This window comes from Saimiri boliviensis, chromosome X, assembly GCF_048565385.1.
Source record: "Saimiri boliviensis isolate mSaiBol1 chromosome X, mSaiBol1.pri, whole genome shotgun sequence".
NCBI lineage: Eukaryota > Metazoa > Chordata > Mammalia > Primates > Cebidae > Saimiri > Saimiri boliviensis.
In genome coordinates, this window is record NC_133470.1 from 60,581,450 (window position 1) to 60,642,397 (window position 60,948).

A 60,948-nucleotide genomic window follows, 5' to 3' on the forward strand; every position below is an offset into this window, starting at 1 on the left:
AACTTTTTTTTTTTTGATATTAGATTATCAGATAAAGATACCATGGTTCTCAATCTATAAAGCCTAGCAAGAGTTTGGAGAAGCTAACTTTTTTATTTTTATTTTTTTTATTTTCAGTAGAGATGGGGTTTCACCATGTTGGCCAGGCTGGTCATGAACCCCTGACCTCAAGTGATCCGCCCAAAGTGCTACCTTCCCAAAGTGCTGGGATTACAGGTGTGAGCCACCATGCCTGGCCTGTTTCTTCTTAGACTAGTCAACAAAACTGCCTATTGCTGGCAATATGATTTCATTTTCAAATTAAGAATCCATATTTGATTAAAAACCACTAAGATTCAAATAAAAAATATATTTTAAATTATTTGTAAAGTAATATTTCTCATGTACAGTGTGACATGTACAATAATTAAAATGGGCATTTCTGAAGGCATTTTATTTTATTTTGAGACAGAGTCTAACTTAGTCACCCAGGCTGGAGTGCAGTGGCGTGATCTCGGCTCACTGGAATTTCTGTCTCCCAGGTTCAAGCAATTCTCCTGCCTCAGCTTCCTGAATAGCTGGGATTACAGGTGCCCGCTACCACACCTCGTAGATTTTTGTGATTTTAGTAGAGATGGGGTTTCGACATGTTGGTCAGGCTGGTCTCGCACTCCTGACCTCAAGTGATCCACCCACCTCGGCCTCCCAAAGTGTTGGGATTACAGAAGTGAGCCACTGCGCCCGGTCTAAAGGCATTTTAAAGGAAACATTGAGATGTAGCATTAACAGAGAAATTGCTCATAACCCATTTAAGATTTTAGTAACTTTTATCCTGTTTCAATAATACTGTCTCAGAAACTGTAATGTATTCTTTATAATTTACTTCCTAGATGACACATGATTTTCTTCAAGAGCAAGATAGTTGCCCTGTGTAGCTGGTCTCCTTGAAAACTATTTTCAGTTCTATCATCATTTCCTGTGATAAATATTTTCACCTTCTAAAATTTCAGATTATTGCACCAAATAGAAAGAAAACAGGTTTTTTTTCTTTTCTTTTTGTTTTTCGAGAGAGAGGGAATGAGAACTTTAGTGTACTTTCAGTAGCGTTCTTATTTGTAGAAATGCATAATAGTGTCCTAGTAAGACTTGATAATAGCTCTGGTCTTCATCATATTTTGTGATAAAACTTTTGATTTAAAATAACCTCTGATCTATTTATCATGGCAAATGGATAGACCTTTCCTGCCTGTTTTCTTTCTTTCCTTTTCTTTGAGCTTAGATTTTTAGAAACACATATTTAAAAATCAAGTGTAAGACTGGATGTGGTGGTTCATGCCTTTGGGAGGCCAAGGCAGGCAGATCACCTGAGCTCAGGAGTTCAAGACCAGCCTGGGCAACAGCAAAACCCCGTCTCTGCAAAAAATATGAAAATTAGCCAGGCATGGTGTTGTGTGCCTGTAGTCGCAACTACTCAGGAGCCTGAGGCAGGAGAATCGCTTGAGCCTGGGAGGTGGAGGTTGCAGGCTGCAGTGAGCCAAGATTGCACCACTGCACTCTAGCCTGGCGACAGAAGGCTAGAGTGTCTGTCTAAAAAAAAAAAAAAAAAAAAAAAAAATCAAGTATAGGTTGTGGCCATATGTCATCTAAGTTACCATTCAAAACTGTCATCAAAATGTATTTAGATCAAACTGCAAGATGAAGTTTCATTTCTCTTTTTCCCTTCCATTTTTTATATCTGGTTGTAAATTTAGTTAAAAACATAATCACAATTTACAAAAACTGTAATTACAAGTTACGAAGAAAAATAAGGAGACAATCTTGCATTGACATCCTCTATGCATCTTGTTACCTACCAATTTTCCGTTTCATTACAAAATTCAATACCAAAAATTCATAGCTAACATTCAATATTAATTTCAACATTAAAATTTATCAAAATGACTAAAAACAGTCAATTAGAAAAAGCAATACACCAAAAATAATGGTAGTATTTCCAGGCTTCTACTGCATTGCATTAACCATCACACAGGGAACAAAAGGGCTATGAATTTTGGGTAGGCCACTTGGCTTTGGATTCCAGGACTGTGGAAATGCCAGCGAAGGTAATCTAAGAAGGATTTCCTGTTTTATAAATATAGCAGAGGGCCAAAAAAGGGGATGCCAGATATGTCTTCAAGTTACAAAAAACATTAAAGTGCAACTTTGTCTTTTACATCTCAACAAAGTTCTGCCATTTTTTGAAATAAAGTAGGGCCACAGCTTTATAGTCATTTTCTCATCTGGAGCCCCTCAATTATTAACACAAATCAAACTGCAGTTTTGGAAGAGAGCCTTTCAACAGGGAAACTACCGAACAGTGATTATTGGCCATACCTAATTCACAGTTCGGAAATTGATGGTGGAGGGCTGTGTATCACGGACGGAGAGAGAGGCCTCCCAGAGGCTCTGAGGCTGCAGGTCTTCAGCCAGGTGACAGCACGGCACCCACTGTATGCACCCTGATGGCAACAGCAGGAAAGTCCATAGTCACAGTGATAGAAACAGCCACAGCTGCCAGTTGGAAGACTCACTCTTTCTGGCTTTCATGGACTGTGTTTTGCACATCGAGCTCACTGTTCAGAACTGTCTTAGCACTCTTCTTTGAGACTTTTGACTCACTTTCTTCTCGTAACTTTCTCTGTTGATAGATGCGTATGGCTATGGCAGTGATGCAAAGCAAAATAAATATCACCACTGCTATTACACCTCCGATGACTGCAGAGTCTCTTCTGTCCGCATTAACCAAGGGCTCTCCCTCATCCGCTGGTCCAGAACGACCTGTGTGCCTCCCGCGAGTCTGGGAGCCAGTTCCCGCCTGGGGGAGCCAGACGCTGCATCTGCCGCGCAGCGGGTCATGAGGGCCACGAGGCCGCGGACGGTGGCCCGGGAGGGCTCCCTTCCATTTTGAGCCAGACTGTTTTAGTATCATATGCAGTTAATCTTTCATATAATGTTGTGCTACCTATGTCAAATGACTATCTTGCCACACAGAAGCAGAAAATTTTGCAATACTCCTTTCTTTCTGTTTGCAAATTTAGTTAATTTCTTGGCAACTACTTTTATTTTTATCAATATGCTATCAGAACTTAACAATTTCAAATTGTATTATAACAGGGCATATAGTTCTTTAAATATATTATGGCTATACAAAAACACATCAAAGATTTACTTTATGAAAGAGAACAGTATCTACATTTGCTCTCCAAAACAACATAAAATACAACTTTAAAAACATTTAGATGAAAATTGGAATAATCTCAACACTAAACAATTAGCTATTAAATATACAGTATCATGAGGAAAACTTGGGACAAGCTATAGTTACATGATACAATGGGATTCAGGGCAATTCAAAGATCTCTGTGCACCATGATTCACAAGTAGTACATGTAAGTGCTTCTTGAAACATGGAGAAGCAATTTCAACATTTATTATTAATATACAGCGGCTTTCTGACAATACCTGCCATCCTAATATAGATGTACAGGAACTTTTAACTCACCCTAGATATATTTTAAATTATTCACATATAAACAGTTTTGCCAAAAAAGTAGTTTAAATACCTGCATTAATTTGATAAGTTCACAACTGTAATAGTTCTTGCTTTTTTTAAGAGATGGGGTCTTGCTCTGGTCACCTAGGCTGGAGTACAGTGGCACAAACACTGCTCAATGTAGCCTCAGCTTCCCATGCTCAAGCAATCCTCCCACCTCAGCCTCCCGAGTAGCTGGGACTACCAGAGCATGCCACCACACCTGACTGATTTTTGTTTTTGTTTATTTTTTGTAGACACAGGGTTTTGCCATGTTGCTCAGGCTGGTCTTGAACTCCTGAACTCAGGCACTCTTCCCACCTTGGCCTCCCGAAGTGCTGGGATTACAGATGTGAGCCACCTCACCTAGCCTGTAATAGTTCTTAATCCAAATAGTTTATAGTGAACACATATTACACCACATTCCATATTGTGTCATATTAGGTGAAAACATATCAGAAAATTAGAGTCTTCATTAACAAGGTACAACCAACATTTCTCCAAAATTAAGTACCTTTGCCCCTTTAAGTCAAAATCCCATAATACCATGATATTATGGCTTTGTGCCTTTTCTGATAATATCTCAGTCTGACTTCAAAAAACAGAGAAAAAGCTGGGTGTGGTGGTGTACACATGTAGTCCAAGCTACTTGGAAGGCTGAGGCAAGAGGGTGGCAGAACAAGATCCTGCCTCTAAAAAAAAGAAGAAAAATTAAAAAGAAAAGAAAAAAGTGGAGATACAGATATGCTTGAATGGCAAAGCCATTACCTTTGACTTAAGACCTTTACCTTTGTGTTTATTTATTTATTTATTTGAGAGTTTTGCTTTTGTCTCTCAGGCTGGAGTGCAGTGATGCGATCTTGGCTCATTGCAACCTCCGCCACCCAGGTTCAAGCAATTCTCCTGCCTCAGCCTCCAGAGTAGCTAGGGTTACAGGCACTCACCACCATACCTGGCTAATTTTTATATTTTTAGTAGAGAAGGGGTTTCGCCATGTTGGCCAGGCTGGTCTCGAACTCCTGACCTCAGGTGACTCACCTGCCTCAGCTTCTGAAAGTGCTGTAATAACAGGTGTGAGCCACCACCCCCGACCCTACCTTTGTGTTTAAAGGAGGGTAGAGATAGGAAAACTGTAAAAGACAAAGGAAGAAACACCTTGAATTACATGTTTATGTGAGATGAAAACATTTTCCTTTAAAGCTGTGTAACTGGAAACATTTTCTGGACAAGGCAATACAAAAACACTACATTACAGCATTGTGCAGTGAATACACTGCATTTCAGAATAACCGAAAACTATTGGGATAACCACCTCCAATGACTTCTGATTCAGAGGAAAAAAAAGATTAATGGTTCCAAATTACTTGAAACTTAGGTAAAATAAAAAGAAAAAAAAAAAAGCTTTTTTTTTTTTTTTTTTTTTTTTTTGAGACAGTGTCTCACTCAGTCACCCAGGCTGGAATGCAGTGGTGTGATCTTGGTTCACTGCAACCTCTGCCTCCCCAGGCTCACGTTATTCTCCCACCTCAGCCTCTTGAGTAGCTGTGCTTATAGGCGTGCGTCACCACACCCAGCTAATTTTTGTATTTTTTTGTAGAGATGGGCTTCACCATGTTGATCAGGCTGGTGTCAAACTCAAGCGATCCTCCCACCTTGGTCTCCTAAAGAGGTAGGGTTACAGGTGTGAGTCACCAAGCTCCCCCCACCAAAAAAAAAAAAACTGCTTTTTTTTCTTTGAGACAGAGTCTCGCTCTATTGCACAGACTGGAGTGCAGTGGTAATATCTTGGCCGCAACCTCCGCCTCCTGGGTTCAAGCAATTCTCCTGCCTCAGCCTCCCGAGTAGCTGGGACTACAGGTGTGCGCCACCATGCCCAGCTAAGTTTTGTATTTTTAGTAGAGACAGGGTTCCACTATGTTGCTCAGGCTGATCTTGAACTCCTGACTTTCTGATCCGCCTGCCTTAGCCTCCCAAAGTGCTGAGATTATAGGCATGAGCCACTCTGCCCAGCCAAAAATATTATTTTTTAAATGGTAGTATATATGGTATGCAATAAGACTCCTATATATCTGACAGTCTTTTTTTGTGTGAAGTGGGGAGGGCAGGGATCAAATGTAGCATATTTAATAGTGACTACATTAAAGAAAAAACATACATCCAACTTCAAAAGAGTACTTTTTTCTTCTTTTTTAAACAATGGTTCCTTTTTATTCAAATCAATTCTAACTTTATAAAAATTTTATTGTTGCAGGATAATACAATCACTTATGAAAACTAATTGTACAATCAAGGTCTAACCGTGATAACATTTACTAATCTAACAAGATCAAGATAAAACATTTACTAAAGGAAAATATAAATACCACAAAACATACTATCATAGGAATCTAAGATCATCTAATTCTTTAAAAAATATTAGTTCTTTTCTGCCATTAAGTACCACAAAAGAAAAAAAATATTAGTTCTAGTTGTCTTTATATGTTGTGACAATGTATAGCAGAGTTTAATGATAGAAAAAGCAACAATGTCTATATTGGTGGTATACATTTTTTAAGATTTTTATGTGCAAGGCCACTTAAAAAGACAACAAACCACACATGAAAATGAAGGCAACAGAAAAATTCAACTTTTCACAACCAAAAAATTAGGGCAAGCTTAAAATAATTTGGAAAAGGATGTTCTAAAAGATATGTTGCAGATCTGTGTTCTGTTGTCCAAGATTATATCAATGGATAATTCTAAATCTCTCTAAAGTGTAACATTAAAAATATGCAATCTAATTTACAAGGTATATGTCAATTCTGTGTTTTATCACATAGGTATGTTTCTTCACTAGCTTTTGAAAATGGGTCATTTGAAAAGACAACAATTTTTAGGTCAGGCATGAGGGCTCACACCTGTAACCCCCAGCACTTTGAGAGGCCAAGGCAGGAGGATTACGTAAGGCCAGGAGTTCAAGACCAGCCTGGGTAACGTAGTGAAACCTGGTCTCTACAAAATAAATAAATAAAAAAAAAAAAAAAAAAAAAATTAGCCGGATGTGGTGGCTCGTGGTGGGAGGATCACTTGAGCCCAGGATCCTCTCACTTTGATCCTCCTACCACACACCACCATGCCCCGACTGTGCTACTGCACTCCAGCCTGGGTGACAGGGTGAGACCCTGTCTCAAAAATAAAGACAACAATTTTCATTTGAAAAATTTCATTCAGGCTGGATGTGATGGCTCATGCCTGTAATCCCAGCACTTTGGGAGGCCAAGGTAGGTGGATCACCTGAGGTCAGGAGTTCAAGACCAGCTTGGTCAACATGGTGAAACCCCGTCTCTACTAAAAATACAAAAATTAGCTGGAAGTGGTGGCATACACCTGTAATCCCAGCCACTCAGGAGGCTGAGGCAGGAGAATCGCTTGAACCTGGGAAACAAGAGTTGCAGTGAGCTCTACCACTGTACTCCAGCCTGGGCGAGGAGTAAAACTCCATTGCAAAAAAAAAAAAAATTCATTCAATTTTACTTGGGATTGAAGACATACGACATGTGCTATCAATGCATAAATACATAAAACTCATAGTGGATAGCAGCAAAGGAGTGGGGGTAGCAGTAGAGAGGGAGTTATGGCAGATTAAGGAGAATCTGGGAATTCCCATTGTAATTATTTTGGAAATTGATGAAGAAAATTCACACTTTGAAAAACTCAAGACTTTCCTTTTTCAAGAACCAAAATAAACTCAAGACAACTTGCCAGCACTTCCCCACCTCTCAACAAATTGATTACTCTTTTATACATAAAACTGAAACAGTTATGACAGCAAAACTGAGGGCAGCAAAAGTTTGTAAAACTGTATTTCAGTCTCTTTTTCTTGATTTCAAAGTGCAAGATGCAGGGTTTTCATAGTCTCTTAGCAATGATTCTCCTGTAAATAAGCCTTCATTTTGTTTGGCAAAGGTAGTTTTTGAAATAAGTCTATTCCGGTATACTGACATAAAACAAACGACATGGGTGCTGCAAAGAACAAAGTTGTGTGAATTATGATATCTGACTGGTCGGTCCTACAGGGTAAATTGCAGATCCAGGCAACTGAGACCTCGAATAACAAAAAAATTCGATTTTCCAGAGTCCCTGGTTGAATGTTCAATTAGATTAACTAACTGTCCTTTCACATCTGGTTGTTTATAAAAGCAAAACCTACCATTTGAGTGTTCAGTTCTAGTGTGATGTGTTTTACCATGGGAGCAGAAGCTTAAAAGATAATGGTTACCGGGGCTATCCTGGACAAGAAAAAAACAATCTAGCACATTTGCTCGCTTCTCTTCTGCATGTCAGCGTGTGATTGCCCCCCAGCACCATCCTTATTTTGTAAGTTTTTTTCAGCTCCTCTGTAAGGCTTGTCACAAGTATAGCGTCACGACTTTGGGCAGAATCATCAACTCTTGCAACCTCAGGAACAGAGTCAGAGTCAGAATTCAAATGACAGTGCACATGGACTGGTGCTGGCACTACTGTTGCTAAATGTGTGTTGTTTTGTGCAGCTGTATTTGCGATGCTTTGTTACACAGCAGCAGAAAACTAATGGACACGTGGACATCTGTACCTGTGAGTCCACAGAAGTTCCTTTAGATTTGATTGTTCTATATTGGAGGTAGTAATGATGAAAGTGTCTTCATGACTTGCTCTTGGGCTCTGTACTGTAACTCCTATAGGTGCCAATAAACAAGCCATTCAGGGATGGATCCACAAAGATCTCCGGGGCAGCAACCAGGTCCTGCTCTACCTGATTCTCAGCTTTGCAGATAGAATTCCCAGAAACTTCCACGGGAGAACTGTCGAGATAATAGCATGAGACCCTTGCAAAGGATAGAGCCTCTTATCTAAAGGCACAGAATACGGAACATAGTCTTGAGGCATAAGTCTAATACGTAAAGGCACATGTTCATCAAGGTGAAGATGCAAGTCTTCATTCTGAAATTCTGAACTCTCTCTCTCTCTTTTTTTTTTTTTTTTTTTTTGAGACGGAGTCTTGCTCTGTCGCCCAGGCTGGAGTGCAGTGCAATCTCAGCTCACTGCAACCCCCGCCTTCCGGGTTCAAGCGATACTCCTGCCTCAGCCTCTCGAGTAGCTGGGATTACAGATGCGCGCCGCCATGTCCGCCTAATTTTTTGTATTTTTAGTAGAGCCGGGGTTTCGCCATGTTGGCCATGCAGGTCTCGAACTCCTGACTCGTGATCTGCCCGCCTCAGCCGCCCAAAGTGTTGGGATACCAGGCGTGAGCCACCGCGCCCGGCCTGAACTCTTTAATTGACTATTCTGTTCTTTGTAACGCTTCAGGCTGAAGATAGTGAAAATCCCTGTCGGACCTGGATTGGAAGAATGAAGCAAGGCTTTGAGTCTCATGGTGTCATCTCCGTTTTGATATGCCTCTCTTCAGTTTGTAGGTCAACAAGGCAAGGAGAGGACTCTAGTGAGGACTGTGGACGGAAGCGGACCTTATTGGTCTTTGAGCTCTCATATCTTTAAAGACTGTTGGTGCTGAGAAGAGAAAAAGTATCCTCATCTGGCAGAACTCCCAGAGGGTGTGCTCCCCTTGTTGTTCTGCTTTTGTTTTGCAGAGAGCTGCCTTTTCAATGTACTCATTAGGCTTTCACCGTTTGAGTTTTCTTTTTTCATCTTTTTTACCTTTTTCATCTTTCACTGTTGATATCACAGGTTGCCGTATCAGCTACCAAATAAGAAATCATCTTTTCCAAATTCACTGTGTGTAGTGATGGTTGTTGTACTACCGCGAAATCAGTTTTTTCTTAACTTTTATTCAGGTTACAAGATTTCTGGAAGGTTTTAAGATCAATTTTCATTAGTCTTTGTGACTGGTTACTTCATCCAGCGGACCAGTTTCTCTCTGGAATATTAGCCCCACACTCCTCGAGAGCCTGTGCCAGGGCACCTATGTATTTCTTCGGCTTCATTTAACCTTTGGAGCCATTTTTTTTTCCAGCAGCAGCGCGGCAGCAGCCACCAACACGGGTCTCGTCCAGCCCTGGCGCTACTGCTGCGAAATGTGTGTTGTTTTGAGCCGCTGTATTTGTGATACTTTGTTAGACAGCAGGAGCAAACTAATGCAACATCAATGGTGTTATTAGGGTGGCAGAGTTTGGGATTGGAGTTGAAGACTCAGCTGATTTAATTACAGTTGATTCTAAATTTAAAATTGCACATAAAAGAAAAAACCCGACATCAATGTTAACAACAGCAAAAACAAAAACAAAAACAAAAAAAAACCACACAAGCACTTCCTTCAATGTCCAGATCAAGCCTTCTTCGTCACCCCCTGCAACCTGACCTGTTTCCTCTCTAGATATTCATAGACAGTAACATATTTTATCATCTAAATAATAGTCTTCTGTATTGCTCTCTAGTGCCTTTTCGTGTCTACCTAACTAGACTTCAGGTTCCTTGAGAGGAGGATTTGTTTTGTTCATTTTTGTGTACCCCCCACCGGCTACAGTATCTTGCACATAGAGAATCTAGTAAATGTTACTTACTGGCTGAACAAGTAGGAAAATGACCTGCATTTAACAACAGGAAGAGTTTTAATTAGCTAACATCCACTCATCAGCAAGGCCTAAACATCTGCCGGTGAAACCTGGGAACTCTCTTCTAAAAGTTGAAAAGCTGAGTTTATTTATCACAGATGGGGAACTTGTAGTGGGTGTGTGTGTTGGGGGAGGGGTTTGCCAGTTAAATTACAAGAGGTTGGTGCCCAATTTTCAGGAGAGTTTGTGTAGCGATCTTTTTCTTTTTCACTGTATGATGTGACTCTTGATTATGGGGTGGAAGAAATTAGCATTACAAATTTTCTCTGTGCTCATTTCCATAATTGTCGACTGTTTTGAAGAAACTTAAGCAGAACTTGAGAATTTAGTTTTTTAAAATAATGTGAAGGGGCTAGGTAGCAAAAACTTTTTGAAGAAATTCGTTGACCTGCTTTCTTAGATCAAGGACTTTTTGAAATAAGAAAGCTCTCAGAGATCCAACTTGTAGCCTCCAGTGGCTTGTTATAATTTCTTGCTAATGTGGCAAGCTATCTTAAATCGTTTCTAGAACAAAAGATGAGGTATAAATGCTAGTGTGACGAAATGTCTGAACAGTGGACTTGAAACTGCAGGAGGATCATAAGAACCGATTTGTTCAAGGAAGTGGAGGCAATTCATGACTCAATCTAGACGTGTGGTTTAGGCAGATGGCAAATGAATTCATTTGTCATTGTTGGTCTGCCTTGAGCTCAGTGGAATCGCCGATTGGGACAATTTGCAGAGCTAGTTGGTGGAAATGAAGTCACAAATCATTTGTTGGTGGAGGAGAGTCGAGGATTTTGTTGAACATGAATCACCTTTAACATTTTTATAGCTGCCTTCTGAGTGCAAACGCCCGGCACGCCCCTGAGTTATTAAGCATTTGCCCTGTCACCGTGGGCAGGAGTCTCCTAAATACCAAAACGATTTTGAAATTTCGGGCTATACGGCAAAACATTGGAGATGTCGGCATTCAATTGGCCCTGTGAAAGCATCACTCTTTTTCATCAAAGTGCTGAAATCGATGGCCAAGTTACAATGAAGACGAGCTCAAATCGGAACCCTCTGTCTCCTTTTGAAAAGCTGTCTTTGCGATGCAATCTTCTGAACTGATTGGCTCAATTGATCCGCGAAACTGGTAACCATCCGTTTTTGTACGAATAAAGTTGATGAAACTTTTTTAGACGCCTTTGGCATTTATGTTTAAAACGACACCACCTGCTAAGTACCAGACTCTTCTTTACCGCTGTGGGAAAAGTGTATCCGTCCCGTTTCTGTGTTTGTTTTTACCCTTCCGCTACACTCTTAAGAAACTTGGCCGCTCCCGCTCCGGAGAGTGCCCTAACCCAGAGTCAGGTTGACAGGGCTGCTCGCATGCGCCGTCTCCACCGTGGTGTTTGTCGCAACGGGCGCTGCGCGGAGGACTACATGCGATCTCGACTTTGCAGCTTGAAGTCATTTTGTTGGCGGCGTTTGTTGCCGTCTACCTCCGCGCGGGCACTTGATTGTAACAGAAAGTAGTTCCGGCCCGTGTTGTTTCGGGCGAGGAGCCGTCGCCGCCATTTCAAGATCGTGCTAGGTAGATGGCCAACTAGCGTTCCTAGGGTTCGAAGCCTGTAACTGCTGCCGCCGCTCAAGCCCTCCAGAGCGCTGCTACAGCTGCTGCCCTTGTACTACTACCTCCAAATACGTTCTTGCCGGTAGTGGCGGCAGCAGAACCAATTACCTCTTTTTTGCTCTCCCTCGAGAAGCTCCAGATGGCGTCTTCCGTGGGCAACGTGGCCGACAGCACAGGTACCGGTGTCCCGTTCTACCTTGGCAGATGCCCCTTTGGGGTCTCGCGCCGTCCTCTACCTTGAATCACTCCCTCCCTTCCCTCTAACCATCCCCATTACATCAATGACATTCATTGCTCAGCTTTTCGTGATCTACTGGCATCTGATCAGATCGGGTTTTCAGCTGTCGTCCGCTCCCCGAACATTTCCTCCTCCTCCCTTGCTTGCTTTTTGCTCTCTTTTTTGCTTTGTTTTTATTTCGTAAATGTTCTAGCTTTCCACTCTCTCCTGGCGCTTCTATCACACGTGCGCGCTTAGAATGTCGTGGAATGGATTGCATAGGAACCCCTGCCCTTTGACTCCTTTGCAGCCGTTTTCTCCATCCAGCTCATCACTTCTCCTTTTTTCCCTCCACCTCCCCCTCCACCCTTTTCCCCTTAGCCAGATTTGCTCCTTCTGTGCCAATCTAGGGCGGGGGTGCCGTTCCGATGTAATCATATCCTCACTTTCCATCACCCGAGGACTAGCAGAAGCTCGTCGATGGTGCCACAAGTCACCTCGAGAAGAGGGGACATTGAGCAGCCTCCCGCTAGGCAGTGCCTTTCTGGTGTTCTTTCGGTTGAGCAGTCCCGGTTTAGATTGGAAATTTCCAGGGGTTTCCTTTGCCATCGCCCAAACCCACCGCTGCCCCCAGCCTGGATTTCCCACCCTGTCCGCGGGGAACCACACCCTTCCTTTCGCGAGGTTGCCAGTCCTACTGTTCACTTCCTATCCTTGGGGGAGAAACCACCCCAATGCTGCTGCTTTGGCGTTGACCACCCTGCCCGCCCAATTCTCGCTTTGTGTTACTTTCTCGATGTATTCCTCCGCCGCCGCCTCTGGGTCTGCCATCCCCATTCTTCAGCCCAGTATCTCTTTATTCACAGGATGTATATTTTTTTAAGTTTCCATTCCTGCTTGAAGAGTTTGTAAAGCAACTGGAGTGTAGCTGCACAAGTACCAGGCGGTTGCCCTTTTAGACAAATCAGTCGCGAGCATTTGGTACTAAAAAAATGCAAACAACCAAATTATAGGAGTGTCCTTCAGCTGCCTTTCCATATTGAGGCGATTTGGGGCGGAAGGGGGTGGGGAATTGGGCTGCGCTTCTAAGGTTTCCCGCGAGGTTATTTTTTTGGTGGTTTCTCAGTTGAGCTGTGTCGAGGGTTTTAGTTACTGTTTGTGGACGTTGTGCTGTAAGTAGTAGGTGAATCGTCAATTGTGTCTTATCCGTAATTGTAGGGAGTGGGATTAATAATTAGTCCGTGCTCTCCTCCCCAGTGATTTTCAAAGGTTTAAGATTCTGTACTGGATTCTGTACTAGGCTTGCCCTTTTTAATGTGTTATTTTATTTGAGGAAATTGTTTCAAATGTTAAAATACCAGATAAGCGGCATTGAAAAGTGACAATGTGAAAATAAGGAGCTAGGAAGTTCTAGAGACTTAGCTAAAATGTAATTTTATAGTTGCTATTAGAGAAAACTTCCCACATCTGGATTGCAGGTCTCAATGCTCTTTGTGTTGGTGGTCAGCTGTGCATTCTGTCAGGAAATTTACTTTGCTTTCCTCAGTATCCAGAACACTCATCAGCTCTAATGATTGGGGAGCTGGGCTCAAATTTGAACTCATCACTTTAACCTTGGTAGAATTAAATAATTAGTCCATGGTTTCCCATTCCAACGAGCTAGTGAAGTGCTATAGTCGAATTCCCAGTTTAAGTATTTTCACTAGTGACACGCAGTTGTTTTCCCTCTATGGGCTTTAGTTCTATCCTTCAAAGATCTTTATGTATCTGGATTAAGTCACTTGCAGCAAAGTGCTTTTATTCATTCTTTTGCGCTTTATCAAATATCTTATATTTTAGCTTCCATTTCCCCCCACCCCCCTCAAATGTTTTGACCATTGCAGTTGCAGGTAAACTGCCTTGTTTATATAGGCTTGTTTGCAATGTCTTAATCCTTTAGTCTGTACCAGAGCTCTTTGGAAAATGTTAGTGCTAAACCAACGTGGGTGAGATTTAGCCAATTTAGTCCCCTTGTGAGTTTGGGATGGTAGAGGAGCAGTATAATCTTGGGTCTTTATTTGAAATGTTTGATGACCCCTTTAAATATTTTGGCTCTTGACAAATGACAAACATCTTGTTTATCAGCTGTTTTAAAAATAGCACTTTGACTTTTCGGTTTTTTCCCTCAGGCTCATTTCTACATTGTCCTTTTAAAGAATTAAATTGTGAAATTTACAAACACATTGATATAATTTAAAGAGTTAACGTATCTGGTGTCCTGACTGAGATTAAGGTTAAGAGATAGATTATTACCAGTACTCCACTTCCACAAATTCAACCTGAAGTATGGCACAAAATATTAAGTTTCCCAGTATGTTAAATTCTGATCTTATTAAATCTTTGTGACCTTGCAAATCACATGTTTAATATTTTGTTTATGTTAACTAAGGTATGAGGAATAATGTTCAGTGAATCGTTAGATGCTACCTACGATTTATGCTTTAAAAGTACAAAGTATTTTTGGTCTAAAATATAATCTTATATGGAAGTAAATATTCCTTTCTAGTTTGAGAAAGAAAGTATTAATGGGTGAATTCTAAAAATACCAATTCTGCACTTGATGTTAACTTGGAGATATAAATAACGTGCGGAACACTCTAGTGCTTTACATAGTTTCAAGCATTTTCATTTTTAAGTTAAATATACCATATTTTTACATTTTTTTGTTTGCATTTCTAACTTTTTGTTTTCCCCCCTCCTTCCCTCAAATGTTTTGATGATTCTCCAGAACCAACGAAACGTATGCTTTCCTTCCAAGGGTTAGCTGAGTTGGCACATCGAGAATATCAGGCAGGAGATTTTGAGGCAGCTGAGAGACACTGCATGCAGCTCTGGAGACAAGAGCCAGACAATACTGGTGTGCTTTTATTACTTTCATCTATACACTTCCAGTGTCGAAGGCTGGACAGGTAGGAGATGTGGGGGTACCTGCTGGTGATTGCTGCCTCTGGGTGCTGAGCTTGAAAAATGATACTTAAATATTTGAACTTGAAATTTTTCCAGTACCGGGTTTCAACTGAGCCGCCAACGCACATCTGCTCTCTTGCCCACTTGTGACATGCCCAGCTGCCAGTTTTTCTCCTTCCTTTTGTGGTGGTGGTTATATTATCAGTGTGACTAGGGACCTTTTCTAGATTTTTCTACCTGGGTCTGCTGCATTCCAGACTCTGTTCAGGTAATAAATTACTGTCAATGTATATCTGAGCATCCAGTCTCCCTTTCATGAGGCCTGTTAGTTTGAGGGACTGAAATGCTCAGAAGTGATGGTTACGTGTGCTGTGGCAGGAGATGCATACCTGAAGTTGCAAATGCAGTTGTTAAGTTGTTATGGTGTGTTGCTTTTAACTTATTTCAGTTGAATTAATTGAAAGGGAAGAACTTGTGTTCCTGTCCTTTTTATAAGCTGTCATTTAAAGATGTGCATCATTAAATCTTAAATGGAAAATGAGACTCATTCACATAGCTTTTCATTTCTGATCTTAATGATCATGATTTCCAATGTGGTAGTTTTTTTTTTTTGTTTTTTTGTTTGTTTTGAGACAGAGTTTCGCTCTTGTTGTCCAGGCTGGAGCTCAATGGTAGGATCTTGGCTCACCGCAACTGCAACCTCCACCTCCTGGGTTCAAGTGATTCTCCTGCCTCAGCCCCCAAGTAGCTGGATTATAGGCGCGTGCCAGCACACCTGGCTAATTTTTTTTTTTTTTTTTTTTTTGCTAGTGAAGGGGTTTCTCCATATTGGTCAGGCTGGTCTTGAACTCCCGACCTCAGGTGATCTGCTTGCCTTGGCCTCCCGAAGTACTGGGATCACAGGCATGAACCACTGCGCCTGGCCAATATGGTAGTTTTGTAACAAGACTCTAGTTAGAATTAAAAAAATTTTTTTTGAGATGGAGTTTCACTCATGTCACCCAGGCTAGAGTGCAGTGGCATGATCTTGGGTCACTGCAACCTCTGTCTCCCAGGTTCAAGTGATTCTCCTGCCTCAGCCTCCCGAGTAGCTGAGATTACAGGCGCCTGCCATCACGCCTGGCTAATTTTTTGTATTTTTAGTAGAGACTCGGTTAACCATCTTGGCCAGGCTGGTCTCAAACTCCTGACCTGATGTTATCCTCCTGCCTTAGCCTTCCAAAGTGCTGGGATTACAGGTGTGAGGCACTGCACCTGGCCAGTAATTTTATTTTGTAAGAAAAAGCTTTCCATTTTGAAATCTAGAATACCTCTACTTTCGAAAATTTTTGATTTCCCAAGTTTTTCCTGCTATGCACTAGTTAAAATATAAGGTATTATATAATGAGCAGTAGCACAGATCTCCAACTGTTTGAGTTGCATATGGGCCATACCTTCTTTTCTGTAACATGCATACCCATGCATTAACACTTCTCGCCTTTTCCAGATCTGCTCACTTTAGCACTCTGGCAATTAAACAGAACCCTCTTCTGGCAGAAGCCTATTCGAATTTGGGGAATGTGTACAAGGAAAGAGGGCAGTTGCAGGAGGCAATTGAGCATTATCGACATGCATTGCGTCTCAAACCTGATTTCATCGATGGTTATATTAACCTGGCAGCCGCCTTGGTAGCAGCGGGTGACATGGAAGGGGCAGTACAAGCTTACGTCTCTGCTCTTCAGTACAATCCTGTGAGTAAAATTTTAATGGTTATTTTCCCTTCCTAGAAACCCAGAAAGAAACATAGTGTGATATTTCAGACACTAAAGTAGGTTTTTGCATGTAATAAAGTCAAAAGCTTAGAAATGTTTATGTCCTTAAAATGGTGAAATTGCTTTTAGCTGGTCTGTGTTGTGCTAAAATATTTGCTTTATTTAGCAAGTTATATTAAAAAACATAAAAATTCTTATTTCAAGAAACTACATCAATTTTAAAATAACACCTATAAAGTACAGGGCACATGACTTTTCTGTTGTGGTTAACTTTGGATAAATTCTGATAAGTGTTTGCAGGTTAATTGATTTTCAAGGAATAGTGGCTAATGGGTCTTAATCTGTAAAATCTGTAATATAAAATGGTTTAAAACAAGATGCCAATATATGGATTAGTGATGTGAAAACTAGGCTACAAAATTTCTTCCTCAATATCTTAGTCTCTTTTCTTTCAATGTAATTAGAAGTGATAGAATTTAGATGATACTACTTACACTGGGCTTTCGATTAGTTTAAAAATTTTTTTTGTCTAAGTTGCAGATGTGTTCTGGGAACAAGTGAGGCCCAGCTGGCAGACCTTAAGTTCATACTGTGTTTAGGATCTCCGAAAGATACAAAAACATAAGACTTTCCCTCAGAACTTTTGATGTAGTTAGAGAAAGTAGATGTAAACTTAAGAGGTAAGTGATAGTGGAATTATAGAAATCTAGAAAAAGTTCCCAAGTTACATTGTCAACATTCAGTTTTGTAACCAACCTGGAAATGGTTAATAGTTTATTTTAGCTACCATTTACTGAAAGTCTGTGTGGTCAGACACTCTATTGACAGCTTCGAATATTGGTCTTAGTTAATCCTCATAATTCTTAAACATAGATGATATTTCTAATTTTACCAATTTTTAAAAAAAAACAGACTCAAGTTATGTGGCTTTCTTGGGATCACAAAGTTAGTAATGAAGTTATTAATAGACATTAAAAGCTGAGTGTGAATATCTTCAAAGCAAATGTTGAAGTTAAAATAAATAAAAGTGAGATGATATGCCTGGAGGGCACCCACCCATCAAAGCAGCCCTGGAGCACAATTCAAAAACCATTGATCATATCCTGCTGTCCCTTAATCTCCATTTTGTTAGTTAAGAAACTGAAACTAAACTTAGTACTTTGCTCAAAGATCCAAGTCACTTTTCATGATGACATATATTAACAGTTTTTTTAAAGTTAATTTTGAGAGTTTAGACATGTCCTTTTTAAAAAATCCATAGCTTTAAAAATTTTTTTTTAAGAGATGGGGTCTTGCTATGTTGCCCAAGCTGTACTCAAACTCCTGGGTTCAAGCAGTCCTCCTGCCTCAGCCTCCAGAGTAGCTGGGACTACTGGTGTGTTTCACTACACACATTTCTAAATGTGTATATATATACATTTTAAAAGATGGTGTCTCGCTATGTTGCCCAGGCTGGAGTGCAGTGGCTATTCACAGGTGCAATCCTACTGCTGATCAGCACGAAGTTTTGACTTGCTCTGTTTCCGACCTGGGCTGGTTCACCCCTCCTTAGGCAACCTGGTGGTCCCCCACTCCCAGGAGGTCACCATATTGATGCCAGACTTAGTGTGGACACCCGATTGGCATAACGCACGATAGCGATCCTCCCATCTCAGCCTCCCGAGTAGCTGGGACTACAGGCACGTGCCACTGTACCCAGCATGTATTGGTTTTTGAATGAATACAGTGAATACCTCCAGTTAGCACTCTTGGAGGTAGCAAATGAAACTAATTTCTTGTCTGTCTTTTCAGAGATACTCAGTGTGTGTATATATAAATTTGAGTGACTTTTTCTAAGTTTTATTGCAGTACTGATCTAGCTAGTTACCCACATAAAGTTTTAGGGAGCCCAGTATGTGTTACCACTGGGCCTTGGAGCCTATTTTTCCCAGGGCTCAGGGCTCACCTCTACCCAGTTGTCACAGTAAGTTCTTTCCCTTTATTAATCAGGTTGATTCTACTCTTGTTGATTGCATACCCTCTTACACAGCTGTGGTCCTTACCATCTTTAACTGATGCCCTTGGGTCAGGTTTTCAGTGGCCTGTGTGTGTAGCAGAGCAGTCGTTGCTACTGATAGTATACCAAGCAGTAGGAGTATGTTGAGAAGGAAAACTAAAGTGAGAGATGGAACCATGTCCATTTAATATCTAACTTGCTCTTAACAGGAAGCTTATTGTTGTACCCTACTAAGGAAGTGAGATAGCACTAATATAAATCATGGGATTACCTCTTAAATGCATTGAATGGCCATTTGTTCTCACCTGGTTCTGTTTCTTCCAGTGGAAGGTGCTTCTTTACTTATTTATTACTGTTTTTACCAATAAGAATGAAAATGGGATTGTGCAAACTCCCTTGATTTCAACTAAATGTGCCATAGTGATCATATTTTAATTTATTTCAGGATATCTAAAGTTTTAATTAGATTTAAACTTACTGTCAAATGCCCATTGTCAATTCAGTACTGATAGAATCATGAGTCTGTTCCTTATGTTCTTGTTGACAGTGCTTAAATGTATTATTAGTACATTGTGAGCCTAAATCACAGATGTAGTTGGCATTCTATGAAAAATGGTTAAAGAAGCTCAGGTTATTTTGGTTTTGCAGCAGTGAAAGAGTAGAATGTTAAGGTAATGTCCTTGGTAACTTTGGTAACTGTTTTCAACAGCGTTTATCTTTTTTTTGAGACGGAGTTTCGCTCTTGTTACCCAGGGTGGAGTGCAATGGCGCGATCTTGGCTCATCGCAACCTCCGCCTCCTGGGTTCAGGCAATTCTCCTGCCTCAGCCTCCTGAGTAGCTAGGATAACAGCGTTTATCTTTTTAAGTTAATAGATATGTCAGTTTAGAAGTTGTTCTCTGTGACTTGATTATAGGAATAATTTTTGAGACAGCTATCTCATTTTTTACCTTCTGAATTCTATGATGTTGGGTGATTTCATAATTTTGCTAAGATTTTAGTCTGTCTTATTTTATTTTATTTTATTTTTGAAATGGAGTTCCGCTCTTGTCACCCAGGCTGGAGTGCGAGTGGTGCGATCTTGGCTCACTGCAACCTCCGCCTCCTGGGTTCAAACGATTCTCCTGCCTCAGCCTCCCAAGAAGCTGGGATCACAGGTGCCTGCCTCCACGCCTGGCTAATTTTTTATATTTTTAGTAGAGACCGGGTTTCGCCATGTTGGCCAGACTGGTCTTGAATTCCTGACCTCAGGTGATCCACCTGCCTCAGCCTCCCAGAGTGTTGGGATGACAGGCGTGAACCACTGTGCCCGGCCATTCTGTTGTATTTGAAGGTGCTATTGCAGATAGCACCTTGCAGTGGCAGCACATGTTCTTTTACATGATGACTCACTAGAGTTGCCTATATCTGGCAATTCCTTTTACAGATTATATATAAAATTGTCCTTTGTATAATGGCTGTAACCCTGAGTTGTTTTAAACAGGTCTGTTTCTGAATCTATAGGTCATTGAACTGTTGCTTGTGCTTTCATTGTGGATGCGCAGAACTGAGAGCTGCTGGCATCCTGGCCGTCGTGTGTGTTCCTGTCATGTTATTTATTACTGCTGAGCCTCACTTATACAGCTGCACTGTAGAAAACCATACATTTCTATTCTCTGTTTTGCTTTTTGTTAAGGTTGCGGTGCAAATGTCACATTTAAATACCTGAGTACTTACTGTGCGGGCAGTGCTTTGTTAGAACTGGGGAGATGTGTTGTGTGGGAAGTTGCGGGTGATAATGTAAGACAGGATCTGACCTATAAAGGAAAAAATGATGTAAGCTCCTCGGATGATAATTGTTGGAGAGTATTAATCAGAAGATTTCCTCGAGTGGGTGCTTATAACCTAAGCATTCTGTAGGAAGGTAAATAGCAAGTAGACTTCCTTGGCTGAAGTGGTGAGTCAAGTAGTAACAAGAAGTGAATGTAGTAGAGGAGAGTCAATTGGAAGATTTAGAAAGAATAGAGAGGCTGAGGAGTTTGAATTTAATTTGAGAGGCAATTGAGAATTACTGTAGGTTTTTATCGACCTGATTTTACTTCATATGTATGTATGTGTCTAGATGTTGTGGCTGGTGGGAGTGGGAGGCTCTGGAGCAAAGGCAGGAAACTGATGCAATCTTAGGAGGAATAGTTCTATAGGAGAATCTTACTCATTTCCATCTCCTTACTTTTATTCACATGATTTTCCCTTGTATACTGTGCTCTCCTTCTTTGTCTATTAAAACCCTATTCATCCTTCAAGGCCCAGCTTAAACTTCTCCTATGAGCTCATCATTTATTTCTCTTAAAATTCTTTACTACTGTGTGGGCATTTAGTGTGTGCCTTGTCTTTTCACATAGATTATAAACCCCTTGATGATAAGGATTCTATTAATTTCTTTTCCCTACAGTTCCAGGCATGTTTTTGAATTGAATAACAGTTTGCATGAAATGTATTAACCTGGGATGGATAGAATGGGCTAGCTTTGAGAAATATAATTGTCAAAAACGTTTTGATTTGACAGATGAAGTAGAATTGATGTCTTAGGTTTTGAACTTTTGGGAGAATGGTGGTGTCCTTGCATTTTCTAGAAATTAGCTGTTCTTGTACGTAGGTTTGGATTCCCAAACAGGAGAATTGGATTTCACTGTTATATTTAATATGACATTTTGGCTTTTTCTAAAGCTGCCTTACTGATTAGCTTATAGTAATCTTGAAGATAATCTATTTTTAACTGTGAGCATTGTGTTAACTTGATTTAGTATGCTGTGATGGATCTAGATGATAACAACCAAATATAGATAGATAGATAGATAGATAGATAGACAGATAGACAGATAGACAGACTGTCAGGACTTAAGTGACATCCATCCAAGAGTTTATAGAAACTGGAGGGTAATAAAATTGCGCAACAGTTGGCTACCACGTATAGCCATTACAGTCATTTTTGGAGACTTTTGATTATTATGGCTTAGAAAAGGCACAGGAGTTGGTGAAAGTCCAAACATATATAACTGCAATTATCAAGTAGTAGAAGGAGCTTGTATGAATGAATGGGATTATGCAGTCATGGTTTGCCAAAACAGGGGTAACCCTTTAAGTTTAGAAAAAACATAACCATACAAAGTAGATAGCAAGATCATGTAATTCATTACTTCTGAGAGTATAGTGTTAAAAAGTGCTTAGTCTAATTAGAGGAGAAGTCAAATAAGATTAATGGTACCTTTGATGTTTTGAGGATCAGTATTAGCCTTTTGTGCTAGAAGTGATGGGAGATAACCTTACTCTCTAGAACATCAGTCACTGCTTGAAGGACAGTACTGAGTCAGGGAGATCATGGAGCTGACCCAGTATGACTGACTGTAAGATTGTTGTGTGGCAGCCTATACTTTGTTGGCAGACTTTTTGGTTCGCCTGATGTATGATACTATACAACCACAAAAGCTGTTTATCAGAATTAATCCATTGATTCTGGAAACCATAATACAGTTAAAGAGCATATCATATGTACGATGATTCTTTGACATAGTTGACAAAATTTCACTTTGTAGGACTTAATTTAAGGCTCTTTCACCCACGGAACAGTTTGGAATAATTAGCATACTTCCTGTTGTCATTGTTTCTGCTTGTTGACTGATAGATGTGACTGACAGTGGCAAAATGGGGCAAATAAAAATTTAAGCTCTCTGTTCTGATGAGTGTCTCATCCTGATGAACGGACTGGTGAGTCAGATGACTGGCAGCACAATTGAGCTGCTAATAAAAAGCAGAGTCAACTGCTTTCATTATTCACCCACTCAACTCTAATGGCACTTAATACTAATGAGTAATCTAGTGGCAGGTGCCAGGATTGAGGCTTTGGTTGGATGGTAATCCTTTTGCCGGATAGTGAAATGAAGTCAGGGTTTCTAAATGTGCCTGTCATCCTAAGGGTAGGTTTGCTCATAGGTAGTCATTTGCTAAATATGTTTTTTTCCACTCTGGAAAATTTTAGGTCCTTGATACAGGAGTGATTCATCATAACCTTGAATATCATAGTTGGACAAATATTTGAGATATATATATATATATATTTCTTTCTTTCTTTCTTTTTTTTTTTTTGAGACAGAGTCTCTCTCTGTTGCCCAGGCTGGAGTACAGTGGCACAATCTCTGCTCACTGCAGTCTCTGCCTCCTGGGTTCAACTGATTCTCCTGCTTCAGCCTCCCAAGTAGCCGGGATTACAGGTGCACACCACCATGTCCAGCTAATTTTACATTTTTAGTAGAGACGGGGTTTCACCATGTTGGCCAGGTTGGTCTCAAACTCCTGACCTCAGGTGATACTCATGCCTCGGCCTCCCAAAGTGCTGGGATTACAGGCGTGAGCCACCATGCCCGGCCTGATATATATTTTTAGCATGACTGACATTTGGGGAGGAGAAAAGCTCTAGTAAGGTCCCGTAGTCTTTTATGTGAAATTAATGGGGCCAAATGCATTTTAAAATTCAGAATTTTTAGATTTTAGAAAGATAATGCCATATATTAAAACACCCAGACAGGTCTGGAGCAGTATCTTCTAGTAAAACACATTTATATTTCTGCAGCAAAAGATAGGCATTTTCATAGTAAGTGAGATAACTCAATTCTATAAATAGTTTCATGTCACTTAAGGTCAGGTTTAACCCTCAAATGAGTTTTTAGAATTTTTTGGAATTTGGAATTGTGGATAAGGAGTTGTGGTCCTGCACCGAAGTTTGTCAGGCAGTATCTTTAGTTGATAGAATAAAGTGGCAGAGAGCTAGATGCTTAAAAGTGATTTCAAGATATTTTTAATTGATAAAGAAGATATAATTAATGACAGAGTGTCTCTGGGTTTCTAGGATTTGTACTGTGTTCGCAGTGACCTGGGGAACCTGCTCAAAGCCCTGGGTCGCTTGGAAGAAGCCAAGGTAGGTGTTTGATAGAACACATTTAAACATCAGTGTTACGAAAACTTGTACTTTTTGCCAAGTCTTCAACTCTTCATTGAGCTATCTTCACAAAACAGTCCTTTGAAACTGAGGAAAACTGACGGCATGAATCGCCTCAGACTAGAGCAGGGCCAGGCTATGGCATATCTGTTCTAAATCTGGGGTAAAGCAAGAACCTGAACATTTTGGAGCCTTTCTGCTGAGCTAGACCATCTTTATAACAATGGGCTCCGTCATGATCTTATGTGGGAATAAATAACATTCCTTCAAATCTGAGGCTTGCCTGCTGGTGACAAGCAGAGCGCCTGTGATTTGGCTCAAGACTCCTATATGATGCAGGTGCCATTGAAAATGCTGCTCTTCTAAGTCCTTTGTGGCTTGTAAGTGGAGAAGAATTTCATCCAAATGTTACCCTGTAATACTGGCATTTAAAATTCTTATTTAACCTTCCTCCCTTCATCTTCCTCACCCTTTTTACAGTGGAAGAAAGGCTGTTAAAATGATTGCAAATTAATAATTGGAACATCCTGTCCCTTCTTGTCCCCACTCCCTTCCCAAGTTCCTTTTTCCTCTTTTCCAATCCTAGTTGTCTACCTTCTTTTCTTCCTCATTTCCTTCTTTTATTCCTTCCCACCCCAACCCCTTAAAAAAAAGGTCAGAAGGACAAAGCTGGTTTGTTTGGGAAATGGACTGATCGAAAGAAAACTTGCCAAAGTGGAAAGGTGGCTTTTAGCATTCTGTGTTTCCAAATAATGAATTTGAACACCAGGTTGGGTTAATTAAAGCTTTTGGTATAATTTAAAATTAAATTTATAAATGCAGTTGTCTTGTTACAAGCCACCTTACGCAACCGCGCTGCAGGGGTGAGGAGTGGGGAGAAACCAGAATGCTTCTGAAACTCCCACCTGTTGCTCTGAGCCCCACGCGCATGCTAATGCGTGGAGTGTATGCGCAGCGTAGCTGTCTGTTTGACTGCTTCATCCAGGGAGGGAGAAGGCTTTTCAGCACCATCTAATGTTATAAAAGGCACTAGTTTGAAGTGCATAGCTCATAAATTCTGCTGACATTTTGGATTAACCTTATGTAGGTTGCCAGCTAATGAATTGTAATTGATTTCAATCTTAGCTGATAAATCTAATTGGTAATTTATAGAACAAACATATGATAAGCTCCTATTAATTGTCACCCCACCAAGCGGACAGCTAACATGAATTGCACTTCACTGCAGCTTTAGAGATCGGTTTAGGCTGAGACGTTGCGCCTGCCTTAGGTTGCTGACTTCTTTATTTCAGAGCTCTGGAGACACCTAGTTTGAAAAATGTTATTCTGTTTTTTTGTGAGAACTTAGTAAACAAGAAAATACTCTTGAGTGAAATGCAATGTATTTCTTTTGTAATCAGTGCATTTAAAAATTCAAGCCAGCATATTCCTAGTAGATGGAAGCAAAATTAAGTTGTCTTTGTAGAAAATGAAGAGCCTTTCTTCCAGCAAAAATCCCTGCTGTATGCAATAGCCCTGATTAACCCTCTCCCTTCTGCATGTTTCCCATGTTACAGACTTGAGACTGTCCTCATTCCCATATGTAATAGACATCCAAAGAATTTCAATTGCTTTGTTGAACTTTTACTAATGATCTTGTTTTTATTTTCTCTCTTGTTTTTGGTTTTTCACCATTGATATTGTATTTAGAAGGTTTCAGGTGGGTGAAACCTCCTATTCCATGCGTAAGGTGCCTCGCTGAAGGGAGCTCGAGGCCTGGATCTAGGGCAGACACACAACCTCCTCCTCCTCTTCCAGCAAGGAACGCACCGAAAAGTCACATGATGAGAAATATGGTAACGGGTTTGTAACTGCCACAGCAAAACAATTTGCCTCCATGCCTGAATCTTCTGTCTTGTGGCTTCAGAAACAGCTTAAAATAATTTTATTTACAAGCAAGTTATGTAAGAGAATGTTTTATACTATAGCCACAATTCTGTCAAAGATAAGTAAAAGTTAATTGATATTAAAAATTATTAGAGATAATTTACTTAGTAAAAGCTTCTAACTCTTCTTGTTGTTCATTTTTTTTCCTTTTTTCTTCTTTGTTTGGATTGCAGCATTCTGCTCTTCTGATGATGAGCTGTGACCCTGCAGTAGCGCAAAGGCTGCGCAGCGTTAATGCGCATTGCGTGCGAATGAGCCCCTGTGAACGGTTGACTAGATGAGTAATCTGATTGACTGGCTCCCTCAGTCCTATTCTGTAGCCTTTTTGGATAAAATTGGGTTTTAACATACCTCGAGTCCAACTAATCTCATTAAACAAATATTCTTTATGGGCCTGTCTAGTAGATTAATGGATCTGGTTGGCCGTTTGCTGCGTCTAGGGGTGTTCTATGTAGCGCAGCAGTTCGCAGCGATTGCGCAGTGCGATGCTGTTAGGTTGCGCAAGCGATGTTTGCGCTCGCATTACAGGGACCTCAACCTAGGTGCAATCCTGTCATGTGAGGTTTCAGCTTCAGTCCTCCTTGGGAAATGGGCATTGTGAGAATGTAACTTAAAGCCTGGCTTTGTGATATCCAACCTGGCAGAAAGACATTTTTCTCCTCAGTAGCATAGTTTTGATGTTAGTGAGGAACATTGTTGAAGAGCAGCATTTCCCAAAATGTGTTTCATAGTATTTTAATAAAATGCCCAATGAGAGAAGAGTTCCATGGTCAACTAAGTTCAGGGAACCTTGTTATACTATTAAAGGCTTAGGGAAGTCCTATAGTAAAGAAACCTATTTTCCGAATTTATTTGATCATGAACTCCTCTTTTTTCAGCCGTACCTCTTAACGCCTCATAGAACACACTTTGGGAAATGGTGGGGGTAGGAAAACTTGGCCCCAGGTTGCGCCCTCTAGATAGCACTTAAAAACACGACAAAAGCCCTTAGTTGTTTGGGTAAGAGAACTACAGCATAGAGTCTTATAGCAACCGACTTCCTAGTTAAGTCCCAGTATAAGGGTTGGTCTTTGGTTGGCAGAACTGAACATGGTGGTTTGCACTTGGGTTCTGGTGGCGCAGGCGCAGGAGCAGCCAGCTGTGGCAGCGCATTAGTTTTGGCGCAAGCGAGCCTATGCTGCAGGGTCACTTTTGGCTGGTCAGAGAAGGAATAATGATATCACCTTCTTCCCCCCCTCCCTCCAATCTTTTTTTTTTCCCTTTACAAATTTTCCCCTTTCCCTTTACCTCCTTTCCCTCCCATCTTCTTTCATTAACCCCTCCTAAGGCATGTTATTTGAAAGCAATTGAGACGCAACCGAACTTTGCAGTAGCTTGGAGTAATCTTGGCTGTGTTTTCAATGCACAAGGGGAAATTTGGCTTGCAATTCATCACTTTGAAAAGGTTAGTCATTACATTAATAATTGGTATTTTTTGAAGTGCTTACATGTGTAGAGTGTTTTTACTAGAACTAAGTAACAGGTCTTAACCAGTCATATGATATCTTTCTCTGGCAGTATAGGCAGTACATGACTTACAGCAAACAATGATTTGGCTTAAATATTTTTTCAAATTTATAGTGGTGCAAAAGAGATACACATTCAATAGAAATCTTAAACTTTTAGTAACCATGTAGCCATTCTGGTTTTCCCTTTGAGTAGAACCTTCAGTAAATTACATGAGCTACCCAACACACTATTGTAAAATAAAAAGGAGGCTGAGGCAGGAGGATCACTTGGGCATGGGAGTTAGAGGCTGCAGTGAACTATGACCATGCCACTGCAATTAGCCTGAGTGACAGAGTGAGGCCCTTTTTCTAAGATTAAAAAATAAAAAGATACCATAAAGACACATTCATGCATATGTTCATCATGGCACTTTTCACAATAGCAGAGACATGGAATTAACCTAGATGCCCATCAACGGTGGGCTAAAGAAAATGGTACATATATGCCATGGAATACCATGCAGCCATCAAAAATGAAATCATGTCCTTTGCAGTAACATGGATGCAGCTGGAGGTCATTATCCTAAGTGAATTAACGCAGGAACAGGAAACAAAATAACTGCATGTTTTCACTTATAAGTGGGAGCTAAGCATTGGGTACACATAGACACAAAGGGGAACAGCGGACAGTGGTGCTTACTTGAGGGTAGAGGGTGGGAGGAGGGTGAGGGTAGAAAAACTGCTTACTGGTTACTGTGCTCACTACCTGGGTGAGAAAATCATTTGTATAGCAAATTGCTGTGACACAATTTACTCATGTAACAAACCTGCATGTGTACCCCGAACCTAAAATAAATGTTGGAATTAAAATAAAACTCATATTAAAGTTTACAAAAAGGGCTTTGTGTTAGATAATTTTGCTCAACTATAGGCTCATCTAAGTGTTCTGAGCATGTTTAAAATTATGCTAGGTGGGCCAGGTGCAGTAGCTCACACCTGGGATCCCAGTGCTTTGGGAGGCTGAGGAGGGCAGATTGCTTGAACTTAGGAGTTCAAGACCAGCCCGGACAACATAATGAGACCCTGTCTCTACAGAAATTAGCTGGGTGTGGTGGTGGCATTCCTGTAGTCCCAGCCATTTGCAGGGCTGAGGTGGGAAGATTGCTTGGGCCCAGGAGCTGGAGGCTGCTGTGAGCTGAGATTGCACCACTGTACTCCAGCCTGGGCAACAAAGTGAGACCCCTGTCTCAAAAAAAAAAAAAAAAGACTAAGCTAGGATGTTTGGTGTTTTAAATGTATTTCAACTTAAGATATTTTCAATTTATGATGGGTGTATCAGAACATAACCCTATCCTAAGTTGAGGAACATCTTTATTGCAGTATTTGCTGGATACTACGTGGTATGGCAGTTTCTGGTTTGTGTTCAGAATGTACTTTAGGCTGTGTGCAGTGGCTCACACCTGTCATCCAGTACTTTGGGAGGCTGAGGTGGGAGGATTGCTTAAGCCTAGTAGTTTGAGACCAGCCTGGGCAACATAGTAAGACCCTATCTCTACAAAAAATATACAAAAAATAGCCAGGAGTGGTGGCACACGCCCATAGTCACAGCTACTGGGGAGGGTGACATGGGAGGATAACCTGAAGTTGAGAGTTTGAGTCTGTATTGAGCTGTAATCATGCCACTGCACTCCAGCCTGGCTGACGGACTGAGACCCTGTCTCAAATAAAATATACTTTAGTAATTAAAAATGATTTTTATAAATGGGCTTTTAAGAAGCAAGGCTTCTTGGTGAAACGGCAGATTCCAGGTCTAGGGCAGGAAATGGAAAAAAATTTTTGAAATGCCTTGTTACACCAGAAAGCCAGGAAGCTTTGACATTGTGTCAAAAGGACTTGGGAAGTAACTTAAGGAGGCTCCCACTGGCTAAAGATGGGGACTTGAGCATCAATAGGAATAATAACTGAAATATACTGAAACTTATCAAGTATGTTTAAATCTGTGAGCTCATAATTATGCTAAAAAATTCATTGGTCACCTTTGGAAGGCTTATAAGGAGTAATTCATTTGAAAACTGGTTAAAAAGGGAAGAATAAAGCTTTTGAGGAACCTCTGTACTGTTTCCCTAAATGGCTATACTAATTTATACTTTCCCCATCAGTTACAAAGCTTCCCTTATCTTTACATCCTCACTAACACTTGTTATTTATTGTCTTTTTGTTAATAGCCATACTAACAGGTATGAGATGCTAACTCATTATGGTTTTATTTTACATTTCCCTGATGATTAGTGATGTTGAAAATATTTTTATATATCTGCTTGCCTTTTTTTTGTTTTTGTTTTTTTGAGACGAGGTCCTGCTCTGTTGCCCAGGCTGGAGTGCAGTGGTGTCATAATAGCTCACTGCAACCTCAAACTCCTGGGCTCAAGTGGTCCTCCCACCTCAGCCTCCCAAAGTGTTGGGGTTACAGACATGAGCCACTGTGCCTGGCCTGTACTACTTTTAAGAAATGTCTATTTAGGCTGGGTGTGGTGGCTTACACCTGTAATCCCAGCACTTTGGGAGGCCAAGGTGGGTGGGTCACCTGAGGTCAGGAGTTTGAGACCAGCCTGGCCAACATGGTGAAACCCTGTCTCTATTTAACAAACAAACAAACAACAACAACAAAAAAAAAAAAAAAAAAAAAAAAGAAAGAAATGTCTGTTTAGATCCTTTGCCTGTATCTTAATGGGCATATTTGCTACTGAGTTGAGTTCCTTATCCCTTTATCAGATGCAGTTTGCAAATGCTTTCTCCTAACCTGTGGGTTGCCTATTCATTCTGTTGTTTACTGTGCAGAAGCTTTTTAGTTTGATGCAGTCTTGCATATCTTTGCTTTTGTTGTTTGTACTTTATGCTAAGTGAAGCCAGGCACAGAAAGTTAAAGTGATATAATATACTTATATCACTTATTTGTGGAATCTAAAAAAGTGGAATCTAAAAAATCTCATAGAAACAGAGTAGAAAGGTGGTTACCAGAGGCTTGCAGGGAGGAGGAGGGATGGAGAAAAGGGAGCTATTGATCAAAGGACACAAAGTTTCAGTTAGACTGGAGGAATGCTTTAGTTAAAGATCTGTAGTACTGCATGTTGACCACAGTTGTTAATAATGTATATTTCAAAATTGCAAAAAGAACAGATTTTTAATGTCCTCGACCACAAAAAATAGTGAGGTAATGGATATGTTAATTAGCTTTGTTGAATCCTTCTACAATGTATATATGGATCAAACCATCACATTGTACCTCATAAATATACACAATTATATGTCAACTTAAAACTTAAAAATTAGAAGAATAAAGCATTTGTCTTCCCTCTCCTGTATGAACTGGACCATGGAATAACCCAATAGTTGACGGGGGAAGTTTATCTTTATAAAAGCATTCCAGCTAATAAGTGAAGAAGGAATGATAGAATATCACTGTTAATAGTTTAAGCGTTTATCAGTGACAAAAAAGAGCTACAGTCAGGTATTAAGTATCTTGTGGTAAACAATCTCACTGGTGAAATAGTCTTACAAAAAGAAAATAACACAAATCTAATTAAGCTTCTAGTTCTACCTACCAATTTACAGGTGATACATGGGACAGGAAACATATTAAAGGATGCCATAGGGATGCAGTCAGCAAAATTCAAACTTTGGGAAGTTGACCTTACTTCAACAAATTGTAGTAATAAAAATGGAGATTTAAATTAAACTTTTAGGCCAGGTATGGTGGCTCACGCATGTAATCTCACCACTTTGGGAGGCCGAGGTGGATGGATCGCTTGAGGTCGGGAGTTGGAGACCAGCCTGGCCAACATGTGAAACCCCGTCTCTACTTAAAATAAAACAAAAACAAAACAAAAATCTGGGTGTGGTGGCCTGTGCATGTAATCCCAGCTACTTGGGAGCTGAGGCAGGAGAATCACTTAAACCCAGGAGGTGGAGGTTGCTGTGAGCTGAAATCATGCCACTGCACTCCAGCCTGGGTGACAGAGTAAGTGAGACTCCGTCTCAAAAATAAATAAACTTTTAAAGAATTAAAAGAAACTCAAACACATGGACAAATTATATGGGTCTTATTTGGATCCTGACTCAGTTAATGAGAAATTGGAACACTGAATGGTTGGTTGGTTGGTTTTGTTTTGTTTTGTTTTTTGAGATAGGGTCTCACACTATTGCCCAGGCTGGAGTATAGTGGTGTGATCTCAGCTCACTGCAGCCTTTACCTCCAGAGCTCAAGTGATTCTCTTGCCTCAGCCTCTGGAGTAGCTGGGACTACAGGCCTGCACCATCATGCCCGGCTAATTTTTTGTATTTTTAGTAGAGACAGGGTTTTGCTGTGTTGCCCAGGCTGGTCTTGAACTCCTAAACTCAGTCAATCTGCCTGCCTAGGCCTCCCAACGTGCTAGGATTGGCATGAGCCACCACACCCGACCATTAAGGAATTGCTGTCTTTTTTTTTTTTTTATTGTTGTTAGGTATGGTAATGGTATTGTGGTTAGGTTGGGAGGAAAAAGCATTCTTGTCTTGTCCCTGAGATGCATATTGAAATATTTTGGAATGGGATATGTCTGGGCTTTGCTTCAAAATGATCTGGGAAGAGGGGGAGTAGGTTGGAGTATAGATTAAATAAGATTGAACATGATATATGAATTGTTGAAAATGGATAATGGAGACTTGGGAGTTATCTTCCTCTGCTTTTGTGTGTGTTTAAACATTTCTCTTATAAAGTTGAAAAGTTTTTTTTGAATGTTTGGGGTAGACCGCTATCACTGTAGACAATCTAAATTAAATGCATCATGCCATGTTTGCTAGAGTTGCCATCTAAGTGAAGATGAAGTGTTCTTTATTTTTTATTATTTTTATTTATTTATTTATTTAATTTGAGACAGAGTCTCGCTCTGTCACCCAGGCTGGAGTGCAGTGGCGTGATCTCGGCTCACTGCAATCTCTGCCTCCCAGGTTCAAGCAATTCTCCTGCCTCAGCCTCACAAGCAGCTGGGATTACAGGCGTTTGCCTCCATGCCCGCCTAATTTTCTTGTATTTTTAGTAGAGACAGGGTTTCGCCCTGTTGGCCAGGCTGGTCTCGAACTCCTGGCCTCAAGTGACTCACCCACCTTGGCCTCCCAAAGTGCTGAGATTACAGGCATGAGTTACTGTGCCCAGCAGAGGAAGTATTCTTTATCAATGTTTAATAAACAGTGTCTTAAATACCTTTTTAAAAATTTTTTTGACACAGTTTTGCTCTGTTGCCCAGGTTGGAGCGCAGTGGGACAATCTTGGTGCACTGCAACTGCTGCCTCTTGGGTTCAAGCAATTCTCATGCCTCAGCCTCCCAAGTAGCTGGGACTACAGGTGCGCATAACCACGCCCAGCTAATTTTTGTATTTTTAGTAGAGATGGGATTTCACCATGTTGGCCAGGATGGTTTCAATCTCTTGACCTCGTGATCTGCCTGCCTCAACCTCCCAAAGTGCTGGGATTACAGGCATGAGCCACTGTGCCTGGCCTATCCTGATCTTTTATAAACTCCTCATGTGCAACCAAGGAAGGGAACTGCTGATCAAGAAAGATACTCCTATAATATGGTAAATGCAAACTTTAATCAAAACACTGGCTGGGTGCAGTGACTCACACCTGTAATCTCAGCACATTGGGAGGGTAAGGCAGGTGGATCACTCGAGGTCAGGAGTTCAAGACCTTCCTGGCCAACATGGCAAAACTCCACTCCAGCCTGGTGACAGAGCAAGATTCTATCTCAAAAAAAAAAAAAAAAAAAAAAAAAAGGCCGTGTGCCATGGCTCAAGCCTATAATCCATGCACTTTGGGAGGCCGAGATGGGCGGATCGCCTGAGGTCAGGAGATCGAGACCATCCTGGCCAGCATGGTAAAACGCCGTCTCTACTAAAAACACAAAAATTAGCTGAGTGGGGGCCTTTAATTCCAGCTGCTTGGGAAACTGAGGCAGGAGAATCGCTTGAACCCGGGAGGCAGAGGTTGCAGTGAGCTGAGATCTCACTATTGCACTCCAGCCTGGGCAACAGAGCGAGACTGTCTCAAAAAAAAAAGATCTGGATATCCTGACCCTGTCTTCAGAGGGTCTGATTTAACTGGCCTGTGATAGAGCTCAGGTACGTTTTCTAGGAGGTAAATTCCTAATATACTGCCAGGGTTGAGAATCATTGCTCCAGATATATCCAGCTATGTTTCAAGACAACATGACAGCTATTTGGATGACACCATTTAATGGGTAGTTGGTTAGTATCTCCTTGAAGTATTATATCTTACTGTGTGTACAGCTCTAATTGAATGTCTTAATAAGGTCTTGCTGAGTGTAAGTTGTATGCATACAACTGAGGTTTGTATTTCCTTTTTGGTAAGAGTTTGCTGCCTCTTTTGCCACTATTTTTTTAGAAGAGTTAGACTGGTTAATTTTGAGTAAAATAGGGCCAATCATTAGAAATATTCAGTTTAATGAAATTGGAGCAGGCCCAATTTTTAATTTTTCTCTTTAGGACCCATTTTGCTTATGAGAACATGAGGCATGAGAAGTTATTTTGGTAATGTTGAGGTTTGTAAAAATAGTGAGAAGGCACTAAATAAATAATTGGTTTATTAAAATGAAATGTAATTGAGAGTCTGAAAGGACCTTGGAATAAAAAAAAAAAAATTGTAATTGGGATGTTGATCTGGTGAAATCCTAACTTGCTCTGAGTAACTGTCTTGAAATTTTTAGGCTGTCACCCTTGACCCAAATTTTCTGGATGCTTATATCAATTTAGGAAATGTCTTGAAAGAGGCACGAATTTTTGACAGGTGAGAGAATGTTTTGTTTAATAAATTTTCTTGAATCTTTGTTGTATTGACACTTGACAGTTTGGACCGAAATGATGACAATGGTCCATTGAAATACATCTGCCTTTTCTAGTATGTTGTTGTTCCCTGCCCATGATGTCTGCTGTGTTGCCTTTTCTTTATAGGTGTTGTTTGTTGCCTGACTTTTTGTTGTTGGCTTTCCTCAAAGCCATTAATTATCCTTCTCATTGGGAGTTTAGTTGAAACATTTTTATTGTAAAATGGTAGAAATGGTTCTTTCTTAGACTAAATTATCCTTCGATCTGATTTAGAAAGCAAAGTAAATCCTGACTTAACTTTTTTTGTTGTCAGAGGAAAGCCTGTTTTTTATGTGGGAGTAGAAAATTTCTCAGTGTAAAGACACATTTTATAAAGGTGTAATTTTGGTTTGAGGTTAAAATATAATACAGCATGAATTATGTAATTACAGTGACTTGATATATTTGATATAATACAGCTTGAATGAGTTGTAACAAACCATCTGTTAAGAATGAGTTATATTTTATGTGTGTGTGTGTGTGTGTGTGTGTTTATTTACAGAGCTGTGGCAGCTTATCTTCGTGCCCTAAGTTTGAGTCCAAATCATGCAGTGGTGCACGGCAACCTGGCTTGTGTATACTATGAGCAAGGCCTGATAGATCTGGCAATAGACACCTACAGGAGGGCTATTGAACTACAGCCACATTTTCCTGATGCTTACTGCAATCTAGCCAATGCTCTCAAAGAGAAGGGCAGTGTAAGGATTTTTACTCATTCTATTTTTTTGTTATCTGGTAGGATTCAGAGTCTTTTCTGGCCAGGTGTCAAAGGGAAGCCTATTTTTTATGTGGGAGTAGAACACTCATACTTGTAATGCCAGCATTTTGGGAGACCGAGATGGGAGGATTTCTTGAGCCTAGAACTTCGAGCCCAGCCTGGGCAACATGCTGAAACCCTATCTCTACAAGAAATATAAAAATTAGCTGGGCATGGTGGCACAAAACTGTAGTTCCAGCTCCTTGGGAGGCCGAGGTGGGAGGATCAATTGAGTCCTGGGAGGTCGAGGCTGCAGTGAGCCATGATTGTGCCACAGCACTCCAGCCTGGGCAACAGAGTGAAACCCTGTCTCAAAAAATTACAAAAGCCAAAAAACAGCAAAAAAGAAAAGTCTTTTGTACAAGTATTGAGATGGTATATTGGTTTACTTTAGAGTTTTGGTTGAGGATAAGAATACCAAAAAATACCAATTTTCTGTAGTATTACCAGTCAATAGGTTTAATAAAGCAATTATTAGAAGAGTATCAGTGGAGGCTTTATGATTCTCTGTAGTTTTGAAGACTTTGTTTTGTTTTCTAGGTTGCTGAAGCAGAAGATTGTTATAATACAGCTCTCCGTCTGTGTCCCACCCATGCAGACTCTCTGAATAACCTAGCCAATATCAAACGAGAACAGGGAAACATTGAAGAGGCAGTTCGCTTGTATCGCAAAGCATTAGAAGTATGTGAGGGTGGTGTACCTGGGCGTTTAGTGTGATAGTAGAGGGAAAGCAGTTAACCATTATCCACCTGTTTTGTAAAGATAGTAGTTGAACCATTTAAAAGAGGATTATTTAAAAAAAGGATTATTCATTGAAATAATAATTGAGTAACTAAGGTATGATGTGAGGTCCTAGGTGACATTTCAGAAAATCCCTGTATTCAGAGTTCATTATTCTATGGATAAGATCTGTACAAAAAAATTAAACATTAACCCACAGTTCAAGAGAAGTTACCAATAAGTATATAATTTTAGTGCCTGATGGCTGTATGGTAGTGGTTAGTAGATGTGGTAGGAGTTTAGCAGAGAGAGATTTCAGTGGTATTGGAGTAGTCAGGATAAACTAAGAGGAGAAGAGGTGTACCTCATTATGTTTGAAACAAGAGTTACAAAATAGAGGAAGAGGTAGAATTTCAGAATGAGTAGACTTGGAAAAGTAGAGACAAGTTTAGAGGTGTAAATGTACTTGAGCAAAGTTCTTAAGGTTGTGGTGAGTTATTGCTGCTGCTTTAGCAATTTTTTTAACCTCAGTTACGATCTTGATTCTTTATAGGTCTTCCCAGAGTTTGCTGCTGCTCATTCAAATTTAGCAAGTGTACTGCAACAGCAGGGAAAACTGCAGGAAGCTCTGATGCATTATAAGGAGGCTATTCGGTAAGAGACACTAACAGCCTTATTTTAAAAATTATTTTTAATTTAAAAATGTTTGATATTTGGCACATTGTAGGTGCTAAAATGGCTTTAACAACAGAATAAATTAACATTACAATAGGTTAAAGATTTTTGTATTAGAGAAATAAAACCTTTGGCTTCTCTTTTAGAATCAGTCCCACCTTTGCTGATGCCTACTCTAATATGGGAAACACTCTAAAGGAGATGCAGGATGTTCAGGGAGCCTTGCAGTGTTATACGCGTGCCATCCAAATTAATCCTGCATTTGCAGATGCACATAGCAATCTGGCTTCCATTCATAAGGTACTACTGTTTAGTATAATATATGCAGCTTAGCACCTAAAATTTAATTTTTGGAAACTTTTTACCATCCTGCTTTATTTTCCAGGATTCAGGGAATATTCCAGAAGCTATAGCTTCTTATCGCACGGCTCTGAAACTTAAGCCTGATTTTCCTGATGCTTATTGTAACTTGGCTCATTGCCTGCAGGTAAAGAATAACAGGCCAGCAATTCGCTCTCAGTGTTGTAATAGATTTTTAATTGTTATGTCCCATAAGAATCCAAGCCTGACTGGAAACAGTATTTTTAATAGGCTATCTGACATTGCTTTAGGCCAAAGACATATCAAATATTAAATCCCGAAATGGGGCTTTCTGGATAATAACTTCTTTCTGCTTTCTCTAGATTGTCTGTGATTGGACAGACTATGATGAACGAATGAAGAAGTTGGTCAGTATTGTGGCTGACCAGTTAGAGAAGAATAGGTTGCCTTCTGTGCATCCTCATCATAGTATGCTATATCCTCTTTCTCATGGCTTCAGGAAGGCTATTGCTGAGAGGCATGGGAATCTCTGCTTAGATAAGGTGTGTTTCTTTTGTTTTAATCTTTTTGTTGAAAACTAAAACACAAATACAGAAAACTGTGCAAATCAAATCTGTGGCTTAATGATTATAAAGTGAACACCACCTAGGTTGAGAAATAAAACTTTGGTGAGCCACTTCAGAGCCCCTTCCATTGTGTCCTGTCTTGAGTATAACCCCCTGCACTTCATAGGACGGAATCCTTAACTCCTTAACTTAAACACTAACAGTAGACTGATGGTACTTTTCTTTAAGTTGAAAGCCATAATTTGTTTTTCTTTTTCTTTTTTTTTTTTGTTTCTGAGACAGGGTCTTGCTCGGTCACCCAGGCTGGGGTGCAGTGGTGTGATCATGGCTCACTGCAGCCTCGCCCTCCCCAAGCTTAGGTGATCCTCACACCTCAGCCTCCTGAGTAGCTGGGACTACAGGCGCATGCCACCACACCTAATTTTGTATTTTTTGTAGAGATGAGGTTTTACTATGTTGCCCAAGCTGGTCTTGAACCTCTGGACTGAAGTGATCTGCCCACCTCACCCTCCCAAAGTGCTGGGATTGCGGGTTTGAGCCACTGCGCCTGGCCAGCCATCATGGAGTGCTTGGTATTTTGTATTCACCTTTGAGAATTAGAGCACTACTTGATCAAGGATTGGATCAAAGATTGGAGAATAGAGTACTAGGTGTAATTTTGTTTTTTGTTTTTGTTTCTGTTTTTGTTTTGAGACAGAGTGTCTCTCTCACCCAGACTGGAGTGCAGTGGCGTGATCTCAGCTCAGTGCAACCTCTGTCTCCCAGATGAAAGTGATTCTCGTGCCTCAGCCTCCTGAATAGCTAGGATTATAGGCGTGTGCCACCACGCCTGGCTAATTTTTGTATTTTTAGAAGAGATGGGGCTTTGCCATGTTAGGCTGGTCTTGAACTCCTGACCTCAGGTGATCTGCCTGCCTCAGCCTCCCAAAGTGCTGGGATTATAGGCGTGAGCCACTGCATCAGGCCATAATTTTGTTTTTAGAAAATGTTTCCCTGTAGAATTTTCTAAAATGCTGGAAGGTTTATCATGCTCTGTTTGTACTGCTTCGTATCTACAAGTTTTAGATTTGCTCACACTTTTTGAGACAGGGTCTTACTCTGTTGCCCAGGCTGGAGTGCAGTGGCACAATCTTGGCTCACTGCAACCTCCATCTCCTGGGTTCAGGTGATTCTCCCACCTCAGCCTCCCAGGTAGCGGGGACTACAGCACACACCACCAAACAAGGCTAATTTTTGGTGTTTTTGTTTTTTTGTTTTTTATTTTTTATCAGTAGAGATGGGATTTCGCCATGTTGGCCAGGCTGGTCTTGAACTCCTGACCTCAAGCAGTCCACCCACCTTGGCCTCCCAGAGTGCTGAGATTTGCTCATGCCTTTTATAGATCTCAAGAGCAGGTCAAAGTATGAAACATATTACATAAAGTGCTGAGGTTCCAGGTTCTCTCTGGCAATATTAATTAAATGCTCTGGGCAGACCTTTTTCAACAGGTGTGAGGTATAGGTTTGGCGTGTTTTTCGACAGTTTTCCTAGATTGAAATTTATATTTTACTAACAATCATTGGATTCTGTTGATAGATTAATGTTCTTCATAAACCACCATATGAACATCCAAAAGACTTGAAGCTCAGTGATGGTCGGCTGCGTGTAGGATATGTGAGTTCCGACTTTGGGAATCATCCTACTTCTCATCTTATGCAGTCTATTCCAGGCATGCACAATCCTGATAAATTTGAGGTAAGACTAGTGTTTCTCTAAAATTACTATTTGTTTAAAGAGAAAAACCCACAATGTTGGCTTGTCACCATAAGGCATGGAAACCCAGTGTCTTTTGGAAAGATTTGAACTGGAAAGGTTTGAGCCAGTGTTATTAAATATGCCATGTGCTGCCTTTCAGGTGTTCTGTTATGCCCTGAGCCCAGATGATGGCACAAACTTCCGAGTGAAGGTGATGGCAGAAGCCAATCATTTCATTGATCTTTCTCAGGTAGATGAAACTCTCATACTTTAACTTTTTATTTTGAGCAAGTTTAAATAAAACTATTAGCATATAGTTTAGTTTTGTAGGTGTTAAATGCTATAGTACCACATATAGGCAATTGTGTTGATCTTATTTCCTTGGTTATTTATGTTAATCAGCATCGCTTTTGCTGAGGTAGCAAATGAAACAGAAATGTGTTATGCTTGTGGTTGGACATACAGCTTTTCTAGAGATTGAGCCAGCACTTGTGACAGAAGATACTTAATAAATATTGACAAAATGGTGACTTGGGAGAAGAATAAATAGGTCTTTTAAAGAAAATAGATGAAGTATGGTTCATCAGTTTCCATGGGCCTTTGCCTTTGGTTTTCTTTATTTCTGTAGTTGTTCTATTGTTGCATCCTCTCTGAGAGTTTTATGATAAATTAAGATTGAAACTTGTGGGGGAATTCATTTGCTGAGCGTGTAGGCTACAGTTTTTTCCTTTGTAGTCTATTAGCCACTTTGACTAATAGGGATAATACACTCTTTACATAGTGTGTGTGTGTGTACACATGTATGTACATACACATGCAGGTATGGTATGTATGCATATGTTTAGAAATATATGCATGTATGTATATATATATGAATCATCGAAGTCCTAGCAGAAAGGTTGTAAGACTTCTCATTAAATAAATAGTATGCACCAACAAATTTTGTACTATAGCTGTTGCTTCAAAAGTATGCCTGGCCATTTTTGATATACAGTTGGACTCTTTGTGACCAAGAAGCATACCTCTTCCTACATCTAAGGTCTTCAGAGGCTCACTGCTAATTGCCTACAGTCTAAACTCTTCAGCATAGCTTTTGTAACCTTTCTCTGTTTGCCACAACTTTGTCGATACTTTCACCTACCATTCAACATCATATATACCCATACCAAATAGAAGTGAAATACTCACCATTTAAAAAATTTTTTTTTTGAGACAGAGTTTCGCTCTTGTTGCCCAGGCTTGAGTGCAGTGGCGTGATCTCGGCTCACTGCAACCTCCACCTCCCAGGTTCAAGTGATTCTCTTGCCTCAGCCTCCCAAGTAGCTGATATTATTACAGGTGCCTGCTACCACACCCTGCTAATTTTTGTATTTTTAGTAGAGATGGGGTTTCACCATGTTGGCCAGGCTGGTCTTGAACTCCTGACCTCAGGTGATCCACCCGCCTTGGCCTCCCAAAGGGCTGAGATTATAGGCATGAGCCACCATGTCTGGCTTACTCACTATTTTTTAAACTCCCTCACATTTTAGTTCTTCACTCATACTTTTCTCTAATGAGATTGCATTCTGTTAAACTCCTTCAAACTCCTGTTCATCTTTGAAGGCCTAATTAGAATACCAATTCTAAGCTGGATGCAGTGGCTGACACCTATAATCCTTTGAGAGGCTGAGGTGGGAGGATTGCCTGAGGCCAGTTTGAGACCATCATGGGAAAATAGACCCTGTCCCTACCTTAAAAAAAAAAAATTACAAATTTCAAATACCAGTTTCTCTATGAAATGTTACTCATACATTCAATCCAGAAGTGAACTCTCCTTCCTCTGCGTTCTGTTTCCGTAATGCTTTGGGCCCATTTTAATGGCACTCAACCATATTTGTGTCTGAATTAATGTAGTTAATTTGTGTTCTTGTCACTTTTCCATCTGGGAATCTGAATTCTGTTAAATGCCATTAAAAGTAAGGAAACTGATCTGAGATTATACATAGTGAGTTTTTATTTTCTATTCTGTAGATTCCATGCAATGGAAAAGCTGCTGATCGCATCCATCAGGATGGAATTCATATCCTTGTAAATATGAATGGCTATACCAAGGGTGCTCGAAATGAGCTCTTTGCTCTCAGGCCAGCTCCTATTCAGGTAAACAGATTAATAGTCATCACTCATAACATGCTAAGAAGACGGTGATGTGCTTCTTTTTTTTTTTTTTTTTTTTTTAAATGAGACGGAGTTTCGCTCGTCACCCAGGCTGGAGTGCAATGGCGCGATCTCGGCTCACCGCAACCTCCGCCTCCTGGGTTCAGGCAATTCTCCTGCCTCAGCCTCCCGAGTAGCTGGGATTACAGGCACGCGCCACCATGCCCAGCTAATTTTTAGTATTTTTAGTAGAGACGGGGTTTCAGCATGTTGACCAGGATGGTCTCGATCTCTCGACCTTGTGATCCACCCGCCTCAGCCTCCCAAAGTGCTGGGATTACAGGCTTGAGCCACCGCGCCCGGCGGTGATGTGCTTCTTTTCCTACCTCTGGTTAACTGATATTTGAAAATGTAGGGCAGACATGCTTTATTTTTTTAACCTTTTTAGGTTGTTGAAATGCACAGGGACAAAAAGAGTGTAGAGCACAATGCTTACAGGTACATGTATATAGAGACATGCAATTCATGGTTGGGTATAAACAGTTTACTCTGTCTTGCAAATTTGAAGAACATTTTAGCATTTTGAAAGTTAGTCTAAAATACAGGCCGAGAATGGTGGCTCATGCCTATAATCCCAGCACTTTGGGATGCTGAGGCAGGAGAATCATCTGAAACCAGGAGTTTGAGACCAGCCTGGGCAACAAGGCAAAACACCCTCTTGCTATACAAAATTTAAAAAATTAGCCAGTTTAGTGGTATGCCCTTGGGATCCCAGCTATTTGGGAGGCTGAGGTGGAAGGATTGCTCAAGCCTAGGAGTTTGAGGCTGCAGTGAGCTATCATTGTGCCACTGCACTCCAGCCTAGGTGACAGGGTGAGACTTTGTCTCTTAAAAAACTACTACATTGCTTTCAGCTAAAGAAGTCAGCCTTGTTGGACGTGTGGCAAGTGCCTGTAATCTTAGCTACTCTGGAGGCTGAAGCAGAAGGATCGCTTGAGCCCAGGAGTTTGAAGCTGCAGTGAGCTATGATTGCACCACTGTACTCCAGCCTAGGGAACAGAGTGAGACCCTGTCTCTAGAAAAGAGTTAGACCTAGAAAAGAGGTCTAGACCTAGAAAAGACTCAAGAAAAGAGTTAGACCTTCCTGTTTACTTATTTAATTTTGGCATGTTTAGGTTCTTTTTTAAAAAACCACTTTATTGAGATACAGTTGACATGTAAAAACTTGTACATATTTAATGTATATGACTTGATGAATTTAGAGATAAGTGTACTGATGAAGGTCCTTAATCAGTTTTTGATCTGATTCTTTAAGGCAATGTGGCTGGGATACCCTGGGACAAGTGGTGCGCTTTTCATGGATTATATTATCACTGATCAGGAAACTTCGCCAGCTGAAGTTGCTGAGCAGTATTCTGAGAAATTGGCTTATATGCCCCACACTTTTTTTATTGGTGATCATGCTAATATGTTTCCTCACCTGAAGGTAGGTATGAAACAGTGCTATGGGGGAATTTCAAAGAACTGTAGCTTTTTATTTCCTTGCTGTTACCTGTATAAATCCTAAAAGACATGTCTGAAACTATTTTTTCCATTAGAAAAAGGCAGTCATCGATTTTAAGTCCAATGGGCACATTTATGACAATCGGATAGTTCTGAATGGCATCGACCTCAAAGCATTTCTTGATAGTCTACCAGATGTGAAGATTGTCAAGGTCAGAACCTAGTCAATATTGTCATTGAAATAAAGTTAACTTCATTCAGGATCTTTCCCCTAATGATGCATTTTGTGTGTGTGTTTCTTTTAGATGAAGTGTCCTGATGGAGGAGACAGTGCAGACAGCAGTAACACAGCTCTTAATATGCCTGTTATTCCTATGAATACTATTGCAGAAGCAGTTATTGAAATGATTAACAGAGGACAGATTCAAATAACAATTAATGGATTCAGTATTAGCAATGGACTGGCAACTACTCAGGTGAGAAGATAATACACCATTATATGTCCCACCAACTTTGCATGTATTTCCTTTAAACCTCATGATAACTCTAGGAGGCAAGTATCATTACCACCATTTTATAGATGAGGAAATGAGTTTAGTGTAAACGGGCATCTTATGTAGGTTTGTCTGATTTTAAAAGTCTCTCGGATTCAGCCAGCAGATTATTACTTACTGAGAATCTGCTGTGTTAATACCATGTTGTTATTCCCTGCATGTGGCTTTATTCTCTTATCATATGATGATCTATCTAGCCACTGTACAGTTTCTTGCTTTTGTAAACCCATCCTTTCCCTAGCTAAATCCTACTCAGACATTCAGTTCAGACAGCTCTTCCAGGAATCCATTTCCGTACTTAACCACTAATGTCTCCACCCCTACTTCACTGGTACCTGTCTTCTATGCCTCTGTTATGTTTGGAATATATCATTGCATACAGCACAACAGATGATAATTCCCTGTGTTTGTATCCTCTACTGAATTGAATTACTGGGCCCATCTCTTAAAAACAGTAATGTATGTACTTAATAAATAATATATTGCATTTTTAAATAAGTAGCTCTATCAAGAGCGTGTAAGGCAAAGAAAGATCTCTGGCCTCTAGAGGTCATAGATGTCCTTGCATACCTGGAATAGTTATGTAGCAATGTAAGGCAGTACTCAGATGTGTGAGAATTACAAGATAAGACTAATTATATATGTAGAAGCCCAGAAATGGTGATGATCGATGTGAGGAGAGACACTCTTGGAAGAAGAGACCATTTGGAGGAGTAATTTATTTAGCCTTGAAGAGTAGATGTGATTTAGAAAAGGACATTTCATTCATAAAGAAAAGAGTGATCAAAAACTGTTGGATTGTTAATAGGATCTTGAGACCTTTTTTTTGGTTAAAGCAGGAAGTTTCATAGTGCAGTCTCCCCCAAATTAAGATCATGCTGCAACTGTTTGCCTTTTCTTAAATTTCATATATCATGAATATTTTCTTATGATTCAGGGACTTTTAATGGTTATACCATTTTGGGTCTTAAGGACTGAAATATTGGACTCCTTTTGCCTTTAAATATAACCGTCATCTTTTCCTTGTTCTAGATCAACAATAAGGCTGCAACTGGAGAGGAGGTTCCCCGTACCATTATCGTAACCACCCGTTCTCAGTACGGGTTACCAGAAGATGCCATTGTATACTGTAACTTTAATCAGTTGTATAAAATTGACCCTTCTACTTTGCAGATGTGGGCAAATGTGAGTATGCATAGACTCATTGTTACCATCTCAGAGACTAATACATAAGGATTTTGTATACAGAGCTTCTTGCTGAAGATGGTCCTTCCACTCCCATTTAGGAGCTGTTCTGCTCATTTATTTAAAAAATTTTTTTTTGGCCAGGTGCAGTGGCTCATGTCTGTAATCCCAGCACTTTGGGAGGCCAAGGCAGGTGGATCACCTGAGGTCAGGAGTTTGAGAGCAGCCTGACCAACATTGTGAAATCCTGTCTCTATTAAAAATACCAAAAAATTAGCTGGGTGTGGTGGTAGGCGCCTGTAATCTTAGCTACTTGGGAGGCCGAGGCAGGAGAAGAATCCCTCAAACCCAGCAGGTGGAGGTTGCAGTGAGCCAAGATCACACCATTGTACTCCAGCCTGGGCAACAAGAGGGAAACTCTGTCTCTAAATAACTAAATAAATAAATGGAACCTTTTAAAAAATTCATTTTATTTATTTACATGTGACTCAACTGGGTTGTGCTCTTTTTTTAAAAAAATAGAATCTCACTCTGTTTTTCAGGCTGGAGTGTAGTGGTGTGATCTTGGCTCATGGCAACCTTTGCATCCCAGGTTCAAGTGATTCTTGTGCCTCAGCCTTCCAAGTCGCTGGGATTACAGGCATGTGCCACCATGCCTGGGTAATTTTTTTGTGTGTTTTTAGTAGAGACAGGGTTTCACCATGTTGGCCAGGCTAGCCTTGAACTCCCGGCCTGAGGAGATCTGCCTGCCTTGGCCTCCTAAAGTGCTAGGATTAGATGTGTGAGCCACCGAGCCTGGCCTTGTGCTCATTTATAATCTTCAAGAGTTATTGATTTTTCAGGCATTTTGGTTCCAAAGTCTAAGCATGTCATTGTGAACCTTTTAAATTTACATATTCAAAGCGTTCTTCTGTCTAAAGGGTCAGCAAACTTTTTCTTAAAGGGCCAGATGGTACATATTTTCAGTTTTGTGGTCCATACTGTCTCACATCTACTCAGCTTTGCCATCGTAGCATGAAAATACCATAGGCATTTTGTAAATGATGAGTGTGGCTGTGTTCTAATAACATTGTATGAAATGGCAGTATGCCATATTTGGCTCACAGGCTGTGTAGTTCGCCAACACCTGGTCTAAACTGATAGCATATACTGTCATGTACATCCACTCATGTTTAACATTCTTGTAGTATTGTAGAGTTATAACCATGAAGGAGTTGATCTATACATACGATTATCTCAGTTCATCAGACAAGTTTGCATAAGTGGGATATTAGATAGCTGTAACTGGCTCTTAACCCATAGAACTAAAATAAAATAGCATGTTTTACCTTTAGGTAATCTGGAGATAATTTAATTTTTTTCTCCTGGTATCTGTTTTATGTTCAGAGGAGAGGGGAGGATAGAAGAGAAGAGGAAGCAGATGAGTACAGGTCTGCTGTCCTTAATCCTTACTTCCCAGTGTTCACAAAATCTCTGAAAATCAAAAGCTTTTTCATAAGTGTGTGGCAAATTTGTTTTGCAGCAAAACTATCTGAACTAACATTAGGGTGTGTATTAGTCTGTTCTCATGCTGCTATATAGGACTGCCTGCGACTGGGTAATTTATAAAAGAAAGAGGTTTAATTGACTCAGAGTTCTGCCTGGCTGTGGAGGCCTCAGGAAACTTACAGTCATGGCGGAAAAAGGAGCAAAGACATGCTTTTTCACATGATGGTAGGAAGAAGTGCCAAGCAAAAGGGGAAAAAGCCCCTTATAAAACCATCAGATCTCATGAGAACTCACTCTTACCATGAGAACAGCAGCATTGGGAATAACTGCCCCCATGATTCATTTACCTCCCACTGGATCCCTCCCATGACGTGTGGGGCTTATGGGAACTACCAAGATGAACAATTTGGCTGGAGACACAGTCAAACCACATTAGAGTATTTATAGTCTTTTATTTATTCCATTTAGTATGACTGTTCCTTCATCTCAGTGCAGAGGTACTCATGTGTTTATTTGTAGGAAGTTGCTGCTAAGGGTGTTAACATAATACACACAAACACACACACACACACGCACGCACGCACACAGTGCTACTATTTTAAAATCTGAAATATTCTGAGTTTGGAAATTCATCTGTTCTCATAGCTTTCAGAGAAAGGGATTTTGAACTTATGGTACATTGAGTAGATGTAAATCTAAATCAGGAGTTGGCAAACTGTGACTCATGGGTCAAATCCAGCCCACTGCTTGTTTTTGTAAATACAGTTTTATGGACACATAGACGTGTTTGCTTGTTTGATACATTGTCTATGGCTGCTTTCAAGCTACAACAGAAGAAGTGAACAGTTTTAACAGTCGATGTGGCCACAGAGCCAAAAATATTTGCTATTTGGCCCTTTACAAAAAAAGACCAATTTACATTAGACAGGTAAAGTTAGGGAAGTGTGAGGTAACTTTCTTTGTTGTATCATAGTGGGGGATTTGAAATTTGGAATGCAAAATTTCTCTCTCTTAACAAAACCCACTGCCTGTGTCAATTCCCACAGGAGTTAGCTGCCTCAGATTTTGCCCATTGGTAATTTGTTTTGTCTACTGACGTCTACCCCCTCTCCTTTTTTGAACTCGCTCTGAGGACAGCTAAGCAGAAGAGGGCTAATTCAATTGATCTCATCATCTCTGTGAAGGAAAGACTTGAGTTCACAGCAGGCGTCTATCTGCATGGATAGAATAGAGTGTGGTAGAACTATTAGAGACCTCTGGGAGTCTTTGTTGAGAAAGACTGCTATTAATAATTATGCTTATTTTCCCTATTTTAGATTCTGAAGCGTGTTCCCAATAGTGTACTCTGGCTGTTGCGTTTTCCAGCGGTAGGAGAGCCTAATATTCAACAGTATGCACAAAACATGGGCCTGCCCCAGAACCGTATCATTTTTTCACCTGTCGCTCCTAAAGAGGAACATGTCAGGAGAGGCCAGCTGGCTGATGTCTGCTTGGACACTCCACTCTGTAATGGGCACACCACAGGGATGGATGTCCTCTGGGCAGGGACCCCCATGGTGACTATGCCAGGTAAGTTGCTGATAAATCGCTGGAATCTTCCTTGTTCTTTTCAATATCTCCTTTCGGGGAGAAACTTCCAGGTGAAATTATATGTACTAGAAGCAACATTGAAGGCAAAGTGATACAAAGTGTATGAAATGGCAGTATGCCATATTTGGCTCACAGGCTGTGTAGTTTGCCAACACCTGGTCTAAACTGATAGCATATACTGTCATGTACATCCACCCATGTTTAACATTCTTGTAATATTGTAGAGTTATAACCATGAAGGAGTCGATCTATACATACTCTCACTTCATTCTCTTCATCTGCGTTGTGTGGGGACTTAAATAACATTAACTCTGTGCTATTTTACATTCGCAGATGTGCAGTTGTTATCTTTTGTATTACAGGAGAGACTCTTGCTTCTCGAGTTGCAGCTTCCCAGCTCACTTGCTTAGGCTGTCTTGAGCTTATTGCTAAAAACAGACAAGAATATGAAGACATAGCTGTGAAGCTGGGAACTGATCTAGAATAGTAAGTAAACTTTTCTATGAACAAATTATATGATAAAGTAGAGAGAAGGTAGCTGTTATAAAATGCAACCATAAAATCAATGTAATATAAAATAGGTGAACTAGCTTGTATGCCCTCTGGATGGGACCAGTTTCTAACTCTTAGAAATGAAGTGATCAATAGGTTTTACTATGTAAAAAGTAAATGGCTAAATAAAAAATATTCAAGAAAATTAAAAGGCAAACGGGAAAAAAATCTTTGTCTCAGATAGCAAAGTATTAATTGCCTGGCTATATAAAGACTGCAGAACATTTACATTTTAAATCCCCTAATAGGAAAGTAAAAATGGAAATGACTACACACCTCACTGAAGTGGAAATACAAATGGTTAACAAGAAAATGTTTCAGGCTCTGTAGTAGAAATGCCAATGAAAATTATACTGAGGCCAGGCACGGTGGCTTATGCCTATAATCCCAGCACTTCGGGAGATGGAGGTGGGCGGATCACTTGAGGTCAGGAGTTCGAGACCAGCCTGACCAACATGGTGAAACCCCGTCACTACTAAAAATACAAAAATTAGCTTAGCATAGTAGCTTATTCCTGTAATCCCAGCTACTCAGGAGGCTGAGGCAGGAGAATTGCTTGAACTGGATACCAGGAGGCAGAGGTTTCAGTGAGCCGAGATTGCGCCACTGCACTCTAGCCTGGGCTACAAAGCGAGACTCCATCTCCAAAAAAAAAGTTTGATCTTTGACACTGATACTGTCACTTCTTCACTACAGTCCGTGTAAGAAATAAAAAAAGCATAACTTAACTGGCTGAAAATGAGTAGGAATTAGAGAGGTTGTGCTTAGATGAGTGAGGATTTATCCATACAATAAACTAGTATTTCATTCTTGTATTTTTTTTTTTGAGATAGTATCCCACTTATCTCACTCTGTCACCTAGGCTGGAATGCAGTGGTGTGATCTTGGCTTACTGCAGCCTTGACGTCCTGGGCTCAGGCGATCCTCCCGCCTCAGCCACCTGAGTAGCAGGGACTATAGGTACATGCCACCATGCCCCATGCCTGGCTAATTTTTAAATTTTTTCGTAGAGATGAGGTCTTGGTATGTTGCCTAGGCTGGATATTTCTTAAATGAGGTCTTTCTTTTGGTATAATGGGTGATGTTTTTTTCTTTGTGTTTTTCTGTGAAGTAGCCTATTATGTAGAAATTAAAGAAGCATACTTTTTGAGTCAGACTACCTGAGTGAACCCAAGCTTTCCTGCTTATGAGCTTTGTGACTTTGGGGAAATAAATCTCACTCAGTGTTGTGCCTTGGTTTCTTCTACAAAATGGAGCATAATGCTAGTAGCTAATGCTACTTTGCAGAGATGTTATGAGGATTAAAAAGGCATTCCGTGTAAAGTGCTTAGAATAGTTACTGGTGCCTGGTAAGCATTTGGCAGATATTAGCTACTTACTATTTTCAGAATTTTCTCCATAGAATGTCACATACATCTAAGAAAAGTGAGAAATTTGAGCCCAGGCATTAAAAACAATTAAGATTGATGTCCATTAGCCCAGAAATAACTGTAGTAAAATATGTAGTGTGTTTTATTTTCAGACAGGCTCTTGCTCTGTCACTCAGACTGGAGTGCAGTGGCATGATCATGGCTCACTGCAACCTTTGCCTCCTAGGATCAAGTGATCCTCCTACCTCAGCCTTCCAAGTAGCTGGGACTACAGACACATGCCACCATGCCTGACTTTTTAAAATTTTTGTTTTTTGTAGAGATGAGGTCTCATTAATGTTGGCCAGGCTGGTCTCAAACTCTTGGGTTCAAGCAATCCACTTCTTGGCCTCCCAAAGTGGTGGGATTACAGGCGCATGAGCCAATATATCCAGCCTGTAGTGCATTTTAAAATTTTTATTAGACTCGGCCAGGCCTGGTGGATCAAGCCTGTAATTCCAGCACTTTGCGAGGCCGAGGAGGGCGGATCACGAGGTCAGGAGATCGAGATCATCCTGGCCAACATGGTGAAACCCCGTCTCTACTAAAAATACAAAAATTAGCTGGGCATGGTGGTGTGCGCCTGTAGTCCTAGCTACTTGGGAGGCTGAGGCAGGAGAATCTCTTGAACCTGGGAGGTGGAGGTTGCAGTGAGCCGAGATCGCACCACTGCACTCCAGCCTGACAACAGAGCGAGACTTCGTCTCAAAAAAAAAGTTTTCTTTGTTAGACTCTTTGGAACGTAGTTTGGTTCATACGATACTTTCCCCCAATATTTTTGTTATGAAAATTTTTAATTTTATAATATCTATACCTACTGCTTAGAATCTACCATTAGTATTTTACTATTCTTGCTTTATTACATATCTATTCATCCATTTATTCTCTTTATTCATCTGCTAATCCATCTTATTTGACACATTTTGAAATAAATTGCAGACATCAGTATACTTCTTTTTAAATACTTAAGAATGGCTGTCATTAACTGGAGTTTAGTATACATGTATTTTTTTGAGACGGAATCTCCCTTTGTTGCCTAGGCTGGAATGCAGTGATGCGATCTCTGCTCACTGCAACCTCCACCTCCCGGGCTCAAGCAATCTTTCCACCTCGACCTCCTGAGTAGCTGGAACTATAGGCACCAGCCACCACACCCCACTAATTTTTGTATTTTTAGTAGAGGCAGGGTTTCGACAGATTGCCCAGGCTGATCTTTAACACCTGACCTCAAGTGATCTCCCTGCTTCAGTCTCCCAAAGTGTTGAGATTACAGGCGTGAGCCACCACGCCTGGCCATTTTTTTCTTTTGAGGCAGAATTTATATACAGTGAAATACACAAATTTTACTATTCAGTGAGCTTTGAAAAATACCTTTGTAACCCAAACTCCTATGAAGACATAGAACACTATCACTCCAGAGAGTTTCTTCATGCCCCTTTTCAGTCAGTCTTTCTCACCAACCCCCAGAGACAACCACTGTTCTGAAGAGTTTTTTTTTTTCCCCTTCCATAAATTAGTTTGCTTTTCTAGAATTTTATCCAAATGGAACTCTGTCAGTATGCACTCTAAAGCCTTCTTTCAGCAAGTTTATTTCTTTTGATTGCTGAGTAGTATTTCACTGTATGGATGTACGGCAGTTTGTTTTCCTATTGACACATAGAACTTAAAAAAAAGAGTACATAGGTCTTTCTCTTTGGAGAGTAGCATTAATATGGACATGGTTGTATTGAGACCAACAGATGTGCACAACCATTTTACTGCTTTTCTCACAACAAACATTAAAACAAGGTTGGGCATGGTGGCTCATGCCTATAAACTCAGTGCTTTGAGAGGCTGGGGCGGGAGAATTGCCTGAGCTCAGGAGTTTAAGACCAGCCTGGACAACATGGCGAGACCACCCCATCTTTACAAAAACTACAAAAATAGCTGAGTGTGGTGGTGCGTGCCTATAGTCTCAGCTTCTCAGGAGGCTGAGGCAGGATGATTGTTTGAGCCAGGAGATTGAGGCTGCAGTGAGCCATCACTGTGCCTCCAGCCTGGACAACAGAGTAAAACTATTTCAAAAATTAAAAAGAAAATAAATAAAAAAATTAATAGATTTAAAAGTGTTATGTTAGGTCAGAGGGTTATGAACATTTAAGGTTAATACATACATTGCTAAATTGCTTACCAAAAGGTAAGCAGTTTATGTTCTGACAGTACATAGGAATAGTCATGTGCCATTGTCAATTCTTATTTTAAAGGTAGAAATGAGACGAAATGGAGAAGGCCTGGTATCCCTTGGATATACTTGTTTAGAAAAGAACTAAGTTTTTTCAGAGTACATGGAGGTGAGCTCATTTCAGTGTTAGCATTATGTAAGCTGTGACCCTTCCCTTTTTCAGCATTGAGATAACAGGAAGCCAATCAGGAAATGAGATAGTATAAAGTTTGGTCATGCATTTTTTGCCACAAAGGGGACTGGGTATTTATGGGGTGTGGTTCTGAGTTTCTGCTCTGATTGGTAAACTAAGTTCTCTTTTTTTATTACCCAGCCTGAAGAAAATTCGTGGCAAAGTCTGGAAGCAAAGAATATCTAGCCCTCTGTTCAACACCAAACAATACACAATGGAACTAGAGCGGCTCTATCTACAGATGTGGGAGCATTATGCAGCTGGCAACAAACCTGATCACATGATTAAGCCTGTTGAAGTCACTGAGTCAGCGTAAAGAAAGACTGCACAGGAGAATTACCCCTATACCTGAGCCTCAACCTTCTGGGGGAAAGGGAACTAGATAACATACTTCTTACTTGTCTGTACAGTACCTTGTTGCAGATGGGTGATATATAATGGTAATAGAATAGCACAGCCAGACTTGCTTCCTGCATGATAGGGAGAGACACAAGAGATAAGAGATGGGAAACTGCTGTTCCACAAGGAATCTCCGTAGAATTTTGCAGCAACCAGATGGTGCATAGGTCTGGAAGGTCTGATCTCCCTTGGTCTTCCATGGGATGGTTAGTGTGGAGGGGAGATATAGATTGTCCGGCCGCTTTGCGATTCCATGGATTGATTCAATCTTCTGGATTAATGTTTTTCTTTATATTTTGGGTATTGGAACTTTTAAAAATGTTTGGTTTCAGGTATTTTTATTCATGTGAAGTGTATATGATTCTCTTGAGATAAGGTTTTAAGCTAAAATGTTACTCCCTGTTTTAGTTTCTGAACTCTGACAGATCGACAGGGACTTTGCTGGTGTAGTCTTTTTATAGGTTTTATAAACCGCTTGAGCCTATATCAGTCGTTTTAGTGTCTGACCTAATGTTTGGAGCTATCAGTTCTTTGTTGATTTAGATGATGACTCAAGATTTTTTCTGGTCCATTTCCCATTTCCTTCTCTTCCCTGACCCCCATACCCTCACCCTTAAAATTTCTCCTGTAACTCAGCTAACAAAATCAAGGCTGATTCAAAACATCCTAGGGTGTTTCTCTTAAACACACCGTCTGGTGCCAAATGAAGATTTTTAGGAGTGATTACTAATTCTGAAGGTTACAGTTGTGGTACTGTCATTGATAATAATATAGATTTTTTTTTGACTAATTTTGACCTATTTCACCAGTGTTTTACCCTTGACTGCCCCTTCTATGCTGCTTCCAAAAGTGATAGTGTGTGTTAAGATTTTTACCTTCCTTTCTAAATTTTTTTTTTGAGTCCTGTTCTTCCTATTTCTTTCAGCAGAAATGAAATCCCAGGTAAGTATAAGTATTCAAATCAGTAAGTCACAATTATCTCTGGTGCATTAAATACCAAGAAACAGGTTATAGGTAAAATCTCTGAAGGACCATCTGTGTATTCAAGTAATTATTTTTTAGAACTTGTAGGGTATTCTATAATAACTGTCTTCTGGACTTGGCCTTGAAGTCTGTACAGATTCAGCCTCAATAGTAGCAAACTGCACTGGTACTTGGTTTGGAGTACAAATTAGACTTACAGTCCTCCTGGAACTTGAGTTTTTGACATTAAAATCATAGGAATAAAATTACGGGGTTTTAACAAAGGGTTGAGGGTTTGAGGTTTAAACAAGCCAACATATGAATACATGTTTTGTCGTGCTGTTCTGCACTCATGCTATCCAGTCGCAGATAATTTTTTGTCTGCTAGTAGTACTCTAGATTATGTCTTTCCAAAGCGCTGAGGCCGTGCACCTATTCTGTAGTTGCAGCTGATGCCTGAATGTATCCTAGCTGACAAGTTATTGATTAGTAAGAACTTGAATTTCTGAAAGATTCTTACTCTTAACCAAATTTTGAGCAAGGAGTCTCAAAGGTAATTCTGAACTAGAATTACATGTTAATAAACAGTGTACCTTTTAACAATGTAAATCGCAGAATATCAGTGAAGGGATTTCTTAATTTATTTCTTACCTGATGATTGAGATATCAGTTAAAGGTTGCCAGCATGGTTGCAGATAAAACTAATGTTTGAAATTCACCGAATTACTTCATGTGGAATAATAGGATAATATACTTTCAGTGCCCTCAAGGCTGTGACTTTACAGCCATTTTACATAGCACATCATTCCTCCTATAGGGATGAACTTTTTCCTGGCACGAAAAGTAGCCGCTCTGGTTGAAGCTTTGCTTATTGTAACAGGCTTTTATTTCCAGGTAACATGTCTGTGGAAGACTTAATTCTGATTAGAGATATAGATATTACTGGAAACTAATTGTTTTTTTTCCTATTGTACTCTGCTTTATCAAAGAAGTAAAACATTTAAATCGTGCTACAGAAATTAAGATGTTGTCTTGCGATCCTTAAACAATAAATGAATGATTTCCCCTTAATATGGCTGATGTATTTTGTCTCCTGTTATATTGAGTGTTACTGAAGAATAGGGTCATCCAGTGGTGAAACCTGTATTTGAACAGCTCCAAAAAGCATTAAAGGGCCAAATTTCCCTTCTTTAGCTATGATACTAGGAATTGTTTTCTCAGCCAGGTCTGGTGGAGGGTGGGGTTAGTTTATGATCCATTAAGAAGACAAAGCAGCCAGGTATGGTGGCTCAGGCCTGTAACCCCAGCACTTTGGGAGGCCAAGGCAGGTGGATCACTTGAGGTCAGGAGTTCAAGATCAGCCTGGCTAACATGGTGAAACCCCGTCTCTACCGAAAATATAAAAAATTAGCTGGGTGTGGTGGTGCATGCTTGTAATTCTAGCTACTTAGGAGGCTGAGACAGAAGAACCACTTGAAACCCAGGAGGCGAAGGTTGCAGTGAGCCGAGATTGTGCCACTGCACTCCAGCCTAGGCAACAGAGCAAGATTTCATCTCAAAAAAGGAAAAGAGAAAGGCTGTGATCCCCAACACACCCATTCATGCTTGTTCCTCTTTTGCTTATGACCTCTCTGCTTTTATTTACACTTGTTGTTTCACTCTTTATGTGGACCGTTATTTTCTTGGCTCTTTGGGGGCAAAATTATTTTCCTACTTGCTGTGTATAGTGGTCAAACTCTGCCACGAGCATGAAGGAGGAAGATATCAGTGCATGAGGGGTCAGAACACACTGCCAGTTTTCTCAGAGTTATAAGTGAGAGGGCAGATGTTTTTCGGTAGCATTTTGCATAATTCCCACCAACTTCCGTTGGTTGTACCGTTAAAGCCCTAATGTGGATTGGTGTTTGTTTCCTAAAAGATTATTATGGGAAGAAAGGTGTCCAGTAGCCTACTCAAAAGTTTTTACTCCTGTCCGCTTCTGTTGAAGAATCTGCATTATTTCCAGTCTACTTTAGCTCCTCCTGCCTTCAGTCTAAAGGAGTTGCTGCTTGCACACCTGGAGTAAATGTGTGTAATTTCTGAACTGCCCGTTTTAAGATTTGATTCTAATCCTAACTCACTCTTTTACTTGACGAATATGCCTCTCAATTATAGCTAACATTTTGGTTCTTTGCCCAAACCTCTGAGGCACACTTATGTAATCCCCATTTTTATAAAGAGGTTTATAGAGGTTAGTTTGCAACTGTATTGTAAAGAGAGTAATAAGCCCCCTTTATCCAATCCCCTATCAACTGAGAAAGTGACTGTATTTAGGTAGGCAATCCAGTGCTTAAGAGCAAGCTTTGGAACTAGAGTTGGAGTTTGAATCTCAGCTCTGCCACGTTTTTCTTTCTTTTTTTTTTTTGAGACAGTTTTGCTGTGTCGCCCAGGCTGGAGTGCAATGGTGCGATCTCGGCTCACTGCGACCTTCGCCTCCTGGGTCCAAGCTATTCTCCTGCATTAGCCTCTTGAGTAGCGAGATTACAGGTGCGCACCACCATGCCCGGCTAATGTTTTGTATCTTTAGTAGAGACGGAGTTTCTCCATGTTGGTCAGGCTGGTCTTTAACTCCTGACCTCGTGATCTGCCCACCTTGGCCTCCCAAAGGGCTGGGATTACAGGCGTGAGCCACCGTGCCCTGCCACCTCTGCCACTTTCTAGCTGTGTGATCTCAGTAAAATGAGAGCGCTAACAATTGCCTACTTTTTAAAATGTAAGAATTAAATAATAAAACACTTGGAACAACACCTAGCACAAAATAATACCAAATGCAGGCACATTTTCTTTGTATTCTGTTAGCCAAAGGGTTACATTATGAAATGTATGGATGTTCGCTGGAGAAACTGGTATAATCTAGAAAGCGCTGCTTCCCCCATTTGTTTTTCTTGGTGTGTATGGAGTGCCAAAAAGTCTCAAGTAACCAACCCTTTTCTATCTCCAGGGTTCAGAGGGTTCTGGAAGTAAACAGTTCACCGTTGCCAGGCGCTGTTGAGTTGCTGCCTTGGTCTTATCTAGGGGTCTATGCCTTCCCCGCAACGCTCGACCTGGCTCCCGCGCGCTTCGCCCTTCCCACCCGCACCCCGCTCCCCGCCCCTCCACGCCCCACCCTGTGCTTGGAATAACGGACTTAGAGGTCTGGATAATTCAAGCAGGGGACAAGGCTCGCTTATTCAAGTTCTCGCAGGATGAAACTTGGTTAGGAAGGATTTGACATCGTTTCTCCCCATCACTCAGAAAGTTATTAGGGACTTTTAATCACAGAATTGCCCCGGGTGCCCAAACTCTATCAAAATGGCGCTTCGGGACAAATAAGCAACATCGTGAGGGGGGGAAGTGATAGACCTGATGCTGGAAGCGTTACGGCTAGGCGCCAAATTGCAAAGTTGAAATTTGCCTCGTGACCACACTGTGATAGGTGGGTACGGGGGAGCGGGGGAGCGCGGGCCGGTACACGTCAGTTCTTACCGCCCCCTAGATCTGGGGACTATAAAAGGGCCTGCGCCTCGCATTCGTCGCAGTTGCTCGGGATCTCTGCACGCGCCCCACGGACAGCTGGAGGTGAGTTGTGCCGGCCCACGCTAGAGGCTGCAACAGCTGGTACGTGACTGACTGGTCGGACTGAGATGGGTGCTGAAGTGGTCCAGAAGCTAGTCCTGATTGAGCAATTTAATTAGTACCACAGGACCACTGTATTCCTTGGACTGTGACTGTCCGTGGACCTTGATATTTGGCCTGTGAACCAAAAGAAATGTGCCTGTTTCCGTATACAAAGGCCTTTGGAAGAAATTTATTCTGTTTATATTTATTTCTGTTAAATTTATAGTGACTTAACTGTTTCGGAGACAATGCGGAATGGCGGAGGCAGAGACCTTGGTGGGGCTGTCTTGGTGTGCGAGTGGAGGTGACGCAGGGGAGCTGAGGTTGGGCGGATAGTCTAGGCCAGGCGTCTCCAAACTACGGCCCGCGGGCCGCATGCGGCCCCCTGAGGCCATTTATCCAGCCCCCCGCCGCACTTCAGGAAGGGGCACCTCTTTCATTGGTGGTCAGTGAGAGGAGCACAGTATGTGGCGGCCCTCCAACGGTCTGAGGGACAGTGAACTGGTCCCCTGTGTAAAACGTTTGGGGACGCCTGGGCTAGGCCCTAGCGGTGGGTGGGAGCAGGTGTGGAGAGGGTAGGACTGAGCAGTGGAAGATGTGGTGGAATGAGGTGGGAGTAGGGGAAGTGGCAGGCAGCGTGGGGAGAAGTGGAGGCGCTAGTGGCGGCATTGGGAGAAGTGGGGGTGCTAATGACAGCATTGGGGGAGGTGGGGACGCTGCTGGTGGTGCAGGAGCACATGGTGACACCAGTGGCAGTGTTGGGAGAAGTGGGGGTGCCGGTGGTGGATGGGGAGAAGTGGGGGCCCCAGTGGCGGCATGGGAAGAAGTGGGGGCACTGGTATCAGTGTTGGGGGAAGTGGGGGTGGTGGTGTAGGAGCACGTGGTAGCAATAATGGCGGCATGAGAAATGGGGTTGCCGGTGGCGGCATTGGAGGTGGAGGTGCTAATGGCAGCATGGGAGCACGTGGTGGCTGCAATGGTGGCACCGGGAGAAGTGGGGGGGCGCCACTGGCGGCATTGGGGGAGGTGGTGGAGCTGATAAAGGCATGGGAGCATGTGGCAGCAATGGCGTCCTGGGGAGAAGTGGAGGGGGCGCCATTGGGGGAGGTGGTGGTACTGGTGGCTTAGGAGAAGGTTTGGCAGCCCTAGTGGCGGTGTGGGGGAGAAGTGGGGGTGCCGGCGGCCGCATTGGGGGAAGTTGGGGTTCCAGTGGCTGTGTAAGAGTATGTCGTGGTGTTGGTAGCGGCACAGGAGCACATGGTAGCGGTGGAAGTGGAATAGGAGCACGTAGTGAAGCGGCCATGTTGTGGCGGAGGAAGAAGTGATGCAGCGGCAAAAGGGCGCAGCAATACGGGGTGGCAGCGGCAGCAGCAACTTGGCGTGGCGGCGGAGGCAGTGGCGGGAGCAGTGTTGTAGGAGCACGTGGTGTTGCTGGTGGGCGTGGGGAGAAGTGGGGACCCGGTGGCAGCATTGGGGGTGCCAGTGGTGGTGTTTGGGGAGGTATGGGTGCCAGTGGTGGTGTTGGGGGAGGTGGAGGGGGCAGTGGCAGCCATGTGGGTTGGGGGAGCCAGGGGGTTGTGGGTAGGGCTGTATGTGGCGGGGGTCGAGGTCTGAGTGGTGGTGGGAGACCAGAATTTGGATACAGGTGTGGAGGGCATCGAAGCCTGCTTGGAAGACTGGTTGGAAGCCGTGAAGATGGCCGGAGGTGGTTGGAGGTGCAAGTGTGGGGGAAGGGTGGTGGAGTTGAGGCCTGATTGGTGGAAGACTGGATGAGCGTGGTGGGGGTAGGGTCCAGACCTGATAGGAGGAGGAGGGAGTCGGGGAGGGGCCAAGGCCTGATTGGTGGAAGATTGGCCGGAGGCAGGAATAGGGAGTGGGGAAGGCCTGGCTGGGTTCTTGTAAGACCAGTGAGAAGCCAGAGTAGTAGGAGTAAGAGGGCGGTGGAGGTTGGCTAGGAGGGTGAGGGGGCGGTGGAGGTTGGATAGGAGGGTGAGAGGGTGGTGGTAGCCTGGTCTGGGTAAGACTGACAGAGTGGGGAGTAAGGAGGTGGGGGAAGGCGGGAGAGGTTGATACCTGGTAGGTGGCAGACTTACTTGGGGCGGGAGTAAGGAGACTGAAGGGGTAGGGAGGTAGAGGGCCAGTGGGATGTGGGGGTGGTCAAGGCCTGATACGTGGAAGCCAGGCTGCCAAGTTGAGGTGGGATTGGAGGGGGGTGGGAAGGGATTGGAGTGGTTAAGGCCTGAGTGGGAAAGGTTTGCAACAAAACAAATTTAAATACTTACTATTTTGCAGAGCAAAGTTTCGGCTTTAAATTAGGGTAGGGAAGACGCCCAAAGATAACTGTAGAGTATAGAGATGTCTCTGGTTTTGAGTTCTGGCTTAAAGTATATCTTTGTCTGCCCTACAGACATGGACTGGCATAAAGAAGAGCTGTGCTGCTTGCAAGACCCGGTGGAGGACGAGGATTGGTGAGATTGGAAAGTTCTGTTTTCTTTTAGTTTAGTCTTACCGAATTGGCAAAACAGCCTTCTTGAGAAGTATGTTTATTTCCTTTAGTGTCTGTGGAACATATAACTTGGTTTATCATAAAATGAGAATTGTAAAGAAGGATTTTACAATCTGGGAGTCCAGCCTCCTATGAAATTCATGAATCCGCTATATAACTTCTCTGTTAGTGGCCAGGAAATGATGACATCTGAGGCAACAGTGCATCGTTGAATATATGTGGTTTCTAGAAAGTTCTTCATTCTGGTGCAATTCAAATCTGTAGTTCCACGCCAGTATCGGTAGTGCTGCCCTCTAGAGGTACACAAATTGTTTTTCCTCTCCATGATAACACACAGTGTTTTTGTTTGTTTTTAATTTTTTTATCGAGATGCACCCTGAACCACGAAAGGTTCAGAGAGCTTCCAACGTGAGGTATTTGTGTGTGTATGTGTGAGACAGGGTCTGCTCTGTCGCCCAGGTTGGAGTGCAGTGGCGTGATCAGGAGCTATTTTAAGATAACTGCCTAAGTTTTTTCTCTTCTGGAACACTACCCTGTTTTCCTCCCTCACAGATACGCGTGTAAGAGTGTAATATGGGAGAAGGTACAAATCAACAGAAAGTCTGGAGATAGACCTAAGTACATATGAAAATTTACTAAAGAAAAACAACATTTCAAATCAATGGGGAAAATATGGATTGGTCAACAAACCATTTGAGGATAATTGGCAAACCATTTGGAAAAAATAAGACTTGAGTTTTTGCCTTATTAGTTCTTATGCCAATATAAATTTCACATGGATCAAATATTTTAAAATAAAAAATGAAACCATTAAAATGTTAGAGAACATAGATGGATTTTGTTTCCAATAGTTTTGGAGTAAAAGGTCTAAGTTTGAGATCAAACAAAATATAAATATGGAGAATAAACTGGAAAAATATTTGTATTACATATATAAAGGGCGGTTTAACAAAGGGCTTTTATAAATCAGCGATTTAGAAAAAGGTGAACAAACACATGGAACATGACGAAGAATATTAGAAGGGAGCTCTCAGGGAAACGAAATACAAATGGCCTTCAGACATTAAAATTTATTAAGCTTTGCCCCGGCACGATGGCTCAGGCCCGTAATCCCAGCACTTTGGAAGGCAGAGGCGGGTGGATCGCTTGAGTCCAGGAGTTTGAGACCAGCCTGGGCAACATAGTGAAACTCTGCCTCTACAAAAAGTAATTATGAGCTGGGCATGGCGGCCACACCTGTAGTTCCAGCTACTCGGGAGGCCAAGGTGGGAAGCTGCAGTGAGCCAAGAGCGTACCACTGCATTCCAGCCTTGGCAACCCAACTGGAGACCCTGTCTCCAGAAAAAAAAAAAAAAAAAAAAAAGCCGGGTGCGGTGGCTCGCACCTGTAATCCCAGCACTTTGGGAGGCCGAGGCAGGCAGATCACGAGGTCAGGAGATCGAGACTGAGACCATCCGGGCTACACAGTGAAACCTGGTCTCTACTAAAAATATATGGGGTGGGCAGTGGGGGGCTGAAACCTGTAATCCCAGAACTTTGGGCAGCTGAGGCGGGTGGATCGCGGGGTCAGGAGTTCAAGACCAACCTGGCCAAAATGGCGAAACCCCATCTCTACTAAAATTACAAAAATTAATTGGGCGTGGTGGGGGGTTGCCTATAATCCCAGCTACTTAGGAGACTGAGGCAGAGAATTTCTTGAACCCGGGAGGTGGAAGTTGCAGTGAACCAAGATTGTGCCATTGTACTATAGCCTGGGTGACAGAGGGACACTCCATCTCAAAAAAAAAAAAAAAAAAAAATCAGCTTTTAATTATATTGCTTCTCATTAAATAAATAATTTTAATTATATTGCTTCTCATTAAATAAATGATAAATCTTATTTTCTTGTTCTCCCGCTTGGAAAAATAAAGAAATGATA

General features: G+C 41.3%; 1 protein-coding gene across 2 annotated transcripts; it reads left to right on the plus strand.

Annotated features, from left to right (window-relative positions):
• The first annotated feature begins 11,638 nt into the window (after nt 1-11,638).
• OGT (O-linked N-acetylglucosamine (GlcNAc) transferase) lies at nt 11,639-53,911 on the plus strand. 2 transcript variants are annotated; one of them, XM_003943099.4, is made up of 22 exons: nt 11,639-11,910; nt 14,719-14,899; nt 16,384-16,627; nt 23,526-23,594; nt 26,869-26,985; nt 33,790-33,869; nt 34,449-34,644; nt 35,244-35,384; nt 35,977-36,077; nt 36,245-36,398; nt 36,484-36,585; nt 36,782-36,961; nt 38,561-38,719; nt 38,880-38,969; nt 40,730-40,855; nt 42,168-42,338; nt 42,451-42,567; nt 42,661-42,831; nt 43,942-44,094; nt 46,899-47,151; nt 47,535-47,658; nt 51,668-53,911. In XM_003943099.4, the coding sequence occupies exons 1-22, from the start codon at nt 11,874-11,876 to the stop codon at nt 51,840-51,842; spliced, it is 3,141 nt and encodes a 1,046-aa protein (XP_003943148.1). In that variant the 5' UTR covers nt 11,639-11,873; the 3' UTR covers nt 51,843-53,911. The 2 variants fall into 2 exon arrangements, with proteins under 2 accessions (XP_003943148.1, XP_003943149.1); XM_003943100.4 differs by having other exon boundaries at nt 14,749-14,899.
• Nucleotides 53,912-60,948: the final 7,037 nt, after the last annotated feature.

Bases quoted from the DNA above. Each gene is read 5' to 3' on its own strand.
- OGT (XM_003943099.4), top strand. From the start codon at position 11,874: ATGGCGTCTTCCGTGGGCAACGTGGCCGACAGCACAG. The intron at 38,970-40,729 runs GTAGATGAAACT...TCTATTCTGTAG, and splicing joins ATTTCATTGATCTTTCTCAG to ATTCCATGCAATGGAAAAGC. The intron at 44,095-46,898 runs GTGAGTATGCAT...TCCCTATTTTAG, and splicing joins CTTTGCAGATGTGGGCAAAT to ATTCTGAAGCGTGTTCCCAA.